Here is a 72,089-nt window from a genome sequence, read left to right as displayed (position 1 = left end):
TACGTCCTCCACCGCTCCAAATCTCAATTAGGATGATCTGATTACAGAGATAGCACACACCCGAACGATCACAAGCGATCGCTCTACAAGAGATTCACACAGAATTCCCTTTGCACAAGAAGTAGGATCCCAATCCTCTTCTTCTCTAGAACCCTAGCCTCACAAACAAGAGTCTCTCTCAAATATACGGCAATCTCTATACCCTTAGGGCTCTCATGAGTCCTATATATAGTCTCAAGACCTTCAGATGATCATAGCCGTCGAAGTGCCACCAAAAACACCAAAGGAAACTCGTCCGTATGATTTCCTGCGAGCTCGAGTCGACTCGACTTTAGTTCAAGTCGACTCGGGCACGTCTGGACAACTTCCAGTATAACTCGCACGATCTCGGGTCGACTCGACTGTGGCTCGAGTCGACTCGACGATGCTTCGAGTCGACTCGATTGTAGCTCGACTCGACTCTGACAGTCCAGACAGAAACATGGTTTTTCGGCTTTTCTCCTCCCGGGTCGACTCGACAGGCCTCGAGTCGACTCGACTGTTCCCGAGTCGACTCGACTGTAGCTCGAGTCGACTCCGACAGTCCGCCAGACAGAACTATGCAGAATTAATTCTCCTTCAATTCTCTTCATCACCAATGGTCTCCACATACCCCAACAAAATTTGGATGGAGAAAGATTAGAAATAAGATCAACTTTTTTTTTATCTACCTCAATCCCCCTTTTGGACATAATGTGTCCCAAAAATATACCCTCTTGAACCATAAAATGGCTCTTTTCCTAACTTAACATTAGATTGGTCTGCTTACATCTTTTCAGAACCAAGGCTAAATTTTTGAGACAATTATCAAATGAGGGGCCAAAAACTAAAAAATCATCCATGAATACTTCGAGAAATTTTTCTATCATATCAGAAAAAATTGCCATCATACATCGTTGAAATATTGTGGGCGCATTGCATAGTCCAAATGGCATTCTCCTCTACGCAAATATCCCGAATGGACATGTGAAAGTGGTTTTCTCTTGATCATCAGGATACATGGCCACTTGGTTATACCCAGAATAACCATCTAAAAAACAGTAGAAACCCCGACCGGCTAGTCTTTCCAATATTTAGTCAATAAAAGGCAAAGGAAAATAGTCCTTCCTAATCATGGAGTTAAGTTTTCTATAGTCAATGCAAACACACCAGCTAGTGGTCGTGCGTGTAGGCATCAACTCTCCTTCTGCATTTTCAACCATAGTAATGCCTGAATTCTTTGGTACTACTTGAGTCGGACTCACCTAGCTTCTATCAGAGATAGGATAAATGATTCCAGCATCTAGCAATATTACTACTTCTTTCTTGACCACCTCTTTCATGTTAGGGTTGAGTCTCCTTTGCATTTCACGGGTCGGTTTTGCATCTTCTTCTAAGTGAATGCGATGCATGCAAATAGATGGGTCAATCCTCTTCAGATCAGTTACGGACCATCCAATTGCATGTTTGTGTTCTCCGAGTACACTCAAAAGTTGACTCTCCTGTTGGTCAGACAGGTCGGCCGCGATGATTACAGGTAGAGTATCTTCACGATGATTACGGACCATCCAATTGCATGTTTGAGTCTCCTTTGCATTTCACGGGTCGGTTTTGCATCTTCTTCTAAGTGAATGCGATGCATGCAAATAGATGGGTCAATCCTCTTCAAATCAGTTACGGATTATCCAATTGCATGTTTGTGTTCTCCGAGTACACTCAAAAGTTGACTCTCCTGTTTGTCAGACAGGTCGGCCGCAATGATTACAGGTAGAGTATCTTCGGGTCCTAGAAAAGCATACTTAAGGGTTACCGGAAGTGGCTTTAACTCAAGTTTGGGAGGAGACTCGATGGAGGGGCACTGTGGCGTACTAGAAAGGGTAGGAAGAGGTTCATATCGGATACGCCAAGGATGAGAATTCGTGGGAGATGGATTGTCAAGTAGGACATTGACTTCTTCTATGGCTTTGTTTAAATCAAAGTTATCAATGTCAAAATGGGCTAAACATGCTTCTAAAGGGTCATTTGCCAGAATATAGGGAAGGGCTTCTTCTACAAGATCGTCCATTTTGTCTACTAGAAAACACTCATCTTCCCTTGCGGGTTGATCAGAAGCGTGGAATACATTCAATTTGACTGTCATGTTCCCAAAGGATATATCCATCACTCCAGTTCTACAGTTAATACATGCATTGGCTGTAGCTAAGAAGGAACGACCAAGAATTATAGGGATCTGTTTCTTAAGGTTCGGCATAGGTTCCATATCAAGGACGATGAAATCAACTGAAAAATAAAATTTATCTACCTTGACTAGGATATCTTCAATTGTTCCTCGTGGTATTTTAACAAATCGATCAGCCAATTGCAGAGACACCGAAGTAGGCTTCAATTCACCTAATCCAAATTTCTCATAAACTGAATAAGGCAGAAGATTAGTACTTGCCCCTAAATCTAATAGTGCTCGATCAATAGAATTGTCTCCTACCACACAAGAGATGGTAGGGGCACCAGGATCTTTGAACTTGGGAGGGATTTTGTGCTGGAGGATGGAGCTCACTTGTTCAGTTAAAAAAGACTTTCTTAGGCACATGTGTCCTAGATTTTTGTTTTTGGGTACAAAGATCTTTGAGAAATTTAGCATAGGATGGAAATTGTTTTATGGCATCAAGGAGAGGGAGGTTGATTTTGACTTGTTTGAAGACCTTCAATATTTCTTCCAACGAAGTTTCTTTCATGCCAAAGGGAGAAGGTGCTTTCAGACATTGAGGAAAAGGGGCCTTCAGTGTAAATGGTGTGGTTGATACTGGACTAGATGGAGACAAGGAAGTATTTGGATTCTCTTTAGGCACAGTCATACTCCTATCTTCATTTTTCTTATGTTTTTTTTCTCCAACCTTATTATCCACTACACGTCCGCTTCTTAAGATAGTCATGGCATTGGCTTGTTCATGGCGAACATTATTCGGGTGAGTCTCTTGAGCCATGTACTGCCCTCTCGGGTTACTCACTGGTTGGCTTGGAAGCTTGCCTTCCTCTCTCTTATTCAGCGCACTAGCTAGCTGTCCTAGCTGGATTTCTAATTTGGCAATAGACTGGGTATGGGAGTGCAACAATTGTGTATTGGCTTCGAGTCCTTGAAGGGCAGTCAAAACTTTTTGCTCAAAAGCCATATCTCTTTAGGGTGCTGGAAGAGAGACATGTTGAAATTGTGAATAGTGAGTAGGAGGACGGTTCGGATGAACATTCTGGAATGGTTGAAAGTTTTGGAAATAAGGTTGGGAAGTATTGGGAGTCTGCTGCTTCTAAGAGAAATTCGGATGGTTGCGCCATCCTGAGTTGTAAGTGATAGAATATAGATCATTATCCCGTCGGGATTGTGTTTGAGCAGCATTTACTTGTTCTTGCACAAATTCAGAAAATTGAGCTGCCGAATGGCACTCAAAAATAGTGTGAGACGGACTAAAATAGAGAGCACACACTTGTGCTTGGGGAAAGTTTGAAAGTTATTCTCTAGACATTAGCTGGTCCAACTTGCGGGATCGTGCATCTACTTTGTCAGATAGATCTATGGACTGGCTAACTTCATATATTGTTCCTTTTCTTTGAGAACTTGGGGGTGCTTGACGAGCGGAGGAGGCATGGTGGAGGAAATTTTCATTAAGATTTTCAAACAATTGCCATACCTCATATTTACTTTTAAGCATGAAAGTACCTCCATAAGAAGCATCAACCATTTGACAATTTCGTTCAGACAACCCATCATAAAAGCATTGCACTAGTTGCTATTTGGGTATTTGATGATATGGGCATTTTTGGAGTAAATCTCTAAATTTTTTCCAAGTTTCATGAAACTCTTTTCCGTCAGATTGGAAGAAGCTCGTGATAGCATGCCTAATTGGTTTGTTCTTCTTATGGAAAAATATTTTTTTAGAAATTCATGTTGCATTTGAGCCCATGAAAGAATGGAATTGGCTTCTAATGAATGGAGCCACTGCTTAGCTCTACCTTAAGAGAAAAAGGGAATAGCCTAAGTTTCAGAGCATCATCAGTGAAGTTCTGAATTTTGACAGTGGTGCAGATCTCAAGGAACTCATCTAAATATTTGTATGGGTCTTCATTGTTGAGTCCATAAAAAGAGGGAAGCATTTGGATGACACTAGACTTAATCTCAAACTGTACAATAGCAGTGGTATCAGATAGTCGAATACAAGATGGAGAGGTATAAATGGAAGGAGTGAAGTACTCCTTTAACAGCTTGGGTTGTTCTTCAGCCATCTCGACAGGTGGTGTAGTTCCTATGGTTCTATAGGTGTGGATTTTGGCTCGAAGGGCCCTAATAGAACGCTCTATTTCAGAATCAAAAGGTACTAATTCAGAAGATCTGGAACGACACCCTAGCATACACTAAAGCTCTTCTAATCAGTTAAGTACAGTCAAGCATGCACTAAAAAGAAAAACACATCAAATCCTTGTGTTTACCCTAAAATCACTAGACAGCTCCTAACTGGTTTGAAGAGTGCAGCTAAGCCTCCAATCCGGTCTAACGATCAGAGTTGACCAGGTAAGCTCCTAGTTAAGTAGGGGGTCACGATGCATTCGCAAAGGTCCCACTTAAAAACTACTTGCCTCGAACAGATGAATTGTCTCCCTTAAAGGGACAAAGCTTGCCTAGACATCAACTAAGCCACAAAGCGAAATTGGTGCAACTTTCGGTGATCTTCGTCCTATTGAGCTCGAATATCCCTAGGGGCCAACGTCTAATTGATTTTAATTAAAGTGATGGCTATGTGAAAATTGATTCCCCTAATTTGGACAAGAATCTGGTGATGAAATCTAGTTCTTATCTTGTTGGGGTGATAGCCCTTACTATGTGCGGATTAATTGATGTATGTGTATTAAGCATGCATTCACACTTTTGTTAAAATTAAAATCAAACAATCACCATAAAATTTCAGGCTAATTGGGAATCAATTTAAATAAGAAAGGTTCAGATGTTACCAAAGAAAATTTTTCAGCAAAAATTTTTTTAAGGCAAACCTCTACCGCATTCCTTTTCCAGCAGTTTTCTTTTTGATCGTCCCAGATTTTCTCTTCGATTTCTGATCAATTAATACCAAAATAAAAATCAAAAATTAATAAGAGTGAAGAAGGAGATAAGGAAAGTAACAAAAATAAAAAAATATTTTTATTTTACTTTAGATATATATATTTTTTGAAATTTTTTTTAATAAAAAGAAAAATAACTATGCTAACAATCCCTGGCAACGGCGTCAAAAATTGATAGTCAACTTTAAAGACCACGCAATAGCACGTATCTGGTAGGATAGTGATTACGGATATCGATCCACAGGAATTGGGGTACAGTTGTTTTCTTAAAAAAAATATTTAAAAAGAAAATTTGGAAAGACTATTGAACTAAATAATTTAAGGAAAATGCAATTAAAAAAATATCAGTTTGGGAGAACCTAGGACAAGAAATTCACCACTAACATCGGAACAAGGATTAATTGTATTTTAATTTATTCTTGATTTAACATGCAAATTGGCTACAAGCCTAATAAGTATTCAAATAAAATCTCACAAAAGTAATTTAGGAACATTCATCTTCGGTTGGCATGAAATGTCTATCCTAAACTAATGTGGCAGGACACTGCATCTTTCCTAAGTATGGGTGATCTTCTATTAATTTAGTGATCATGAAGAACAATTGTATAAACGTCATACTTAAAATGACAGAAATTAAATATGAGATGAAATAAAATATTCATTAAGGACAAAATAAAGTTTATAGAACTCAAAGAATAAAACTTAAAAAATACAAAATTCTTGGCCCTTTGTAAGGGTTGCATCCAGCCCTGGAGAGAAGATCAGCCTTCCATGGAGTCGTGGGCAACAGCAGCAGTGGCACAACAGCGGGCTCTCATTTCTTCCTTCTCTTCCTTCGGCAACTCCCCTCTTATCATTTCATTTCTTTTTTTTCGTAGGAAGTAATTCCCAGAATACCCAAACTATTATCTCTCCCTCATGCGCTCTGTGGGAACTTGGCCTGTGAGCTTGATGGGAACAGCCCCCGGTGGGGAAGAAGGAATGCCTTCCCAAGGAGAACTCTCCTCCTTTTATAGGCTCGGCATCCTCTCTCTCTCTCTTCCTCTCGGGATATTCCGAATGGAAGGATAAGGATGTGGAGGTTTCGGACGTTGGAAGAGGCTGAGCTTGATCGCACGGAAGGAGTTGATGACGAATTGCAGAGAAGATGCGTAAGACGGCTAAGAACAAGCTGGGACGCTGGTGATGCGGAGAAGATCTCGGAGGAAGAGGATTACGGAGAAGATGAGAGGAAGTTGGATACAGTGGTAAGACGGCTAAGAACAAGCTGGGACGCTGGTGATGCGGAGAAGATCTTGAAGGAAGAGGATTATGGAGAAGATGAGAGGAAGTTGGATACGGTGGACTTATCAGGCTCTGTTCCGAAACGGGGGATTCCGTGGAGCTCGGGATGCACTTGGGATGTTGATCCACTCCGTGGCTGGAGCAGGGGAGACTGTTTCTCCTTGTGAACGGTGGTCTGATCTACGGTTGAGCAGCTGAGAATGGAAGAACGGCTGAGAATAGGGTGTTTGAGAGGATCTCGGAGGCTTGAATCCATCCGGAGAAATGCTGGATTGGTTCGGGAGGAAGGATGATATGATCTGGTGACGCGGAACAGGGGATTCTTCCGTGGTCGATGGAATAAATCCAAATGGGAGGATATAGCTCACAGGATGCTTGATTTTCGGAGAAGATGAACTTTAGAATGCAGGAGATTTTGGATAAAGAAGAGATGCTCACCGACTGGGTTTGAATGTTTGATTTCTTTTAGCTCGGAATAGGGGATGATCTTGGATGACTCTATTCTACCCGTAGATGATGAAGTTGCGAACAGAATGAAGGGGAGATGAGCTGGGGCTTTGAATGCGGAAGGGATCATCACGGATCATGGGATCCGACCTTGAAGCTATCCACGAGTGCTGTTGTTAGCTTGATGTGGCTGAGAAGAAATCCGGATTGGGATGAAGGTTGATCACGGACGAGATGAGAGCTATGAGAGCTGGGAGATCCGGGATAAGCTTGGATTTGCTGGGATTGGAGTGGTTAATTGCAAATGGGATAAGAATGCAAGCTGGGATATTGGGATCTCGGCTGATAACAGGGAACGGATGCCTGGTAGAAGCTCACGGCTAGAGAATGGGAATGGCTGGGAGATGAAGTTAATCCGGATGAAGAGATAATGCCGTTTTCATCGTGGAGGAAATGCGGAAGAATTGGGAGATCTCTTGCGGATTGAGTTGGAAGCGATCCTTCACGGATGGAACGGCATTAGTTTTGTTCGTAGGAGCTGGGAACCGATCACGTTTTGAAGAAGTCGGCTTGACGTGGGATGGACTTAGCAAGGAGGGAACAGGAGAGTTGGTTGTTGAGCTCAATGGATTTGGGTTCAAGGCTCATCCCAAATAAGTTTGATTCGACCTGCATTCATTAAGCTTAATCAATAAATAAGTAAAACTCGAATAATTTATTGAAATGCAATGATGAAGGTAACACATTTTTTAGTTGAATTTATAAAATATGTGAATTAAAATAATGATAAGTGCTATGAATAAGATATTAATTTATGCTTTATTTAGCACTTATCAATCACTTACCTCAATTTGCTCACAAAGTACTAGGTTCGGATGACGATTCTTCAATACCTAGCAATATCATCAAATTATTTGTTACTTGCACATTTAATTTCTACTATTTACACTTTTTTCTTAATTAGAATCATTTATAGCCCATTCATAGGACTCATTTTCATTTTCAAGCCCATAGCCTTATTCGATCTCCGTTTCGGGCCTATGGCCAAATTTAGTTTCTGGTTCAGGTCTAATCCAATGTCTAGTTTAGGTCTGATTCAATTCCTAGTTCAGACCTGATTCAACTTTTGGTTCAGGTCTATTCTAACTTCTGGTTCAGATCTGATTCAACATCTGGTTCAAGTTTGATTCAGCTTCTAATTCAGGATTCAGAACTGATTCAGCTTCTAGTTCAGTCTAATCTAATTTCTAGTCCAGATCTAACCCAATTTCTAGTTCAAGTGTGACCCAATTTCTCTAATCTAATTTCTAGTCTAGATCTGACCCAATTTCTGGTTTAAACAGTTGATTTGTAACTAGGCCCTATTAGTTTTAGTTAATTTAAGGAAGATCTTGACTCAACCCATATAGCTTATATTCAAATTAACCCTTCTATTAAGGTTTGGGTTATTTAGGCCCTCATAATCATAATTATTTAAGGCTATCCCGTGGCCCATTAAACTAGCACCCTTTAAGGATCCTTAGGCCCCCCTTTTAGCCCGGGTTAATTTGGGTTTAGGAAGATTTGGCTCGGACCAAGCCCAGCTCGGCCTCAGACCTTTAAAGCCCAAGTCATTTGAATCCTACTGCTGGAATTAGGCCCATCTTAGGCCCATAACATTTTTCTTTTCTTTTCTTTTCTTCTCTCTTCTTTTCTTTTTCTTCTTTTCTTCTCTTCTTCTCTTCTTTTTCTCTTCTTCCTTCTTTTTCCTTCTCGAACCTTCTTTCCCCCTTATTCCTCTTCTCTTCTTCCTTCTCTCCTCCTCCTCCTCTAATCTTCCCCCTCTTCTCTCATGAACACAAGGAAGGGGGCTCCTTGTCGGATCGCCCGAGAGGGGCCAGCCCGAAGCTAGCGGCGGCCGCAGCTGACCTTCCTTTTCTCTTCTTCTTCTCCCCTTCTTTTTTTCTTTTATTTTATTTTCTTTTTTCTTTTTTAATCTTCTCCTTTCTTTTCCTCTTCACCCGCGACCCAAGGGAGGGGAACTTGCAGCGAGTAGGAGATCCCCGCTGCCACAGCTGTGGCCACGATTACGGCTGAGCACACCACGCCGGATCCGTGACCAAGGGCCCCAGGTAAGCTCTTCTCCTTCCTTTCCTCCTTCTCCACCTCTTCTTCTTCCTTTTATTTTTATTATTATTATTTTTAATCTCATAGCTAGACTAGATCTAAGCTAAACATGATATATATCATGAAGAGAGAAAGGGATCAAGGGTTTACCTAGCTCCAAGGAGGAGCCGAGAAGCCTCTTTCGGCAGCTTGGGCCGCTTTCTCCGATGGCTTGGCGGCCTCTTCAGCATGCATGTAGTTCTATGAGAGATCTTCAAGAGCTTTTATAGCCTTTTTCGGAAGGGACGTGAGGAGAAACAGCCGCCTTCGTAGTGGCCACCTCTTCAGCATGGTACAATAGATCTTGTCCTTGATTTTATAATGCCTTATAAGAAATCATAAAAATTGTTATATACAATAAAATACATATAATTCAGGCAGCATATAGGAATTCAAATTTCATAATAGTTTTGTATAACAGAATAGATAATGCCATAAAATATATTGGGATGGAGAAGAAATTTGCACCTCAATCTAAAAAATTTATTTTTATCGTTTTCCTCCAATGTCCCATAAACTCTATAATAGTAAGAAAACATTACTATAATTATTTTACTCTTTTGTTTTCAGTAGTATCAGCTAATGTTGTTAGGCACCATATTTATGCAGGTTCTTTAAGGTATGGGGTCTTAAAAATAAATTCATATGACTATAGGCTAGGGTTGGCTCAATCATTAATTCATTGGGTGTGTTCTTATACTCAAAATCAGCATGAATGAGGCTCTCACATTCCCACGTGGCGACTCATCCATCAATCAGCCGGTCCATGATCCCCACCTGACCCTTTCATTCTTTTCCCGTGATCAATTAACCAAGAAAATTCTAACCTACATGTCTCCACCTGACCCTTTCGTTCTTTTCCTGTGATCAATTAGCCAAGAAAATTCTAACCTACATGTCTCCACCTGACCTTTAATTCTTTTCATGTGATCAATTAACCAAGAAAATTCTAACCTATGGCTCGTTTGGTTTGCGAAAAAAGAAGGGGGAAAAGTATGGTCAACAGGAAGGTAATAAGATGCCCCTTGTTTAGTTAGAGTTTTCAAAGGAGAGAGACGGAAAAATTGTATTCCTATGAGAATATAATTTTAATATTTTATGAAAAAATCTTTCTCATGAAAAATATGGAAAAGTTATTTTTCTATGAGCCGAGAATCATTCTATTTTTTTCTCCAAAAAGGCCTTCAGCACTAAAGAGGCATTAAAGACCTAAATTTTATTAAGGGTATAATAGAAATTACACAACTTTTCCAAGAAAGAAGATGGTCAACTAAATATAAGCACTCTGAAAATCTGTCACTTTTTCATGGTCAACCAAACATGCTAAAAGTACTTTTTTTAGGCATCCTCTTTCTAGAAATCTGCTTCCCAGGAATCATATTCCTAAGAGGAAAAATGTTTCCTGTGAACCAAATGAGCCTTACATGTCTCCACGGCATGAGGTAGCCGCTCAAGGTCCCCATCCCAAGTCTCATGATGTAAAACAAATTAAAGAGACTAACCAACAGGCTAGCAGGCATCTTCTACAAGTTAAATTAAATTTTTCTTCTTTTTAGCAAGGAATTAAATTAAGCTGCATGCCATCATCATCAACATCTCCTTTCTTTCTTCTCATGACATAAGTGAAAAAAAAAAAAAAATCTTGGCAAGCATGTCCATATCATATATTTGCCGCATTCTAGTATGTCTTCCTCCTCCCCATCCTTCCACCAAACAAAGCCAACTTTTCTTATACATCAAAAATAACTGCCAATGCCTGTATGCTACCACTAATTAGATTCTTGTTGTTCCACTCGTTGGCAATGAACATGTCTAACTTACGCAAGCAGCAACAAGAAGAAAAGCAACAAATTACGCTAATATATAATTTCTTGTCGCTTTTGCATCTTTAGATATGTAGGTTACTTTGCCGCATTCTAGTATATAATTTCAGTTCTACAATAAATAAATAAATCTCGTTGTACTCATCCATTCGCCACCTTAAATTCTATTGCAAAGCCAACCAAGAGAAGCTACAAAAGTACGTCTACTCCCCAAAGCTTCCTCTTTAAAAAATTTACTATATTCTATGTGCAAAATTACAGCATAGTTGTTTTTCGAGTTCACAACTAAATTCAGTTGATTCTTTCTAGCAATCAATCAAAACTAAGCTATTTTAGTGGTACAACTAAACCAACCCCAAATTCCAACACTTAAGAACTCCTTCCTGATTTCCAAGTTTAACAAAACTTATGCTCTATTTGGGGGAAACTATTGGCAGTAGAGCTTCTGAAAGTAGAGCTGTTGGAAGTAAAGCTTTTATAAAAATCTGTTTGTTGTTTAGTAATTACATTTCTAAATTGCTATGACACTTTAGCATGTGTTTGGTAAACAAACTGAAAAAGTACTTTTATATGACAAAATTACCATAAAGAACATTGCATAGTATTAAATAGTAGAGCATATAAAATATAACATATATTAATACATAAATATATGATATAGTATAATATTACTGTAATGTAATATAATATTATTATAATATAGTAATATAATATTGCATACTATAGCATAATAATTTAATATAATATTAAATTATTTAACATAACATATCAATGTATTATGTATAATGTAATATAATATTATATTTATAGTATAATACAATAATAAAGGTATAAAATATTATAATTATTAGCGTATAATATAACATAATATTAAATTATTTAACATAATGTTGACCCCCTAATAGATTTTGATGAATACAAAATACTAGAGTATAATTCCCTTTATATTGACAAATTACTTGAGCATTTTAGGTGTTTAACTAAGAATATTGTTAAGTATTGTCAAGGCATGTTCTCGTATTTTTCGGTAGATTTATTGAAGATTTTTGAGATGAAGAAAACGGATCAGGGGCAGCCGAGACGTCTCCAGCTTGTTCCAGAGACATCTCCGGTACGCAGAGAAGAAGCTGGGATGTCTGGAGACGTCCCCAGCACTTGCCGAGGCGTCTCGCAGGGTCGGAGTCGACTCCCGACTTTCCAGAGTCGACTCTCTCAGAGACGGCAGAAAGGCCGTTTTCAAGGGATGCGCGCGAGTCGTCTCCGAAGGACGCGGAGCCGACTCTCTCAGGGATTCTAGAGGTCCCGTTTTTCGTTGAGAAAACGTCGGAGCCATCTCCGACATTGCGGAGTCGTCCCCACGCATAAAGCACAAAAATCCCGAGACGTCCCCCGAGGCATGCGAGCCGGCTCTCTCAGAAAAACAGAAAAACAAGAAATCGGGCTGTTCTTCTTTGGAGTCGTCCCCAGAAAGCGCCGAGTCGACTCCGACATTGTCGAAGGATTTTTTATGCAGTCGAGACATCTCTCGTTCAAGCGGAGACGTCTCCGGAATGCCTGGAACGCGACTGACACATTTTTGCAGATTTTGTTTGAAATCCTAACGGCTCTATTTTTGTTTCTAACGGATCTATTGCTTGCAGGAGTATAAAAAGGAGTTTTTAAGTGCATGAAAAGGGACTTCTTACGAAGCTAACACTAAAGCATTCAAGAGAGAAGAAAGAGAGAGAGTCTCAAGGGAGTTGGTGCTTTCAAGAGGAGAAATCAAGTGCATTCAAGCCTTCTTCATCTGATTTCGTGCTCATCTACTCACTCCCACTCGGCAATCAAAGCTCCCATTCAAGCCGACGTGATCCACATCGGAAGAACCACCATCATCCAAGCTTTCAACGGCAAAGAGGGTTCTTCCAGTTTTGTTGTTCTTTATTGATTTATTTGCTTTCATAGAAGCTTTTAAATTCTTGTAAAACTCTTAAACATTGTGCTTGTTCCAGTCAAGGGACTTGGAACAAGGGTTAGGCGTCCCAAGCCTAGTTTAAATTGGGGAATTGTAGGGTTCGTTGTTAGCCCGGGTTAAAACAACGAGTTGGGTAGTTCACTCGAAAAACTACCGGACTGTAATCGCCGATTATAGTGAAAAATTTTCAAAGGTGTTTGGGGAGTGGATGTAGGAGCAGTGGAAGCTCCGAACCACTATAAATCTCTGTGTTTGCGATTGATTGTGCTTACCGCTTTAACTTTATTCTTGCACCTACACTTGTGTGTATTGTTTAATTAGACTAAAATTTTAAAACACCCAATTCACCCCCCTCTTGGGTGACCATCTCTGGGCAACAAGTGGTATCAGAGCAGGTGCTCTGTGTATTCTTGAAGACCTAACCGTCTTTGCCAAAGATCAAGATGGCAACACCCTTCAACAATGTTCCTGCTGAGGGACAGGCTACCAACAGACCTCCACTTTTCAATGGGACAAATTATTCCTATTGGAAAACTAGAATGAGAATTTTTGTTCAAGCACAAGATTATGCCTTATGGAGGGCTATAATCAAAGGACCACACGAACCATCTCACATAGTTAATAGCGTTCAGGTTCCCAAACCTGAGGAGGATTGGGATGAGAATGATAGCAAGATGGTTCAACTCAATGCTAGAGCCATGAATACATTGTATTGTGCTCTAGATGTAAATGAGTTTAATAGAGTCTCCACCTGTAGTTCCGCCAAGGAAATATGGGATAGGCTTGAAGTTACCCACGAGGGTACTAATCAAGTCAAGGAGTCTAAAGTGAACATTCTAGTTCACAAATATGAATTATTTAAGATGGAACCCAACGAAACTATTTCATGCATGTTCACACGCTTCACTGATATAATTAATAGTCTAAAGAATTTGGGTAAATCTTACACTAATTCAGAACTTGTGAGAAAAATTCTCAGGTCCTTGCCAAAGACTTGGAAAGCGAAGGTCACGGCGATTGTAGAAGCCAAAGACCTCAACACCTTGGCACTTGAAGAACTATTGGGCTCATTGATGACGCATGAGCTCACAATGAAGCAACATGAAGAAGATGTGCAAAAGAAGAAGACAATCGCCCTCAAGGCCATTTCAAGTAATTGTAAAGAAGAAAGCAGTGGAAGTGAAGAGGGAAGTGAAGATGAAGACTTGGCCTTAATAGTAAGGAAGTTCAAAAAATTCATAAGAAGAAAGAAGGCCTTCCCAAGAAAGAAGTTTGGAGAGAGAAATGATTGGGAAAAGGAAAAAGAAAAAGAAAGAGACCCAATCATATGTTATGATTGCAAGAGACCGGGACACATCCGCTCCGAATGCCCTCAACAGAAGAAGCATTATGGAAAGAAGAAGAAGAAGGCGTTGAAAGCGACTTGGGATGATAGTGACACATCCTCTTCCGAGGAAGAGAAGAAAGAGACCGCCAACTTGTGCTTCATGGCATTCGACGACGATGAGGTATGCCTTGCAGCCGGGAGCATAAAGAGAATGTGGTATCTTGATAGCGGTTGCTCAAGGCATATGACCGGTGACAAGAGCCACTTCGTCACCTTAAAATCAAAAGAAGGAGGAGTAGTCACATTTGGAGACAATGCTAAAGGCCAAATCATTGGCGTTGGTAAAATCTCTATATCACCCTCCTCATTTATTGACAATGTATTGTTAGTTAATGGATTAAAACATAATTTACTAAGTATAAGTCAATTTTGTGACAAGGGCTTTAAAGTGTCATTTGAATCTTCCCTATGCATAATTAGTAGTCCAATTAACAATGGGATCATACTTATGGGACATAGGCTTGGAAATGTTTACATGGTAGATCTTGATGATCTCACCATGAAAGATGGCCAATGTCTTGTAGCCATGGATGCCAAGGTCAATGAGACTAGCTGGTTATGGCATCGTAGGTTAGGACATGCTAGCATGGATTTGATTTCTAAATTGATTAGAAAAGATCTAGTTAAAGGACTACCAAAAATATATTTTGAAAAGAACAAAATTTGTGCTGCATGCCAACTAGGGAAACAAACAAGAAGCTCTTTCAAACCTAAGAACATAGTTTCAGCATCAAAACCCTTAGAACTAATTCACATGGATTTATTTGGACCCACCAGAACTGCTAGTCTAGGGGGTAAGAAGTTTGGTCTTGTAATTGTTGATGATTTTTCATGTTTTACATGGGTTTCATTCCTTGCCCATAAAGATGAGTCCTTTCCCGCCTTTATCAAGTTTCATAATAGGATTTCAAATGAACTTAACCTTAAACTAAAAGCAATTAGGAGTGATCATGGTACCGAGTTTGAAAATCAGCATTTTGAAAAATTTTGTGAATAAAACGGTATCAATCACAATTTTTCGGCCCCTAGGACACCCCAACAAAATGGGATGGTAGAAAGGAAGAATCGCACACTAGCAGATATGGCTCGTACCATGTTGTGCGAATCGAATCTACCAAAGTATTTTTGGGCTGAAGCAATCAATATTGCTTGCCATATTTTAAACCGTCTTATGAGTTGTTGAAAAATAAGAAGCCCAATAAAAGTTATTTTCATGTTTTCGGTTGTCGCTGCTTTATTTTAAACAATGAAAAGGATAATCTAAGTAAATTTAGTGCTAAATCAGATGAGGGGATCTTTTTAGGTTATTTCTCATCTAGTAGAGCATACAGGGTCTTCAACAAGAGAACTCTCGTTGTTGAAGAGTCCATTCATGTTGTTTTTGATGAAGCTAATGGAGATTCTTCTAGAAAAGAAAAAAATGGTGATGCAGGTATACTTGAAGACAGAATGAAAGAGTTCTCCATACAAGACAAACAACATGAGGATGAAATCAAGGAAGATACAATTCAGCAAGATGAAGAAGATCAACCCCAAGCAAGAAATCAAGATCTTCCGAGGGAATGGAGGTATGCACATGGTCATCCAAGGGATCTAATCCTTGGTGACCCTTCACAAGGGGTAAGGACAAGATCCTCTTTAAGAAATACTAGTAATTATCTTGCATTCGTTTCACAAATAGAGCCTAAATCACTAGAGGAAGCCGAAAAAGATGAAAATTGGATAAATGCTATGCAAGAGAAATTAAACCAATTTGAAAGAAATCAAGTTTGGACTCTAATGAAAAGACCCCCTAATGTTTTAATTATAGGCACCAAGTGGGTATATAGAAATAAACTAGATGAAGATGGAGTAGTAATAAGAAACAAAGCTAGATTGGTAGCCAAAGGCTACAATCAGGAAGAAGGCATAGATTTCGATGAAACCTTCGCTCCTGTTGCTAGGTTAGAGGCTATTAGACTACTTTTGACATATGCATGCTTCATGAATTTCAAACTCTATCAAATGGATGTAAAAAGTGCATTTTTAAATGGTTATATAATGGAGGAAGTTTATGTAGAACAACCTCCAGGTTTTGAAAACCACTTACATCCAGATTATGTTTTTAAATTGCATAAAGCATTGTATGGACTTAAGCAAGCCCCTAGGGCTTGGTATGAAAGATTAAGTAATTTTCTAATTGAAAATGAGTTTAAAAGAGGAAACGTAGATAAAACACTCTTCATTAAAAGAAAAGGAAATGACTTATTGCTTGTGCAAATTTATGTGGATAATATAATTTTTGGTGCTACTAATGATAGTCTTTGTCAAGAGTTTGCTAAGCTTATGCAGGGAGAATTCGAAATGAGCATGATGGGTGAGCTCAACTTCTTCCTTGAGCTACAAATAAAACAATCAGAGGAAGGCATCTTCATTAGTCAGTCCAAGTACATCAAGAAAATGTTGGAGAAGTTCAAGATGAAGGATGCAAAGGAAATCAGCACACCCATGGGCTCAAGTTGCAAGCTTGACAAAGATGAAAAAGGTAAAAGTGTAGACTGCAAATTGTACAGAGGTATGATAGGGTCTTTACTTTACCTTACTGCTAGTAGACCAGACATATTATTCAGTGTTTGCATGTGTGCTAGATACCAAGCATGTCCTAAGGAATCACACTTACAAGCTGTTAAAAGAATATTCAAATACCTAGTAGGGACATCTAATGCAGGTTTATGGTATTCTAAACAATCTGATTTAAATTTAATTGCTTATTCCGATGCTGATTTTGCCAGGTGCAAACTCGACAGAAAAAGCACAAGTGGCACCTGTCAATTCTTGGGTGCTAATTTGGTTTCTTGGTTTAGCAAGAAACAGAATTCAGTTGCCTTGTCCACAGCTGAGGCTGAGTATATTGCAGCCGGAAGCTGTTGTGCCCAAGTTCTTTGGATTAAGCAACAACTTGAAGATTTTGGTATCAAAATAGACAATATTCCAATTAGATGTGATAATACAAGTGCAATCAATTTAACAAAAAATCCTGTCCAACACTCTAAATCAAAACACATAGAGATTAGGCATCACTTTATAAGAGATCATGTGTTGAAAAATGATGTATTGATTGAGTATGTATGCACTGAAAATCAATTGGCCGATATCTTTACAAAGCTTGTGCTTGTATGATCCTAGCAAGTAGATTGAATTTGTAATGCAAGCATGATTTGACTTCAATGCTATAGCTTAAATGATTTAACTCCTCAAACATATGCAATGCTTTGTATGCTCTAGAGGTACATATGAATGCTACTCAAACTCATAATACACTTCAAGGTCACATATAGCAAACCTAGTGCCTAATAAGTGAAAATATGAATCTATCAAATTAGATGACGAATTGTTTGACTTTCCGGAGGATAGTTATCCCCCTTGGACTCTTCATAGAATATTTTTAGAGCCTATTCCATAGGCATTCGAAATTTGATCAAACATTCCTCATTTCAATATTGATAATTCAAAAATCATTGTCAAGCTTTTATAGGATGAATTATTAAGGGGGAGGATCACAAGCAAGCTCACTTAATAATCGCCAAAAGAAATTAAACTGATCATTGAGATTGAATAAAACGAATTGGGAGAAGATTGGAAACGTTTTGAAATTTTTTCAGTGCCGGAGACGTCTCTGGCAAATCGCAGAGACGTCCCCCCGGCGAGACGTCTCGCATTAGTCGCAGAGACGTCTCGGGGACAGAATGAATTTTTTTTTAAACAGGCCGAAACCGCTCGAGCCGTCCCGAGCTGTTTTCCATCGTCCCCAACAAAACCCTAAACCCTCGCATCCATCTTCTCTCCACCACCAATCGAACCAAAATCACTGCCCATTTCCCTAGATTTTCGGTCGATGGCACCTAAGAAAGCTAGGCGTAGCGGTGGGAGGCATCCTAGGGTGGCGAACGACGAGGAACGGCGGGAAGAGCCCTCCGCGCCGTCTCCTCCGGTTACTCCGGCAATCGTGACTCCCTCCTGTGCGAATCGCACAGTAACAACAGGTAGGCATATAGATTTTCAATTCTTAGCGGGTGAGGGGTTCTCTATTGGAGAGAGACTCCGTGCCCAAGGTTGGGAACACCTATGTTCCCTAAACGTGTCTACCTACCCTGGCTTAGTGAGAGAAGTTTTTGGTAATTTGGTCTTAGGGAGCTCGGGGTACACAGGGTATGTCCGAGGCACATTTGTAGAAGTCAATGAGGATATCTTGTCTAGTTTATTGCAAATACTTAAGTACGGTGAGGCTCCGACCTCACATCCCCAAAGAGAGATTGCTCTAAACTTAATTCTAGGTAGAGAGAACTGCGGTCCTCTTGACATTGTTAAGTCCCAAGACCTCAATGCTGAAATGAAATTGCTTTTGAGCATAATCAACAGGGTCTTGTTCCCAAAAACCGGTCGCTTCGACTTCATTTCGGAGCGAGATTTGGCCATTATGCACCACATCTTGTTAGGGATTCCCCTAAATCTTCCTAGGCTCATGTTAAACTACATTTCAATCTGTCATAGGTACTCCAGGTTCAGCATCCCGTATGGGATGGTCTTTACCCTACTTTTCAAGCATTTTAAGGTTCCTATCCCTGAAAATGAGCCAGAGAGACCCTTGAGAAACACTGACTTCTATAACGAGAGCACACTACATAGGATGGATTTTTACAAGAAAGACGGGTCTTAGGTTAAGGTTTGTAAGAGAAAATCCCAAACTGTAGAGCCTGAGATCCATCATCAGGAGCCTGTCCACCTCTCTCCTCCACATAGCCCTATACCCTTTACTGATCATATGGAGAGCTTTCCTTTTCCTGATGTACCTTCCAGCTCGGCTGGACCATCCACTTCCATGCCTCCTCCTCCAGTTGTTGGATCGACTCTCTTGTCGGATGAGCAGATGCACACCTTAGCATCCATGGTATGCCAGCAAATGAGGGAAGAAATTAGGTCAGTGGTTTCTGCTGAGATAGCTCCTATCCATACTTCACATGAAGCACTTTTGGAAGAGTTGAAAGCAATTAGAACTCAAATGGAAGCTATAGGGTCAGAGTTGGTTTGTGTGGCATCAAACCAAACTAGAAGATCAATTGAGATACAAGCTGAATTGAAGATCATATCGGATAGTCTTCAAGAGCTGACGAGCCCTGAAGGCAATTTGGGCAGTGTGGCTGCCCAGCTTAGAGGAAGGATTGATAAAGCATCCCATGAAATTGAAGCATTAATGAAAGCGCTCAATCAGTCTCAGGGAGATAACTTTAGAAGATTAATGCTAGCAATTCATAAGTTTGTGGAAGCTGCTACTGGGGCTCTTGAGGGTGCTGGCCGGTGAGGCACATTTTGTAGACATCTAGGGTTCATCTTTTTGTAAAGCCCTAGGCTTATATGAAACTCTTTCTTTTATGTTTGCAATCAATCCTTGTAATGGCATCAAATGTTGTAATGCTATATGAATGCCATATCCTTTCTTTTTGAATCTTGGAGTATGTTTTTTGAATATTGTGATGTGCTATGGATGTTAAAATGTCATAATATACCTTGAATGTTCAAACTTGACAATGTGCAACCATTTCACTATTTTGCCAACTTGACAATGCATATGAAACAGGGGGAGCACAACTTGTAATACTTGAATTTAAATGGTCTGAAATGAATTACAAAACAAAGGGGGAGTAAAATTCACTTTCCCAAATCATTGAATGTTTCATGTTAATTAGATATAAATGCTGAATTCTAATCTAAAAAGCAACATGGATGCTGAAATCTTATTTGCAAATCTGAAAAAGGAAGTAGAACCATTCCAATAGGCATCCTGAAAATTGGCACTAATTTGTCCCCTTCATTGTTGATGACAAAAAGGGGGAGTAGAACCAATATGGAATGCAAAATGCAAAATTTTTATGTTTATCACACTCATACTTGAAAGTTTAATTAGAATCAACAAAATGAAAAGATAAAATTGAAGAATATTGGCTTAAAGACAATTGTCCTTCTGGAAAAGAAAGGGGGAGTCAAAAGTATTTGGCTTTTGATTGTCTTTAGCATCAATATTTCATCAATTTACACTTTAACTTGATTCAAATCTAAAAGTGATAGATGATATGCCAAAATTGCTCAAAAGAGCTACTAAGATCAATGCTTATGCATAAGTATAGAACTGACAATTGACTAGACTGAATTATGCATGCTGTATCTAGCTCTAACCAAAACACAATACTTGTACATCTGATCAAACACTGTGTATATGTTTAATTTTAAATTTTGCATATACTCAGTGTTTTGTCATCATCAAAAAGGGGGAGATTGTTGACCCCCTAATGGATTTTGATGAATACAAAATACTAGAGTATAATTCCCTTTATATTGACAAATTACTTGAGCATTTCAGGTGTTTAACTAAGAATATTGTTAAGTATTGTCAAGGCATGTTCCCGTATTTTTCGGTGGATTTATTGAAGATTTTTGAGATGAAGAAAACGGATCAGGGGCAGCCGAGACGTCTCCGGCTTGTTCCAGAGACGTCTCCGGTACGCAGAGAAGAAGCTGGGACGTCTAGAGACGTCCCCAGCACTTGCCGAGGCGTCTCGCAGGGTCGGAGTCGACTCCCGGCTTTCCAAAGTCGACTCTCTCAGAGATGGCAGAAAGGCTGTTTTCAAGGGATGCGCGCGAGTCGTCTCCGAAGGATGCGGAGCCGACTCTCTCAGGGATTCCAGAGGACCCGTTTTTCGTTGAGAAAATGTCGGAGCCGTCTCCGACGTCGCGGAGTTGATGACCCAAAAATTGATTTAAAGATTAATTTTGATGATCACAAAACCTTGAAGTATAATTACTAATGTTTGTGTTGCAAGAAGAAAGATAATTTATTTTGCAAGGAACATAGCAAGTTGGAAAAATACAAGAAGGCCTCAAAAGCTCTCAAGAAAAGTTAGAAGAAAGCTACAATTTATTAAGCCAAGTTTCAAGTTCAAAGGATTTAAGTTGGAGGAGCAAATTCAAAGAAAGATTCAAAAGAATAGTCCTCGAGTCGACTCCGGAAAGTTTAGAGTCGACTCTGGCACTCTAGAGTTTCAAGAAACAGTGCTCGAATCGACTCCGGGACTCTACGAGTCGACTCCGACTGAGAACAAACAAAAAAACAGAAAGTTGATTTTCAGCGCTACAGTGATCTCGAGTCGACTCCAACTTCAGTGCTACAGTGCGGAGTCGACTCCCAGCTACAGTGCCGACAGACTACTATTCACAAGTGACTTCTGTTTCAGCCGAGTCGACTCCTACTTCAGCCGAGTCGACTCCAGCACGCTGGGAGGCATAACGGCTAGTTTTTTGTTGATTCCAACGGCTCTATTTTTGTCTCTAACGGCTAGATTTTTGTTTCCACTCCCTCTAAAGCTATAAAATCAAGAGGAGAGCTAGGAAAGAGGGGATGGAAGTGGGAGAGAACATTTAGGGAAGAGATTTCAAAGAGATTACAAGGGAAATATTCCAAAAGCACAAAAGGGCCATTCAACGCAAAATAGAGAGAAGAAGAGCATCCAAGTGAATCCCAAAGCTTCCTCTCCATCCGTGTGCTGCCTCGGTGATCCTCTACTTCGTGCAAAATCAGAAGAGGGTCAAGTAAAGAAGAAACTGAGTTCCTTCATCTACAAATTTGTTTGAGGGCTTCATCTCTTTACTTTACTTATTTATATTTGCTATATTTGCTTATTTGAGAAGCTTGTATTTGATTTAAACTCTTGCTCTATTATCTTGTAACTTGATTCAATCAAGGGATTGAATCAAGGGGTTAAGGTTTGTTGGTGAGCCAAAGAAAAAACCAACTTTGTAAGGTTGTGGTTGGTGAGCCTTTGGGAAAACCAACTGGGTTGGATTGTGAGCCCGTGAAAACAATCGGTTGGTTCTAGTCGGTGAGCCTGTGAAAACCGACCGAGTTCGTTGTGATCTCGTAAAACAACAAGTTGGGTTGTGAGCTTGTAAAACAACCGGCTATAATCTGAGGGATTATAGTGAAATTCCCAAGAGGTCTTGGGGAGTGGATGTAGGTGCTGGGATGCACCGAACCACTATACTTTTGTTGTGTTTGTGATGCTCTTTGTTATCTAACTTTCTCACTCACTTACTTACTTAGATACATTGCTTGCTTAACTCTTCTCCGTGCATCCTTTAGTTGCAAGCATATTCAATTTACTTAATCAAGTCTCATTCAATATAACAACATTAAGACTCATTGTATTGAATTGCATACTTGGGCAAACTTAGACTAATCTTTTATTGAGTCCGCTGCTTAATAGTTGATTAGATTAGAATCATACTCTTGCTAAGTTTAAATTCCACTATGCATCCATACAACTTAGCTTAATTAACTCTAAAAGATTAGAAGTAGTTGAAAAGTTTTTAAAAGACCCAATTCACCCCCCCTCTTGGGTTGTCACCTTGGGCAACAGGAGTCGTCCCCACGCATAAAGCACAAAAATCCCAAGACGTCCCCCGAGGCATGCGAGCCGGCTCTCTCAGAAAAACAGAAAAATAAGAAATCGGGCTGTTCTTCTTCGGAGTCGTCCCCAGAAAGCGCCGAGTCGACTCCGACATTGTCAAAGGATTTTTTATGCAGCCGAGACGTCTCTCGTTCAAGCGGAGACGTCTCCGGAATGCCTGGAACGCGACTGACACATTTTTGCAGGTTTTATTTGAAATCCTAACGGCTCTATTTTTGTTTCTAACGGATCTATTGCTTGCAGGAGTATAAAAAGGAGTTTTTAAGTGCATGAAAAGGGACTTCTTACCAAGCCAACACTAAAGCATTCAAGAGAGAAGAAAGAGAGAGAGTCTCAAGGGAGTTGGTGCTTTCAAGAGGAGAAATCAAGTGCATTCAAGCCTTCTTCATCTGATTTCGTGCTCATCTACTCACTCCCACTTGGCAATCAAAGCTCGCATTCAAGCCGACGTGATCCACATCGGAAGAACCACCATCATCCAAGCTTTCAACGGCAAAGAGGGTTCTTCCGGTTTTGTTGTTCTTTATTGATTTATTTGCTTTCATAGAAGCTTTTAAATTCTTGTAAAACTCTTAAACATTGTGCTTGTTCCAGTCAAGGGACTTGGAACAAGGGTTAGGCATCCCAAGCCTAGTTTAAATTGGGGGATTGTAGGGTTCGTTGTTAGCCCGGGTTAAAACAACGAGTTGGGTAGTTCACTCAAAAAACTACCGGACTGTAATCGCCGATTATAGTGGAAAATTTCTAAAGGTGTTTGGGGAGTGGATGTAGGAGCAGTGGAAGCTCCGAACCACTATAAACCTCTGTGTTTGCGATTGATTGTGCTTACCGCTTTAACTTTATTCTTGCACCTACACTTGTGTGTATTGTTTAATTAGACTAAAATTTTAAAACACCCAATTCACCCCCCTCTTGGGTGACCATCTCTGGGCAACACATAACATATTAATATATTATGATATAATATAATATAATATAATATTTATAGTATAATACAATAATAAAGGTATAAAATATTATAATTATTAGCGTAAATTAATTTTCCATAATATAACATAATATTAAATTATTTAACATAATATATTAATGTATTATGATATAATGTAATGTAATATTATATTTATAGTATAATATAATAATAAAGATATAAAATATTAAAATTATTAGCATAAATTAATTTTTATAATATAACATAATATTAAATAGATGGATACAAAAATAGGAAAGAAGAATACTTTTTCTTGCAGGGAAGGAAATCTGATCTACGGCCAAGGTTCTTTGTTAGTGCTCTAGCAGATTTTTAGGTTTATAAAGGGACAAAGGATGTAATTGTTATATTTTATTATGGATATTTTGGTCAAAAAATAGCTTTCTAACAAAGCTCAAAATAACTTTTTCGGAAAGCTCCAAAATGAAATTTCTTTTACAAAGCTATTCTTAGCTTTCTGAAAAGCTAAAATAATATTCCAAATTTTTTACCAAATATCCTTTTTCATCCAAAAGTACTTTCGGAGGGTCAGAAAGTACTTTTTAGCCCTCAAAAAGCTTTCCCAAATGGGGCCTTTGTCAATTTTTCAGGATAATCGACCGTAACCTAGCTATTTTTTATGTACAAATAAACCTTATAAGGTAATTGATTTTTTATGATGTTAGCCACACCAAAAATTCCACACGAGATTTTCTAATGTCGCACACAAAATAAAGATAGAAAACGGATACAATATAACCTCTACAAAGATTAGATTTATGCCGTTGTAGCTCATGTTTGATTGCTCTGAAAGTTGGAATCTTGGTGAATAAAACTCAGCCCTTTTTCTTTTTCTTTCTCTTTCTTGCTTGCTCTTGATATTTTGGTGGAACACAATGATTGAACGTTGAAGTTCTCTCTACAGATATTTGTAAGCTCTCTGAAATAAGTGGAGGCTTTGAATGGTCACTTTTTAAGTTGATCCTCAAGTTGAAGCTCTAGAAGTGGTTGTTGACCTATATTCCTTCTCTTTTATCTCATCCACTCACTCTCCTTAATCCTCTTTCTTCTTGCTATCTTTGGATGTTCCCACGCATTTATATCTTGAAAAATAGTTGGAAGATCATTTCTAGCTATTAGAGAGGCCGATATAGACACTGGGAGTGAAAACAGTCATTCTGATTTTGCAGAAAAACTAGTTGTTACTGTTGTCGGGTGCAAACAAGTCAAATCGACTTCTTTTGGGGCCGATTCAAGAAGGTGCTCATTTTTGTTGTACACCGTCTTTTGCTTGTGGTCACTGTGGAGTCGAGTCGTTTAACTTTAGGGTTGACTCATCCTTGATTAGGGTCAACTCGTGATCCTCTGGAGTCGACTCGCGAAAGAGTTGGTTTTTACTACTATATATCTTCTGTTTGCGGCCATTGTGAGGTAGACCCGACTTGTGCTGGGGTCAAATCGTGCTCGATAGGAGTCGATTCATGGTTCTCTAGGGTCGACTTGTCTGCTACAAAAACTCTAAATTTTTTTTAAATACTTCTCCAACTTTGAGATTTGTTCTTTTAGGCTTCTCCATGCTTCTCTAACCCTTCAAATTTATTGAGTTCCCTATAAAATAAATTAACTACTTCAAGAACACAAAATTATTAATATTATACTTAAGCACTTTATGCTCATCAAAATCAATCCATTAGGTCAACAGACCTAATATCATCAACCAGATATCTAGTGTTAACATTATGGTTGCAAAAATGCCTTTTACAATTGTGTGTTGGTTGAAAGGTTTTAATCTACAAGTTGTCCTCATTTTGTGTTGGAGATGCATGTATTCTCCACCCACATTTCTTCCTTGCAAACTAATGTAACTCTCTATCTATCATTCTTCTTATGTTTGAAACCCAATCCCTCCTTAATGGGGTACAGCCTAAGGGCTTTCCTAAACACCATATAATTATTGAATTTCATTCCACAATAAAGCTTATGGGCTTCTTGAATTCAGACCGCTCATTGAATTCAAGAAACCTTATCATCCTATCTTCATCGCCCTCATTATCACTGCCCAGCACAATCATATTTGTGTCAACATTCTCCTCAAATAGATCATCATCTTGTTCGTTATCGGACTCCCTTAGTTCACTGAGGTCAACTAAGAAGTCGCTATTACGTGACTTAACTATCGCTGTCACCTGCTCCCTTCTTGTCATCTTCATGTTCAGTAGATGCCTCCCGCTTGTCTTCTGCCATTGCCTCCACTACAAGAAATGTTGGTTTTGCCGACTGACTTTTTCCGACGCTAGGGGAAAGCGTCGGTAAAGTTTGGCTCAGCGCCAACCTTTGCCGACGCTTTGTGTTAGCGTCGGAAAATATCAACAAACAACGACGCTCCAAAGCGTGGTTAAAAGTTTAACAAACAACGACGCTTATACGCGTCGTTAGAAAACTTAAAACCCCCAACCCCTCGCTCGGCCCCCTCTCTCCTCATTTCCTATCGGCGATGCCCTAGCTACGAGCGCGCCGAATTCCCCGCTACCGTCGACCTCTCCTTCTGAGGTAAGCCACCTCCTTCTCCTCCTCCTCCTCCTCCTCCTCCTCAAACTAATCTCACCTCCATCCCTAGCCCAGATCGGCGATCGAAGATTCCGCTACTCCGCCGCCGTCGACCTTGCCGTCGTCTGAGGTAAGCCTCCTACTCCTCCTTCTCTTTCTTCTCCTCCTCCTCCTCCTCCTCCTCCTCCTCTTTGTTTTCTTCTTGTCTTTAACTCTCGCCCGGCCCCGTCTCCTCATCCTCTGCCGGTCGATGCCCTAGCTGCGCACCGACATCTCACCTCCATCCCGAGCGAGCCGTAGCTACTCCGCCGCCGTCGACATCGCCGTCGTCTGAGGTAAGTGATCCTCATACTCTCCGTATAGAAATTTTCCAAGCCATTCAAAGAATATGCCAATGTTTAATGCTCAATAACCATTGTTCTTAGTTGCATTGCATCTCATCATCGAATCTTGTGATAAGGTAGAACAAAAAAAAAATCCCCAGAGCAGATTCCAATCCAAGCTCATAATAACTTTGTCCAATTTCAAGCTAGCAGGTAATGGATCAGCTTCTTCAAATGCTGTCATATACTTCTCAATAGGATCATTCAGTGAAACCTGAAGTACAGGATAAAAACTTACAAGCTATATCTGCAGCAATGGAAAGAATGTAAGGCCATTTAACTAATGAAAAGAGTAAAACCTCTGGAAGGACATAAGGGCTGAGTATAGAATTAGTGAATCCTGACAAAGCTTCTACACGGATAGCAACCTGCAACAACATCAGATATTCTCTAATGTAGGAAATTGCTCACAAGAATGAGTGCAGCTAAGCTGGGTTCCCATGACAAAAGCTCTACATATTTATACACATAGCAGTGCTCACCCAGAACATGTCTTCTTGCTTCATATTTAGCTTTTCCTATACTACCAAGTATTTGGTTGCAAGATTAGTCCAGAGGGGTCATAAGCAATTATGTCTGACAATGCCATTCATCAGTTGTTTAGGGGCTCTTTGGCCATAATCTAAAATAAATAATCTAAATGCAAATGCTTGTTCGGTTCCTTTTCATAAAATTTATTTTGGAAAACTGACAGGTCATAAACCTAAAATTGAGTTTTGTGAAAAAAGGTCCCCTGTTTTTCATTAAATCTGCATTATATAAAATCAACTATTACTAATACATGCTATAATTACCTTACAGACAATTATCTAGTCCATCTAAAGATGAAATTTGAAAATGGCATACCAACTTTTGGGTCCAAATAATAGTGAACCAAAGCTAAGAGAGTTATCTGCAGCTTACAAACCATAAGATGAATTGGTTGGGCCCTGACCAATCTTTCCCTCATAAAATACAAACTATAAAAACATAATAACCACTCTTATGATATGCCATTTCATATAGTTGATGCGTCAAAGGAAAATAGATATGTTAAAATATAGACCTGATGATCATTTTTCTTTATTTTTTAGAAAACCATAGGAACTTCAGTAACTACCTTCCTCATGTCTCAAAAACTTGATGAAAAGGATGAATTAGATGCATACCATGCCTCCTCTAGTTGTCCAAGAGAACCCTTCCCTTTTGGTAATAATTCTATGAAGGATTTGTCTAGCAACATCAACCTGTAGAAAACTTACCATCTTGTAAGTAACCTCTAAGAGAAAGAAAAGGGAAAAATGATGGAATAAGATATTCAGAACAATTTCCAATTTTCTGGCACAAAGTAGGTATGAAGACTAATAGCCTTTAGAAAATGGAGCAATGATATCAGATACTCAAGCATCACAAGTAGGAAATAGGACAAACATATAAAGCACAATAGTTGACTTAAATTAAAAAACAGGCAAAAGCAATCTTGGATTTTTTTCCCCTAATTGATAAAATGAAGACCTTAGCAGTCCAGATTTTTTTTAGTATTATTGTGGAAAATTTTATCCTTTAAAGCAAAAAATAATTGGAATATAATAGAAGGAAATTAGAAATCATTAAGAAGATAAATTCACAAGGGAAATCCTAAAACATAAATGAACAAATGGAAAGAATGGCGAGGAAAAGAAATAACATAATGCAAGGAGGTAACACCATGTATTAGTAGCTGCAGGAGTGCACCTCAACACTATATGGCGTCACTTTTGGTCCAAAATATAGACAAAAACAAGTCTGTTTCATGCAAAGGACACAAAAATGACCAAGAAAAGCAGTGTAAATGAGTGCACATAGTGTTGGGGGAAAAACCCAAGTCATGCCAGTCTGGAGGCGCTCGACCAAAGAGCGCCGACCAGAGAGGCGCTCGACCAAAGAGCGCCGACCAGAGAGGCGCTCGACCAAAGAGCACCGACCAGAGGCGCTCGACCAAAGAGCGCCGACCAGAGAGGCGCTCGACCAAAGAGTGCCGACCAAGAGAAGCAACCCCGCCACAGGACACTCCGCTAAGCAACCGGCTCGGCTCAGCACCCGAGCCGGGCCCGTACCTTAGCCAAATTCTGAGCCGGGCCCGTACCTTAGCCAAATATCCAATCTCCACCTAATCCTCTAAAGGATCTGACAACTAAATACATGACTCCACTACAATCTGCCACCATTCCTAGGTCATCAAGGCACGTGATCTCCGCCGGCATTCGGCACGCCCTATCATTAATGCATGAGACCCCCTCAGGCCTCCGATGCACTCGGCCATTAAATGAACACGGCTCAAGATGATCTCCGGATCACTGAACCATCAAAGCATATGGCTCTCCCTGACCATCGGTTCACTCAGCAATCAATGCACTTGCTATCTACGAACCCCAGGCCCACCACGGCCGGCGGTTCAACCACCCCAACGGGTCCGATCAACCGTGACAACTCCCTGACTCCGGCCTGATCCGGCCTTATTCTCCACAACGCCATTAATGAGCGTGATCGTGCCCAATTATCACAAAAGAAGACAAATTTCTCTGTCACCTCCCAGGTAACATAATATCTTCCTATAAAAGAGAACCTGGGGGGAAAGGAGGGAGGGACACAGATATACACAAAAAAGAGAGAACAAACATTCTCCTCCTTTACTCCACACATATTAACCCCCTCTGACTTGAGCTTCGGAGGGCCGGCGCCGGAAAGCCCGGCCACCGGCTTTCTTGCAGGATTCTCCAGGAGAACGCCACCAGTCGACGCACCGCCACCCACTATCCCGGCAGCGGAGCTCCTCCCCTCTCGGTTCGCGGCAGCCCCCGGGTCCAATTTTCAGCAACAGTTGGCGCTAGAGGAAGGGCCCGAGTTGCTGCCATGAAACTAAGAAGTAAGGGGGCTTCCAATGCCTCTCGACGTCCTCCACCAAGTCCTGAACACTCTGTCCAGAACTCGCCGCCTCCGGCCGAATCAACTCTTCAAGTTCGGCCGGAGCAGTTTGATGCCCTGGTGCAACAGGTGCAGGCCTTGGCCACCGCTGTCCAAGGCTTGCAACCCAGGGGCATCCCGACGGCACCGCTCCCTCCGGCTCCAGTTCAACCGGAGCCTCCTACAAGCGGACTTCCCCTTCAAGGTCAGGACTCTCAAGTCCAGGCCTCCCTCTGGAGAGAACATCCAGTTAGAGGCCCTGGTGGCTAGCCACAACCCTCGGAGGTTGAGTCGGTTCCAAGGCAACTTGCACCAGAACGAACCGCTGCAGCGATCCCCCAGAATGATGAACTCGACAAGAAGGTCGAGAAACTAGAACGCCAGATCCAGGCACTCCACGGAAGGAAACCGGGACATGATGGTGACTTCGAGTTCACCACAAAGTCCCCCTTCTCCCAGGAGATTGAAGACGAGCCGGTCCCGCCGCGGTTCAAGATGCCCCAGGTGGAGCCTTACAACGGCAGGGCCGACCCCCTTGACCACCTGGATAGTTATCGGGTCTTAATGGCCCTACAAGGAGCCTCGGAGGCCATGATGTGCAAAGCTTTTCCAGCGACACTCCGAGGATCGGCCCGGCTTTGGTTTACCGGGCTGAAGCCGAGTACTGTCTCCTCCTTTGAGCAGCTCGGCAGGCAGTTTGCCAGTAATTTTGCCGCCAGCCAGCCCCAGCGGCGGACATCGGACTCCCTCCTTGACATCAAACAAAAGGAGGGAGAGTCCCTCAGGGAGTATTTGGACCGGTTTACCACCGCAACATGGGAAGTCCGGGAGCTTGACCAGTCGATTGCCATGTCAGCACTGAAGACTGGAGCCCGGTCTTACAGGTTCCTCTTCTCTATCGAGAAGAATTTCCCTGCGGACCTCACCGAAATGCTTGTTCGGGCGCGGAAGTACGCCAAGGCTGAGGAAGCCGTGGCTGTTAGGCGGAGCGGGGCCGAACAGACCCCCAAGAAACAAAAAAGACGCCGCGAGGAGCGTGGCCAGCCCAGAAGCCCGTCCCCGCGCCGAGTCAAAAATCCGCCCCGCCTAAAGAGTCCACCCCGACTACGGGGACCGCCTCAGCAGAGATCACCATTCCGCCCGAGGTTTCCACCACGGGACCGTGCACCCGAAGGGAGGTATGAAAACTACACTCCCCTCACCGCTCCTCGGGCCGAAATCCTCATGGAGATTGAGGGTCGGGATTGCATCCGGCTCCCACCTCTGAAATGAGATTCCGGAGCTCGGCGTGATCCCCGAAAATATTGCCGTTTCCATCGGGATCACGGCCATGACACTGAGGACTGCTATCAGCTCCGGAACGAGATCGAAGCGCTCATCCGCCGAGGGGTGCTCGATCGATTCGTGCGAGGCCGGCGCGAAGAAAAGAAGCCAGCCGAAGGAGCCGCACAGCCTGGAGGTTCAAATGCCAACAGGCCCATCGCCGGCACCATCAACACCATCCGAGGCGGGGCCTCGATTGGAGAAGCTTCAGGGGAAGGAACCTCCTCGAAGCGCCTACGCACCTCGGAATCCATCTCTTTCTCAGACGATGATCTGGAGGGAGTTGAAACTCCCCACGATGATGCTGTGGTCATTTCCATGATCATAAATAGATTTGATGTAAAACGCATCTTGATCGATAATGAAAGCTCGGTGAATGTTTTGTATTTTGATGCCTACGGTAAAATGGGGATGACAGGAGAGCAACTACGGAGGATGAATGCTCCGTTGGTTGGATTTACTGGGGATTCAGTCCCAGTAGAGGGCGAGGTCGACCTCCTGGTCACGGTCGGGCTCGCCCCCTGTGAAAGTACCATGAGGATGAGCTTCCTTGTGATACGCCTGCCCTTGGCCTACAATGCCATCCTCGGAAGACCAGGTCTCAACGCCCTCCGAGCGGTAGTCTCGACTCGCCACCTGCTCATGCGATTCCCCACCAGCCAAGGAGTTGGCGAAGTTCGTGGGGACCAAACGGTAGCGAGACGATGCTACATGGCGACCCACGAGGCGAAATGACCAGCTGAGGTGCCTGTCCCAGCAACCGACCAGCCCTCAACTAAAACTCTGGAGGCACGGGTCAACCCTCAGAAAAAGCGGGTAGAGCCTGGTGAGTTACTAATCCAAGTTCCTTTGCGCGAAAACTTTCCCGAGCTAACCGTGCAGGTCGGCTCTGGCCTCAATGAGTGCGAAAGGGATCGCCTCGTCAACTTCTTGCGAGACAACATGGATGTCTTTGCCTGGTCGCCCGCGGATATGCCGGGGATAGATCCAGAGATCATGGTCCACTGGCTCCAAGTAAAGCCAACCTGCAAGCACGTGCGACAAAAGAAGCGAGGCGCCGCCCCTGAACGACAACGAGCAGCAGTCGAGGAGGTTGACAAACTCCTCGAAGCTAGCTTCATCCGGGAGATATCCTACCCGGAGTGGCTCGCCAATGTGGTCCTCATCAAAAAAGCCAGCGGAAAATGGCGCATGTGCGTGGACTACACCGACCTGAATAAAGCCTGCCCAAAGGACAGCTTCCCACTCCCCAGCATCGACCAGCTCGTGGACTCCACCTCGGGGCACGAGCTGTTAGCATTCATGGATGCCTTCTCCGGATACAACCAGATCCGCATGGCGCCAGAAGATGAAGAAAAAATGGCCTTCATCACCGACGGAGGTACCTACTGCTACAAAGTAATGCCATTCAGCTTAAAGAATGCCGGGGCAACTTATCAAAGACTGGTCAGCCGGATCTTTAAAGACCAAATAGGCCAGAACATGGAGGTCTATGTTAATGATATGCTGGTGAAAAGCAAGGCAGCGCAAGACCATGTGGCCGACCTTAATGAAGCATTCTCCACACTCCGGAGGTACTAAATGAAGCTCAACCCAGCCAAATGCGCCTTCGGAGTCACCTCCGGCAAATTCCTCGGCTTCATCATTACACAACGGGGAATCGAGGCCAATCCTGAAAAGATCCAAGCACTCCAGGAGATGATGCCTCCGAGGACAGTCAAGGAGGTACAACGGCTTACGGGCCGAGTTGTAGCCCTCGGGAGATTCATCTCCCGCTCAGCCGAGCGCTGTCTTCCATTCTTTGCGGCTCTTAAGAAGCCGAAAAACTTCCTATGGTCGGACGAGTGCCAGCAGTCTTTTGAAGAGCTCAAGCACCTTCTGGCCTCCCCTCCCCTGCTCACAAAGCCTCAACAGGGTGAACTCCTTTACCTGTATTTAGCTGTTTCCCCTGTAGCAGTAAGCTCGGTCCTAGTCCGAGAGGAGGGCAAGCTCCAAAAACCAGTATATTACACCAGCCGGGTCTTGAGGGATGCTGAGACCCGATACTCTAAGCTGGAAAAGACTGCCTATGCCTTGGTCATTTCAGCTCGGAGGCTCCGGCCTTATTTCCAAGCCCACACAATGGCCGTGTTGACCGACCAGCCAGTAAAGCAGATCCTGCAAAGATCAGACCGCACAGGCCGGATTACTAAATGGGCCATCGAGCTCGGGGAATTTGACCTCGAGTATCGACCCAGACCGGCGATTAAAGCGCAAGCACTCGCCGACTTCATAGTCGACTGCACCATACCGGACGAGGTCAAGCCTGAACCTGAGCCTATACCAACGGAGCAGACCCCGAGTTTGGCATGGACTTTGCATGTCGATGGCTCTTCAAACTCGGGGGGTAGTGGAGCAGGTCTCATCCTCACCAGCCCAGAAGGGGTGGTCGCTGAACAAGCCTTGCGCCTCGAGTTTCCTGCTTCCAACAACATGGCGGAATACGAAGCGCTCGTTGCCGGGCTTAAGCTAGCCAGAGAGCTAGAGGTGAAGGACTTGAAGGCCTTCAGCGATTCTCAGCTCGTCGTCAACCAAATTTTGGGTGACTTCGAAGCCAGAGACCCCACAATGCAGAAATATCTTCAGAAGGTACGGGGTCTCGCCTCGACCTTGAATTCTTTCCACATCCAACATATTGCCAGGTCGGAGAATCTTAGGGCCGACCAGCTATCAAAGCTGGCGTCCTCTCGCATGAGCGAGCTCCCCAAAACGGCGGCACTGGAGTACCTCCAAAAACCCAGTACGGAGGAGCCCGAGCAGGCCCTTTGTATTGAGTCTGAGCCAAACTGGATGGACGAGCTCATCAGCTATCTGCAAGACGAAGTCCTCCCCAGTGATGAACGAGAGGCTCGCTGAATAAAGCGCTCCGCCACCTGGTACATATTGCATGAGGGAAAGCTCTATCGGAGATCTTTCACCTCTCCCCTCCTCAGATGTCTCCGCCCAACAGAGGCTGATTATGCAATGCGCGAAATCCATGAAGGGATTTGCGGAAATCATCTGGGAGGATGAGCATTGGCCCATAAAATTTTGCGCCAAGGATACTATTGGCCGACACTCCAGAAGGATGCTGTGGACTTCGTCCGAAGATGCGACCGATGCCAAAGAAACGCCAATGTCCAACGCTGACCCTCGGCTCCCTTAACTTCTATCAGCTCCCCTTGGCCGTTTGCCCAGTGGGGAATTGACATTCTAGGACCATTTTCTATGGCTACCGGACAAAGAAAATTCCTGGTTGTCTCCATCGACTATTTCACACAGTGGGTAGAAGCCGAGCCCCTTGCCCGGATCACCGAGCAGAAGATGCGGGATTTTGTCTGAAAGTCAATAATTTGCAGATTCGGGCTCCCCCGTATCTTCATATCCGACAACGGCCGCCAGTTCGACAACCTCCATTTCAGAGAATTCTGCTCCGAGCTTGGCATCGACCACCGCTTCACCTCGGTCGCGCACCCTCAGACGAATGGAGAAACTAAGGTAACAAACCGTACTATTTTGCAGGGGCTCAAAGCTAGGCTCGACAAATCCAAAGGACAATGGGTCGAAGACCTATACAATGTCCTGTGGGCTTACCGGACTACATTCCGTGTTTCCACCGGCGAGACTCCCTTCAATCTAACGTATGGAACGGAAACTGTCATCCCGTTGGAGATTGGGCTCCCTTCTCCGAGGGTAGAACTCCATGATGCCGGCTCCAACTCCTCACAGCTTAGGAACAACCTTGACCTGATCGAGGAAACAAGGGAGGCCACCCGAGTTCGCATGGCGAGGTACCAGCAAAAGACAGCACAGTACTACAACGCCAGGGTCAAAGTCAAATCCTTCAAAGCAGGGGACCTTGTCCTCAGAAGAGTCGAGGCCTCCCGACCAACCGAGCAAGGAAAACTGGCTCCAAATTGGGAAGGGCCTTACCGAGTCACGCGCATCCGCCGGCCCGGAACTTACAAGCTAGAGTCTCTAGATGGGACTCCCATTCCACGAAGCTGGAGTTCTGAAAATCTCCGCGTGTACTACCAGTAGAACCCCGAGGGGTCCCCTACTATTTAACCATAAATTTTATTTTATGACGGCTTGTGCACTCGTTCAAACTCACCAATTCTCCTAAATTGTCTCATGGTACCAGGCTCGTTCTCCATCGGCCAACGAGCTCGGCTCGTTCTCCATCAACCAACGAGCTCGGCTCGTTCTCCATCGGCCAACGAGCTCGGCTCGTTCTCCTACCCCGACCACGGTCGGGATGCCCCGATACTTCGGGATGCGGTCTCCATCGGCAACGAGCTCGGCTCGTTCTCCATCGACCAACGAGCTCGGCTCGTTCTCCTACCCCGACCACGGTCGGGATGCCCCGATACTTCGGGATGCGGTCTCCATCGGCAACGAGCTCGGCTCGTTCTTCATCGACCAATGAGCTCGGCTCGTTCTCCTACCCCGACCACGGTCGGGATGCCCCGATACTTCGGGATGCGGTCTCCATCGACCAACGAGCTCGGCCCGTTCTCCATCGGCCAACGAGCTCGGCTCGTTCTCCTATCCCGACCACGGTCGGGATGCCCCGATACTTCGGGATGCGTTCTCCATCAACCAACGAGCTCGGCTCGTTCTCCATCGGCCAACGAGCTCGGCTCATTCTCCTACCCCGACCACGGTCGGGATGCCCCGATACTTCGGGATGCGGTCTCCATCGGCCAACGAGCTCGGCTCGTTCTCCATCGACCAACGAGCTCGGCTCGTTCTCCTACCCCGACCACGGTCGGGATGCCCCGATACTTCGGGATGCGGTCTTCATCGACCAACGAGCTCGGCTCGTTCTCCATCGGCCAACGAGCTCGGCTCGTTCTCCTACCCTGACAACGGTCGGGATGCCCCGATATTTCGGGATGACGGAGTACCTACGTGGACTCCCTAAAGATGTTCGTGAGTTCGTGATGCGGCCTCCACCGACCAACGAGCTCGGCTCGTTCTCCTACCCCGACCACGGTCGGGATGCCCCGATACTTCGGGATGCGGTCTTCATCGACCAACGAGCTCGGCTCGTTCTCCATCGGCCAACGAGCTCGGCTCGTTCTCCTACCCCGACCACGGTCGGGATGCCCCGATACTTCGAGATGCGGTCTCCACCGGCCAACGAGCTCGGCTCGTTCTCCATCAACCAACGAGCCCGGCTCGTTCTCCATCGATCACGGAGCTCGACTCAATCTCTTGTTCGTGATCAACGAAGAGTCCGTGATTGACAACAAACCGGATTCTTCTATCTTGCCGGCGTCCTCAAAGAACGGACTTCGAGCGGAGGAGCGTCTTCAGTCGCCAGGCGAAGTTCGCAGCCTCAGCGTAAGAACGCTCACGGTACCAGGTACCCATTCAATTAATGTCTTTACATTATCTCATTTATTTTTATTCTCGAATTCTTCTATCTTGCCGGCATCTCCAAAGAACGGACCCCGAGCGGAGGAGCGTCTTCAGTCGCCAGGCGAAGTTCGCAGCCTCGGCGTAAGAACGCTCACGGTACCAGGTACCCATTCAATTAATGTCTTTACATAATCTCGGTTATTTTCGTTTTTGGATTTCTCTATCTTGCCGGCGTCCTCAAAGAACAGACTCCAAGCGGAGGAGCATCTTCAGTCGCCAGGCGAATTTCGCAGCCTCGGCGTAAGAACGCTCACGGTACCAGGTACCCATTCAATTAATGTCTTTACATTCTCATTCTTGGTTAATTAACTACCTGAATGAACCCCCGACCATCGTCGAGGTACCTGGCCGGGCCAATCATCGCTCGGCCTCACCCCTCCTACGTACACCATTCAATGGCAAGCTTAGTCTGTGCCGTCAGCTCGATGAATTCCCATCTCAAGCTGACAGGCGTTTAACTCGTATGTCCGAAAAAATCCGATCATCCGCCTCGGCAACCCGAGATCCGGGCCCAAAGTTCACTAGGAATTTTAAATCTAGTAACCAGTCCTAGGGCTCGGTCGAATTCTGAGCTAAGCTCGAAAAGACCCCCCAAGCCCAAGCGCATCCTAGACATAAGCGTCGCTATATTACGGATCTTAGGACCAAGCAACGAAAACTCGAACCTAAGCTCGGCTGTGCCGAGCCCAAATGCAAGTCCAACTATGTGGCGAACGAAGTTGGGGCCGTAGAGCCCAATCCCTTGGAGCCTAAAAGCGGATCCAAGTGAAAGAAATCTAAGTCAACCAAAGCACAAGTCAAGCTACAAGTTATAACAAATATGTATATTCATTTCAAAAAGCCCGTAGGCTAAGTACAAAGCTCGGGCTCGGCCTTAATAAGTGTGGGGGCCATCCCGACTTACACAAAAAAAAAAACTATACTAAGGCTCGGGCTCGACGACTTTAGGAATGGCCGGCTCCGCGATCAAGGCCTCTTCCTCGGAAGCCATCTCGGTGACCTCGGGGACAGCCTCGACCGCCTCGGCCGGACCTTCCTGGTCGGCCCCCGGAGCTTCTGCCTCCGCCTCCGACCTTTCGACCCCTGCTCCCGGTTTAAGCAGGTTCAGGTCAAAGTCCGGAAGGAGCCGCCGCAGTTGGTTGCGGAAGTCCTTGAAGCCTTGGATCAGCTCGTTCACGCCTTCCTCTTCTAGAAGGTCACGGAACTCCTCCGACTCGCGGAAGAGCCTAACCGCGTCTTGGGCCTGCTCCCGAGCCTCTTGCTCCCAAGCCTCATGGTACGCGGCTTTCCGCTCGAGGTTTTTTATTTCTCGCTCGAGCTCTAAGGTTTTGAGGCGGGCGTTCCCCACCTCTTGCTCGCGGTGGCCAGCGCCAGCTCGGCCTCGGCCAAACGAGCCTCCACGGCGCGCACTTCAGATCTCGTCAATGTGTGCGCGCCTTTCTCCTCTTCGAGCTCGGCAGTCAGAGCTCGAACCTCGTCCTCGGCCGCTCCCACCCTTGCTTGGAGCACCTGGCGCTCGGCCTCGGACGCCAGGCACCTTGCCTCGGCCTCCTCGTGCCCTCGCTGATGCCTCCGAGCTCGCTCCCGGTAGTCTTGCACGATGTGCATCAGCGTCTCCGTCTCGTGCAGATGCTATAAAAAAGAGACGTGGGAAACGTGAGAAACTAAAAATAAAACTTGCATAACTGTACAAACAGGAAGACTAACTTACCCGGACGGCAGAGCAGAGAGTGAGTCCATGAAGGCGCCGTAGATCATGGACCGTATTTTGGCCTGGTCGGCCGGAAGTAGCGCGACCCGAAATACTTCGCGCGCCACTTGGGGATTATCGAGGGCCGAATCGCCCTCGAAGACCGACCAGACGGGAGCGTAAGGCACCCGCTCCCGTGAGCCCGACAGGTCCGGAAGGCCGACTTCGGCTGACCTTGGCGGAGCCGACCCCGCAGCTCCTTGGCTGCTCCCTGGCTCGGAACTGGAGGGCTGGGGTCGGACAGGCGGCCGATCTGACTGCCGCAAAATCGGAGCGGGGCGCGCGAGCGCCAAACCCGTTGAACTTCCCCCCTGGTCGGCGATTGGGGCTTCCTGCCGACCAGGGATCCGTGAGATTGGCGCCGGGCACGGGAGCGCCACCGTAGCTCCACTAGAGCCCGCGCCCTCCCCCCGACCAGCTTCGGAGTGCGCGGGGCGAGGAGCGCCCGCCTCGACCGCTGCGGTCGCCGAGACCTTCGCTTTCTTTCTCGGCTCGGTCGGTTCTCCCGAGAGCTCGGCCGCCCTCTTCTGGAACCGGGCGTATAGAACCTCGCTCTTGGTCACCATCTTTGCGATATCTGCGAGGACGAACAGGATTAGAATTTAGAACTGTCACAAAATGGAAAAGACGCCCTACTGTTACCCTTACCCTGAGGACGCGCCGAGCTCAGGCCAACGTTCACTAGAGCGTCCTCACTTATAAGGCCGCTCAGTAAAATACCGTCCCCGAGGCTGCGGATGGTGTCAATGATCCCCTGCTCGCGCGGAGAAAGCTTGGGGACTTTGTTGACGGACCTGAGCTGGGTCGGCCTCCACCTAGGATCAAACCTCCATGTCCGTTCAGAACCTAGAAAGAAGAACTTCTTCTTCCAGTCATGAATGGACGAAGGAGCGCCCTGAAAGAGTGGCCGACCCACCCGAAGGGCGATGTAGAGCCACTCTCCGTCTCCCGAATTCGACTTCAACATAAAAAGTCACCGAAAAACGTTGACAGAAGTCGGAATCCCGTACGCTAAACACAGCGACAGGAAACCGACCACTGTCCTCCAGGCATTCGGAGCGAGCTGCGCCGGAACCAACTGGTATTCCGTCAGCAACTCGTTCACGAACCCGTAAAGAGGAAATCGTAGGCCGGCCCAGAGTGCCTCCAAGTACACTCCAATCCGGCCTACCGGAGGACTGGTTACCCGATCCCCCCACCTGGCGGGCTCCAAACGGAACCCTTGTAGAGGAAAAAACCATTCCTCGGTCATTTCGACCTCCAGTTCACCCATGGTGGACTCGACTTCATTCGGACCGGAACCCATTAGGAGGAAGGAAGAGAAAAGGTTCGAGAGGAAAAGGGACCTGTAAAGGATACCGGAGAAAGGAAACTTCGGACTGAGAAAAGCCGGAGGAAGGAGACAATAAGAAAGCAGCAGGAGGCCAGGTGAGGATTTATATAAATCCCTCCAACGGCCTAGATCAGTGAGAAAAAACGCTGCTCCCCGTTCGGATCACGACGCGTGTCGACCCAAAAAGACGGAGCGCCACACTTAATTCGGGCTGACGCTTCGAACACAGAAGCGCCCCGTCGGATCATGCGGCCCCATCATGAGCCCACGACGCGAGGACGCTTCGGAGAAGGCATCCCAATAATGAGGCATTTTCGGAAAAGAAGAGACACCGCCCATTAAAGGCACCTCGAAGCGCCCGATAATTCGAAACGCGCGATAATTCAAAATTCCCTTTTAACTCATAATGGCCCGACTAAAACTACTTCCCGCGCTCAAGCTGGTGGCCAGCTGGAACTCGGAAGTCGGGGGGTAGTGTTGGGAGAAAAACCCAAGTCATGCCAGTCTGGAGGCGCTCGACCAAAGAGCGCCGACCAGAGAGGCGCTCGACCAAAGAGCGCCGACCAGAGGCGCTCGACCAAAGAGCGCCGACCAGAGAGGCGCTCGACCAAAGAGTGTCGACCAAGAGAAGCAACCCCGCCACAGGACACTCCGCTAAGCAACCGGCTCGGCTCAGCACCCGAGCCGGGCCCGTACCTTAGCCAAATATCCAATCTCCACCTAATCCTCTAAAGGATCTGACAACTAAATACATGACTCTACTACAATCTGCCACCATTCCTAGATTATCAAGGCACGTGATCTCCGCCGGCATTCGGCACGCCCTATCATTAATGCATGAGACCCCCTCAGGCCTCCGATGCACTCGGCCATTAAATGAACACGGCTCAAGATGATCTCCGGATCACTGAACCATCAAAGCATATGGCTCTCCCTGACCACCGGTTCACTCAGCAATCAATGCACTTGCTATCTACGAACCCCAGGCCCACCACGGCCGGCGGTTCAACCACCCCAACGGGTCCGATCAACCGTGACAACTCCCTGACTCCGGCCTGATCCGGCCTTATTCTCCACAACGCCATTAATGAGCGTGATCGTGCCCAATTATCACAAAAGAAGACAAATTCCCCTATCACCTCCCAGGTAACATAATATCTTCCTATAAAAGAGAACCTGGGGGGAAAAGGAGGGAGGGACACAGATATACACAAAAAAGAGAGAACAAACATTCTCCTCCTTTACTCCCCACATATTAACCCCCTCTGACTTGAGCTTCGGAGGGCCGGCGCCGGAAAGCCCGGCCACCGGCTTTCTTGCAGGATTCTCCAGGAGGACGCCACCAGTCGACGCACCGCCACCCACCATCCCGGCAGCGGAGCTCCTCCCCTCTCGGTTCGCGGCAGCCCCCGGGTCCAATTTCCAGCAACACATAGAATATCATAAATTGACAAGGTATGAATGTAAAATTAAGAACTATTGGCTATGACTAAAAGTGTTGTTGGTCATAGATAACCAAGTCCAACCAGAGCAAGTCCCTATATAGACACTGAATCATGCACATAATTTACTTGTTTTGGCATAACCAGTTTTAACCAACATGTTCCGTATGCATATATACAACTCAAACCGAGGAATTTATGATTGATGCATGCATACACAAACACATGCACATGTGTGAAGGCATAAACACACACCAAAGAAAAGGAAAGAGAGAGAGAAACAAAGGAGGAACCATATTTGATGCAGACTGTTCCTCACACTTCAGGCTCCATGAGTTATGCGAGGCATAGAGCTGAATTCGTAAGTTTTTTTGAAACTCTTTAAATTTATCTTAAATTATTCTATCATATAGCATGTATACTCGTGAAATATACTTTTTGTTGTAGATGGATGATAATGGGAGGGAGCCTCGTAGGGTGGAGTTTTATAAGATGACTCACACCCACCGAGATGGCAGCTTTGTCCGGGAGGAGTCAAGAGATATAGTTGTATGTATTCATCTTTGACTTGTGCTGTATTTTTTTTTTGGTTCTATTATTCGCATACATTAATTTGATTTTTTTGAGAGATATAGGATAGGGCAACAAATCTTATTTCAGAGCGCGTCGGGGGGTCATCATCATCCGACGCGAACAATCATATTGAAGCTCAAGTGCTTGCTGAATTGATGGGCCCAGAGCGTTATGGTCGAGTGCAGGGTTACGGCGTTGGAGTTACCCCCACTCAGTTGTCTTCAGTGGGCACATATATAAGAAATGCCAGAGAAGGTAGTAACACTGCAGAAGTTCGTCATCTTCAAGCAACTATTGATCAAGAGCTGAAGCAAAACCAAACAAATTTGCAGTCTCAGCTTACGAATATTACATCCATGTTACAACGATTTCTACCTTCTCAGGTAAATAACTATATATATTTCAATACTTTACATATTATCAATTATGATATATGAGTTAATGTATTACATTTTTCCTAACTTTTAAGGTTTCTCTTTTTTTTTTGTAGATTCCTGATTCTTCAAACGCTTGTAGACATGATGATGATGGAGCTGAATCCCGTCCCTGATGCAATCTAAATTATCTTTTATGAGTTTGATATGTATATGTTTCTTATTTTTAGAGTACATTGTAATTTGAAGTCTATTAAGCAAATTTTTAATCAGATATGACAATATTCATATTTCGAATGATCTGAGTGTTTGTGTCAATGTATCAATTTAATACATGCTTATATTGTTATAATGACTGTATTGTAATGTGTGTTATATAATATGAATTCGTGTTTTTATTTTTTTTAAAAAAAACAATTCCCGACGCTTTTAAGCGTCGGTAAAAGACCCCGTGGCACAGTACTGACACGCTTTCACCGACGCTAAAAAGCTTTAAGCGTCGGGGAAAAACTTCGTGGGACAGCACTGGCATAAGGATCTACCGATGCTTAAAAGCGTCGTAAATTTCCGACGCTAAATAGCGTCGGCGGAAACCAGGGAATTCCATACCGTCGGGTTATTGCCGACGCAAATGCGTGTTTTTTGCCAACGCTATATAAGCGTCGGCATATCCCTGTTTTTGCCGACGCGTTCGTCATGCGTCGGCAAAAAATTATGCCACTCTGGTATAATCGACGCTGTAGATTGCGTCGGCGGTACTTTAGCCGACGCTTTTAAGCGTCGCTACAGGTCAACAAAAGCGCCGGGATAGCTCAGTTTTCCTGTAGTGCTCTCCAGGTTTCTTCCCCTTCTTTTGCTTAGTGATCCTCACATCATCCATATTAGTAGCCCTGGTGGGTTCTTCACCTGACTCATCCTTCTTTGTCTTGCTAATTCCATTAGTGTTATTATCAACAGGATCATGAGCCTGCTCTTCACCACCATAATTCATGGCGCAAACAGGCTCCTATTTTTTTTTTTTGGCCTGCTCTACTATGGTGCTGCTTCCTCTCCTAAATAATGGTGTCTATTGCTAAGTATGGGTGATCAAACTCATCTTGAGTTAGCTCTCCAAGGAAACCACTGTCATTCGCCTCATCAATATAAATGACATCTAGCCAAGAGGGCGAAGGTGATGGTAGTTAAGGAAGATCCTCCTACTTGGTGTCTACTTCATCCACACCGTGCTCAGCTATGTACTTTGATTTCCTGTAGCATTTCTAGAAGATCCTTGTCGCAATTCAGGGACTTTAAACTAGTCTCAAGGCTCCTCCCAAGTATTATGTAGTAGAACTGGGCATGGATCTTGTACTGTAGCTGTGACATAATGTCCTCTGTCTCTATAACACTCATTCTATCAGGATCACAATTGTCAAAGTGGTTCACATAACCTCACATTGTAGTGCATCTATCGAAATAATTTGATGGCCCCACCATGATGTTGCTCTGTAGTAAAAAGATCAGAATCCATTCCTAATAACTGGGTAAGTGCACCCATATTGCACGAGCTTTGAGACAATATTAAGTACCAATATTCCAAGCCAAAAAAGAAAAACAAGGACCACATGTTATATACTGTATGACCAGAGCACACGAGAAAAGACCACAGCATCCAGCCGCTGAACTAGAATGAAAAAAAGACTGTACATCGAAACTACTTTTTGGAAGTTTACAAGTTTGGCAGTAACATAATAAAAAATGAGTTTGATGCTGGTTGAGGGCATTCACCTGATGCAATTGAGGATATTCACCTGATAATAATCAAGTATCATACTTAACACAATCGAGCAATGAACAATCAAGTATCATACCTGCAACTAAATATCCTACTTAACACAATGTTATCAGCAATCAAGTATTAGGACTAACCTAATGCCAGCCGAGGACCAATGAAAACCAAGTCATATTAACTATCAGCAATATATAGTTGCTGATGTTACAAAATGCGCTATACCTGACTAAACATAAAAACAATTGTCTTCAAATATCCACAATAGACCCATGCATGGTGCAAGACATGCACAATATATGACCAAACTTAAAACCCTGGATTACTAAGAATGTTGTGTAATTGAGCCCCAAGAACAAATCCATGGATGTAATAGACAGAGAATATTTTTAAGGAAAATCTAGAGAAGTTCTTTTTTGAAGCTTAGATGTGGATGCCAAGGGATGAAGGTTGGAGCATCGATGTGAATGCCCAAATGATCACACCAGAGGAATGGCTTGGAAGAGTTATGGCCTAGATGACCATCAATGGGAACTTGGAGAGATGGGAATGAACTAGTTTAAGAAAAAAGGGCTGGGTGAAAAGGCCAATGGAGAAAGGAATAATTTGATCATTCTGAGCAGTTCTGTAATGGTGCTAAATAGCCAATGGGCAGATGGACGACATGGGGTCAAATGGGAAAGTTTAGGGACATAATCTCAAAATTTTAAACTAGAAACGGCTCAGGAGAACTCAACTAAATTCAAGGGGTTAAAATGTAATTTTTCCATAAAAAATTGGCAAAGATAAAAGGAAAATCATCTATAAATTAATAGGATGCAAAATAATATTTTTGTGAATATATAGAACTAAGATAGCACTAACATGTCTTCCTTCGACAAATCGGCCATATCTTTTATGTGATTTCTATATTTTGTAATTCAAAATGCATTGGAAAACTAACAAAATATAGATGTAGCAGAAAATATTTTATTTAGAAATTTTAATTATGTTGATGCTTGTGAAACTTTCTTTTGGACTAATATGAGATGATGGACTACTCTTCTAAATATGATTATGTGTAAACTTCAAAAGTTAAGACCGTTGAATATTTTTAAGTCAAACATCATCTTGTATTCTTCCAAGAATGAATGTTTATATACCTGGTGATCATTAGAGCATGTTCTATCTCACAATAGATTTTAGTACAAATATCAAAGTATTAACTTTCACGCTTGTTCAAGCATAGTTTTTGATATTGCCATGCAAGTTCTTTGAGCTTCAGTGGTTTTCTATCACATGCACTACATATAGAAGATCTCTTTCCAGACATTTGAATTCCTTTTGTCTTGGATTCTAATCCTAGTCCAAACATGTGGTAGATACAGGATCCATCCACTATATTAGTTTTTTGACTTTGAGTTAGAAAAATTATTTTTATAAAAAATCGCAAAAATATAATATAGAGTGGTTACTTTATTTTTTTCTGCAAACTTGAGGCTTCTTATTTAAGAGGCTATGACGGAAATCTTGTTGGTTTCTTATCTCTTATGAATTTATGAGGGGGAAAGGGAATGCGGCAATCTCTTAAACTACCTAGGTCCAGAGAAGTGTTGGACTATTAATAATTTAGTGCAGAGAGTTGATAAAAGAAGAAGTTTAGAACGTGGGTACCTTGATTATTTGATTGCAAACTAATAGCTTGGATCAATTAGCTTTCTAAAGTTTGTCCTAGATAATACGTCCTGTTGCTGGAAATTGGACCCGGGGGCGGCCGCGAACCGAGGAGGAGGAGGAGCTCCGGCGAACACTGGCGGGCGGCGATCCGTCGGCGGGCGGCGATCCGTCGACGGGCGGCGTCCTCCGTCTGGGTGCCTGCAGAAAAGCCGGTGGCCGGGCTTTTCCGGCGCCGGCCCTCCGATGCCTAAGTCAGAGGGGGGCTTAATTTTGGAGAAGAGAGAGGGACTGTATTTCCAAGTCCGAAGCCTCCTTTGGGAGGAAGAAGCCTCCAGCCCCCTTTTTAGAGGGAGAAGCTCCCCTTTTATAGGGAGAGTGGCAGGGTTACCTGTGATGTGACTGGGCGAATTAATGGGTTACCGTCACGATTGGACGTGGGCGTGGAAGTAATGAGTTGCCGTGGATGGCCCGTTCCTATCATGGGAGGAGATGGCGTGCAGCCAGAGCTTGCTTGAGGCGCACAGTGCAGTACATTCTTGAGAATGATGAGGCGTTGACAGTCGTAGCAGAGTATGGTTCCTGATTAATATGTCGTGGCGTGGCCGGCAAGTAAAACATGGTGCGGTAAGGCTGCTGCAGGGCATGGCCGCAGCATATAGATGACGAGGCCGGCCTTCTGAGGTCAGCTCAGCCTTCTGGTCTCGTCCTGCTGGTCTTAGCCTTCTGTGCTCGGCCTGCTGTGCTCGGCCTTCTGGTCTCGGCCTGCTGAGCTCGGCCTTCTGAGCTCGGCAGCCTTCTGGTCTCGGCCTGCTGAGCTCGGCCTTCCGAGCTCGGCAGCCTTCTGGTTTCGGCCTTCTGAGCTCGGCCTTCTGTGCTCGGCAGCATGGATGAGCTCGGCAGCCTTCTGAGCTCGGCTTGCATGAGCTCGGCTCGGCTTTCTGAGCTCGGCCTGCATGATGAGCTCGGCAGCCTTCTGAGCTCGGCTTGCATGAGCTCGGCCTGGATGAGACTGCTGTAGGTCGTGGCTGCAGCATGTGGATGACGAGCTCGGCCTTCTGAGCTCGGCTCGGCCTGCATGAGCTTGGCCTGGATGAGACTGCTGCAGGTCGTGGCTGCAGCATGTGGATGACGAGCTCGGCCTTCTGAGCTCGGCTCGGCCTGCATGAGCTCGGCCTGGATGAGACTGCTGCAGGTCGTGGCTGCAGCATATGGATGACGAGCTCCGCCTTCTGAGCTCGGCTCGGCCTGCATGAGCTCGGCCTGGATGAGATTGCTGCAGGTCGTGGCTGCAGCATGTGGATGACGAGCTCGGCCTTCTGAGCTCGGCTCGGCCTGCATGAGCTTGGCCTGGATGAGACTGCTGCAGGTCGTGGCTGCAGCATGTGGATGACAAGCTCGGCCTTCTGAGCTCGGCTCGGCCTGCATGAGCTTGGCCTGGATGAGCTCGGCAGCCCTCTGTGCACGGCCGGGGCTTCGGTGATGGCGACGCTCTGAAGGAGAGCAACGTCACGAGCGCCGTCGTAAGGACTTACACCCATAAGGAAGGAGTACATAGCTCTCCTTCTCCAGACCTCAGCTTTTATTTCTCTTTCCCTCCAACTCGTTGATGTGAGACTTGGGCTACTACTTCTCACTAGTTGCCCCCACGTACGTCGTTGTAGCGGGAGCCATGCCTGATTCGAGATGGCTCGGGAGAAAGTTTCTTCCTCTGCTTAACATGAACCCGTGGAGGCGGCACAGGAGGAGCCTCCACTTGTTGCAGGCTTTGGGCTGCAATAGCTAGCGCTTGGACTTGCTGCACTAGCGCGTCGAAGTGCTCAGGTTGGACTTGTGGAGCTTGATCTGCCGGAGGTCTTGGTGGTGGATTCTGGACTGAGCGCCCGGGGCTTGGAGCATGATGCCGGGAGGTATCAGAGACTCCTCTGCTCCTTAGTTTCATGGCCACAACTCGGGCCCTTCCTCTAGCGCTGGAAATTGGACCCGGGGGCAGCCGCGAACCGAGGAGGAGGAGGAGCTCCGGCGAACACTGGCAGGCGGCGATCCGTCGGCGAGCGGCATCCTCCGGAGGACCTGCAAGAAGCCGGCCCTTCCTCTAGCGCCAACTGTTGCTGGAAATTGGACCCAGGGGCAATCTTCGGTCGAGGGAGAGGGAGCTGCGGGTCACCACGGCGGGGCGGCGACCAGTCGGCGGGCGGCGTCCTCCGCTTGGGGTGGCCGGAGAGAGGGAGCTGGGGGTCCTCACGGCGGGGCGGCGATCCGTCGGGGGGCGGCGTCCTCCGTTTGGTGTGCCTGCAAACAAGCCGGTGGCCGGGTCTTCCGGCGCCGGCCCTCCGACGCTCAAGTCAGGGAGGGGGCAAATAGTGTTGAAGAGGAGATAAAGTGTTTGTAGAGCGTGTAATTTTTTTCCCCCCCCGCCTGAGAAGCCAAGGTTCCCTTTTATAGGCGGGGGTCGGTGTACCTGTGATGTAACGGGGCGAGGCCGTAGTACGGCTTGGCATGTTGTCCAGGTCGGCGCACGGTCAGGCGAATTATTACATCGATGTCGGCGGTGAGGTCGTCGTACGACCTGAATTGGGGCGCTGCCAGGCGAATTATTGCATCGGTGTCGGAGGTATGGCCGAGATCGGGGACTTATCATGGTTGACTAGACTCTGCTGGGCTAACTTGCCGTGGAGAGCCGAGGATCCGTAGATGTCAGGAGCCATGCGCATTAATTGTGGAGTAAGCCGGAGATCCGCATTAATTGTCGAGTAAGCCGGAGATCCGCATTAATGGTGGAGTAAGCCGGAGATCCACATTAATTGTAGAGTGAACCGGAGGGTTACAGCGGCCATGCGCAATAAATGCTGAAGCAGTGGCAGGGTATGGTCCTCAGTTGGACCTCGGAGGAGTACGGCCGTAGTAGGTGGCTGACAAGGGTAGACCTTGAGCATCAAGATTTTTCTAGGTCGGATGTCTTGAGGTCGGGCGTTCCGAGGTCGGACGCCGACTTCGGCTGTTCAGGGTCGGCGGTTCTGCGGCTTCTTGGGGGCATTCGTGTCACTTGGGGGGAAAAATCTTATTCCCCCAACACGTCCCACTTAAAAATAAGTAAGTATTACAACAATGCAAGCCCATGTTCTGGTAACTCTTTTTTCTCTTCTTCCATATCCCTCTCTCTCCTATACCAAACGTTAGTCCCAAAATCCAAATTCCCTCGCCACCTTGACACTTGAGCCTCTTATTCTTCCTCCAGAATGCCACTTAGCAATATTGGTGATACAGTCGATGCCATTAATTGTCATTCCTCTTCAACGGTCTATGAAAGTGTGGATGAGATGTGGCAATGTAAAGAATAGACAGGGAAAGAATAAGAAATAGATCTTTAGCTAAAAAAAAGAATAAGAAATAGATTAAAAAACATTAGGCACGGCATCATGATTAAAGTTTTTTTTCTTTTTTTAGAAATGGTGATATCTCCGTGATAATGCAAATGGATTATTGAAATCCTGTCTCCAAACACAGTTTTTAATACTTTTAGGTCATGTTTGGTTGGGAGTAATTGGACTTTGAAATAGGAATAAGAATAAGTGACTCTTATTCCGTTGGCAGAAAATTCTATTCCCATTCGAATCGGGGAGGAAATAAAAATGTCTCAAGTTTCTCTAAATTCAATTTTTACAATCTCTAGGTATCCAACTTCTATTCCAATTCCTATTTCAATCACGTGCCAAACATGCCGAAAGATATGGTCATTCGATTCTTAATCTAATCCATTCCGATTCTGATTTCGGTCATAAACTAAACGTTCCTTAAACTCCCCAAGAAATGCATCCTTGCGACTCGCAGTCAAAATTCTCAATTTGGAAAAGAATAAAAAAAATTAAAAAATAATGAAGTGGAGAGTTGATAGAGAGGGAGGAGAAAAGAGAGAGAGAATTTTAAAATAGAATTCCCAACCTCTCCATGGAATAGGAGATTGAAGAAAATAAAGAAGCATTTTCATTCGCTTCTCATGTCTCTAGAAGGAAACTAGAAGCATGATGGGGGTTAGAATCCCAGATGGATTCTAAGAAGTCCAGTTTCCTTGCTCGAGAATCACCTCCACTAGAGCAAGCTTCCTTTCTGCACCTCCACAGCTTCAAGAATCAGCACACTTTGGATATCAAAATATATCCAACAGTCTCATCTATAGATATCAAATCTCTCGTACCTCCATGGTTTTGAGCATAGTTTCGAGCCTAATTTCTCTATGTGATAGCCAGGTAGCATATCCTCCATTCCTATGGTCCCAAAATCTTTAAACACCTAATCCTTACCAAATTGTTTCAAACTTCTCATCGCTTCCCAGATAAATAAAGTCCTAAAATATCTTAAGTCTTTCCAAATAGAAAAATTACCAAAAAGACTCTCTAAGGTTTATATTTATTGCACTTACACAATAATTTGGAAAACTTACACTTACCTCTAATTGAGTTAACCGCATTAGTAAAACTATTTATCTCATATAAAAAGTGAAAATTATCCTATCTATTATTTTTAGATAAGAAGAACGATGTATATTTTTTTTATATATTTTGAATGGTTATTATGCCACTTAATATTATTTAATTATTTTCAAAATTTCTTCTAATGTGATATTTAAATCCTATTTAAAATTAATAATTTGATATTGAAAATAAACCTAAAAGGAGCAAGTATAAAATTTGCAAACTATTAGATATAAATATAATTTATTTTTTTCAAGGATGTTTTTATAATTTACTCTTCCAAATATTTATCTAAATTAAGACCATATCAGCGACCCATAAATGTAGGCAAATATCAACCATCCACGAAGCTATAAGCTTATAGTAAAAAGTGAAAACTCTAAGTTGTATAAAGCCATGAACTAACAATTCTTGGAAGGAATGGTTGGTTGGTTAGCTTTCAAGATCAGGAGGTTACATTTAGATTAATGGAATAATTGGGCAGCTCGAACTCAACTCCCAAGACTAGGCAAGGGTGCAATATAAATGTCAAAATTCGAGAAAAAGAGTCATTTAAACGCACCAAGCTTGAGAACGGATGATAATTGACATTTTCGAGCACAATGTAGCAATTTTTACCATGATGATATTTTTCTTGGATTAATTTAAAACTCAACGTTTCAAAAAAATTTGGCGGAATACAACAGCCACTGAACAGCAATAAGCACTTTCTGAATCCACCAAATTGCTGGAACTCAAATCTGTGGCTGATCTGGATTCCTGCATACGATAACATGAAGCTTAAATGACAAATCCCAAAACTTCCCACATCAGGGCCTTAGGATCCATCCATTAATCGCTCATCACCTCACTTCCATCAGAGTCATGAGAAGCATCGATGACATCTCCAACTTCTTCACTCTCTTCATCAATTTCCATTTCATTTTCCGATTCTTCTTCCTCGCTGTCTTTGTCCTCATAAACAATTGGTGGAAGAATATCTTCCTCATCAGCCTCATCACCAGAGATCTGTGAAGAAGAGCATAGCTTAGATCTCACAAATCCATTAAATAATCTCAGTAGCACAACAAGCAGCAGGACTCACCCCAGCAAACAGGTAATCCAGACAAGTAGAAAGCTGTAGGGCCGAGCTAAACGTTGAAATCCTTGAGTCAATAAGCTGCCAAAAGTACAAATAAGTGACACACAATCTAGTATATATAAAATCACATTAGATCAAATAGCTTGGCGGGAAAGAATCAACTAGTGGTGAAAAGCAGTTGCAATTCTTTTGAGTGTAAATGGAAAAGAAACAGGGTGCACCATTCTCTTGGCTGGGCCTTTTGTCATACTACTACGCATTTAAAAAGAAAAGAAAAAAGAAAAAAGAAACAAGGATGCTTTTATGCACACCATAATCAACTTTCATAATACTTGGATTTGGTCTTAAGAGAACATCATGTGCCATTTGCTACTTAGTTGGCAGAGTTTATCAGCCATGCTAATAGAACCTCGTATCAGGGATTCTAACAACAGAGGGCTAAACAAGGCTACCTTACATGACATCTTATTAAAGGCTGAGATGGATAAAGTAACTAGCAGTCGGACGCTGGATAGTTATCAGGGAAAGCATTGTTTTTGGTACCAAATTTACTGGTAAATGGGATAACAAAGAAAAAATTGAAAGCTGAGGAAGCCAGAATACAAGTGCATGTATCAACAAGACCTTAGATACACATTTTTCATATCATACTGGGGAAGCAAAGGCGCATTACTTGCAAAAAAGGTACATTTTTCATATCAACAAGACCTTAGATTTCTAAAGAATTCCCATAAATGGTATGACTTTACAAGACCTTAGATACACATTTTTCATATCATACTGGGGAAGCAAAGGCGCATTACTTGCAAAAAAGGTACATTGTAAATAGGAAGTTTAGGGTACTAGCATACTACTCTCTATAGTTTCAATATATATATGCGCACCGCATTTATGCCTGACATTTTCATTCAGACATTACAGACTAAGGCAAAGTTTTCAGTTTTTTCAGACATCATATAGATGAAGCTCTTCATAAAACAGGTCAATTGAGAGATGAAGGGTTACCTGGTATAAAGAGTTCAGAATGAATAGTGATGACTGTTGAGACGCTATACTGCTTCCGTGTTGACTGAGCAAACTACTTAGCCATGGAAGCGCACAGACCATTACTGCACCTCTGTGACAGGAGATGGAAAATGGGAAACAAATTTCAAGTTGAGTGCTTCATAAAAAATTGAAAACAAGCACATAAAACTATATAGCAGTTTAAGTTAGAAAGAGAATATAAAACCAAATACAACTAAATCTAAAAGAACCTATTGCTTTTCTAATCGCCCTTCCATTAAGATAATAGAACTACTTAATCCACTCATACAAGCAAAATTTAAAAGAATGGGCCTACATTTCTTATCAAAACTTATCTGAATTCCAAAAGAGATATTCACTTGAATAAAAACTTGCACCACATAGGACATCCACTCAAGGGCTCTGAAGGAGTTTCTCATCTTGTCTGCATGCAAGTTTGAATCTTCTCAAGGTTTTCAAATATCTTATAGAAGCCAATTGATCGAATAATTGATAGCCAAGAATGGGAGAGAATATAGAAGAACTTTAGAAGAAACTGGTTCTTACAGATGAAGAAAAGGAAGGTCTACAAGCGCAGAAGAATCTGATTAGAGGCAAATGAGAAAGGCAAATTTTATCTTATAGGGAAAGTCTCACCTGCTGACCTTTCAAAGCAGAAGCAATGAAGACTATGCTTAAAATGGTATGGAAACCGTGGAAAGGCATGGCTGTCAAAGAGTAGGGAGAGAACTTGCTCCTTTTTCAATTTCATAAGTCAAGATGATCAAGAGAAAGTGGCTGTAGGTGAACCATTGAGTTTTTGAAAGGCAATTAGTTCTATAAAAGAATTTTAAAGGTAATAATAAGCCATCTGAAATAAAATTCACGGTCCTCATTTTGGCTTCAAGTTCATTATCTACCACTCAAATGTATGAATAAAGTAATGGGGATAAAGATAAGAAATAAGTTGGGGAAAACTAGATCTACGAATGCCGATAGTGATGAAGTATGCTGGGGAACAAGGTATATGAGTTTGACAAAGAACGGACACAACAAAACCATTACCAATAGGAATTACAATGGAGGATTTAAATGGGAAACCAATCTTGCCACATCTAAAGTATGAAAAATAACAAAATATCTGTTATTTCTGTGGTCTTTCAAAGCATAAAGACAGATTATATAAGAACATTGTTGATTGAAGCAGGGAAAATCCTAAACTTCAACATGTACCTTCACTCCAAGCAAATCCATATCAAAGTAAGAGGATGTTCATCTTTGAGAGGTGCCGTGAAGAAAAATGAAAAGCAAAACAATGTGACAAATATGCAGCAGAAGCTCAAGCTTTGTGAAGGGGCTAGCCATGGAGAATAGGGAATAATCAAGGGGAATGAGAAAGATGATGATACATCACAATTTAAAATATCCAATCGGATTAACTCTAATCATTCGGTGAAGATTAAACAGAGTTTTCAAACAACCACAACAATGGGAAGTTACTGAAGTACTATCAGAAAATGGGAAGGAATTTTCTGAAAAGAGAAGGGAGGTGCCTATGACAGATGTTAACCGTAAGACTTTTAAAAAGTTCAGACTTGTCATGGGTCAAGACATAACCTAGTTTCCAATATGACTGAAATGGAACAAGATATAAACCTAAATCAGCTTGACAGGAATATCAGCCAGCAATAATGATAGATAATGAGAAGGAAAAGTCTTCAAAGAATACAAAAGCAAGCATTTCTCACAGAGGAACACAGAAAAGACGAACACATGCTCTGAAAGATGGATATAAAAAGTAAAGTCTCATCGAGAGAATAACTGGAAGCAAAAGAAATTTTGATAATCATGTTGAAGATTCAAGTGAGAAAAAATGCGTTTATTCAGTAGTAGAGGCACAGCAAGAAGCTAATAATGAAAGATCAGCAATAACAGATTTCTACAAGTCTCACCAGGATCCATGACAGTATTATGTTGGAACTGCCGGTTTCAGCCCTCAAAGTTTTAATTAAGAGGGAAGTTCCCACAGTGGTGTTTCTCATGGAATGAAGCTGGGTTAAAAAGCAGTGAAAAATAAAAGCGAAAGTATGGGTTTCCTGAATGCTTTAATCGTGCCAAGCTATGGACTATCAGGTGGATTATGTCTGATATGGAAGGACTGTGGAATACTTTTGCAGAATTATTCTAAACATCACATTAGAGAAATCAGAAATGCATATGCGAAGATTTAGAGCAGTAAGAGAGTTATTTGCATAATTTAGGTTTTGAAGGCTATAAGTTTATATGGAATAATAAGCGAATTAGTGATCATAATATACAAAAAGATTTGATCGAGCATCAGCAACTCTAGAATGGAGCAACATACACCGTCAGCAATAGTGCAACATATGTCTAGCAGTGTCTCAGACCATAGCCCTTTGTTGATTTCTCTTCAAGGTCAAGATCAGTTAATTGGCATAAAGAAAAGAAGGTTAAGATTTAAATCAATGTAGACTACGTCCAATGAATGTGGGGATGTTATAGATAATACATGGAATATGAATCTTACAGGAAGTACCATGGAGAAAGTTTCTCAAAAGATAAGAGGTACACAAGGGAAGTTAAAAACAGTGGAACAAAAATAACTTTGAGAATGTTAACATACAGCTGCATGTTTTGAATGAGAAATTGAAGGCCATTAGTCACTAACAGTCACTGAGGAATCTAAGAAAGAGGAAATGGAAATGCATCAAAGATAGATCAAAGCTTAACTAGGGAGGAAATGATGAGGAAGCAGCAGTCTACATCATCACAGTTAAAGAAGGGAGATCAAAACACTGTTTTTTTGTTAGAAAAGGTGGGACTAGATCACATAGTTGCAGAATACAGCGACCCAAACACTGCATATTTTCATGATAAAGCATCACAGAGACAAGAATAAGATTGTTGGGTTAAAGGATGATCATGGTATTTGGCATGCAAAGAATAAGTGCCTGGGAGCTATTTCAAAATAAATTTCACTTTCGTGCACTGTAGGCTTCTGATATAGAAAAAGTTTTTGAGAAAGTTGAAAACCATATTTCAGGTGGCATGAATAGAGTTCTACGTCTGCCCTTTACATCGAACAAGGAAAGCCAAGCAACTTTCCTAATCCATCGTTTAAAAGCTCCAGGACCAGGGATGCCTGGTTTTTCTAATCAAAAATATAGGAACTCTGTTGGTCATGATATAGCGAGTAGCTCTGGAGTTTTTAGATAATGATCGTTCTTCAGACAAAATTAACTTCACACATATAGCTCTTATGCCTATGGTGAACAATGCTGATGACCCAATTCTTCTATTAATTTATGCAATTATTTTATGAAATTTTGCCAAAGCACTTGTAAATAGTCTAAAAGAAAGTTTTATCTAGTATTGTTTTCAAAACCAAAGAGCTTTTGTCCGTGTTCTGTCAATCAGGGACAATATTCTTGTGACTTTGAAGTAATTGATTCTCTAAAAAATATAAGGTCGGAAAAGTCATGTAACTTTGAAACTTGACATGAGAAAAGCTTATGATAGGATCAAATGGATTTTTCTTGAAAAAACAGCGATAAACTAGATTTGCTGAATTATAAAATGTGTTTCATCAGTTAGTCACTCCGTGCTTATTAATGGTCCACAAAAAGGTTATTTCACTCAAGAGGTTGGCTCTCTCTCTCTCTCTCTCTCTCTCTCTCTCTCTCTCTCTCTCTCTCTCTCTCTCTCTCTCTGTGTGTGCGTGTGTGTGTGTGTGTGTGTGTGTGTCCTTACCTCTTTCTAATTCATGCAGGACTCTCATCACTTATTCATGATACTGAGAAAAAAGGAGAAATTCATGGTGTTTCAGCAGGTAAGGCAGTGCCCAAGATTTGACATTTATTCTTTGCAGATGACGGACTTATATTTGGAAAGAAGGAAGGAAAACTATACAGAACTATTGCATACCTACGAGAAGGCTTCAGGACAAGATATAAATTTGAATAAATTAGGCATCACCTTCAGTAAGAACTGTCCAAGATAATTAAAGGAAGAAATGACTCAACTATTGGATGTTCAGTGGTAGATTGTCATGAAAAGTATTTGGGTCTTGTGGGAAGATCAAGGGAAATTTTATTTAACAACATCAGAGACTGGGCGGAGAAAAGACTGCAGGGATGGAAAGAGAAATTCTTATCACATGCAGGAAGAGAAGTTTTGATCACAATCTGTCCATACTTATGAGCTGTTTTTGTTACGGAAAAAAAAATTGTGCTGAAAACTCTTTGATGGGAAAAGTTTGGTGGTACAAAAAAAAATAATGAAAGAAAGATCCACTGAAAGGGATGGAATAAATTATGCCAACCAAAAGATGAAGGTGGAGTTGGCTTTCAAGAATTGCAAGCTTTCGACAAAGCAATGTTAGCTGAGCAAGCTTGAGGACTTTCAAAAATGAGGCATTGGTTTTTAAAGTCCTTCAACCAAATTACTTTCCTTCAAATCATTTTTGAGAGGCAAAACTTGAAGCAAATCCATCATACACAGTATTTGGGAGACAACATTTATTATAGAGGAAGGCTGTAGATGCCAGGTAAGAGATGCTGAATGTGTTGAACTATGGAAGGACAGATAATTACCTACAAAAAGCACAATCAAAGTCATTTCACCTCAAAGAGTTTTGGAGCCAGAAGCAAGGGTCAATCAATTGATAAAAAAATGATAGAAAATAGAACTGTGACATGGTTATGAAAGTGCTCGACTTTTGAATCTATGACTATTTTAGGGCGGCCATTAAGTGATAAATTTCCTCAAGACAGATTGACTTGGAAAGCAACTGCTGAAGGAGCCTCCAGAGTAAACAATGCTTATAAATTTATTTTGGAAAAGGAAAGTATAACGATACAAGTGGGAGTTCACATTTAAATTGCACTATTACATTGCCTCCAAATCTCTCATAGGCACATATGTGGAAGCTCAAAATTCCAGCAAAGATCAAATTATTTTGGTGGCAAGTTCTTTGATAAATCTTGCCAACAAAAACTAATTTGGCAAGAAGGACAATCAAGATGGATAATATGATATGTCAAGCATGTGGACAACAAGATGAGTAAGGTTTGCACATTCTAAGAAACTGCAATTATGCTCAACAAGTTTGGTTAGCTTCTCCCTTTGGGTTGTGCTCTGATGTCTGCTAGGCAACAAATATGTTGGATTGAGCTCGTGAGATGAAAGAAAACAATTGGGATTTTCAGGTCTGAACATGTTTCTGATGATTGCTTGGTCAAATTGGCAACACAGAAACGAAATTATATTCAACCAACTTAACAAGGATCCTATTTCAATGGTGAAAAGAGCTTTTCTTTTGTTAGCAGATCTCCGAAGTACAAAAGATCTGAAAGAGGAGCTTAAGTATCTTTGGAAAATGTTTGGGAGCTTCCCAGTGAATCTTCTTATAAGCTGAATATCAGTGAAGCTTTTAGATAACAAACAAGCAAAAAGAAGACTTAATTGCTATTTTCTCTAAACAAGTTCCCCTATGTGAATTCTGCAAAAGTTATAGCGGCCAAAGCAGCAAGGGAAACTCTTAAATTTGAGATTGCTTTGGACCTTAATAATATAGTTTTGGAAAGAGATTCTAGTAACTTGATTAAATGAATTCCATTGGACCCAGAAATGAGACATTGGAAGAATCTTTTTGGTCTTCCAATATCAATAGGTACCCTCAATTGCAGGTTTGAATAGTGGAAGACACTTAAATATTGAGTAACCATTTTAGGCTGTGCGTATTTTCTCATGTTAGAAGAGAGAGAAATGAAGCTGCTCACACTATGTCAAAGCATGCATTCTTCGTTGAAGATCTGGTTGTTTGGATAGAAGAGACTCCTGTATTTTTAGTACATGTTCTGCTAAAAGATGTAATGCTGTGATTCAATTAATATAATTAATCATCTTTCAATCAAATATATATAAATTTGCCTCTGTATGCTACACTTTGCTTACATATGGTACCCCAATATGTTTGAGAAGAACTGGAAATATGAAATATGGAATCTTATGCAAACGGCTACAGAAACACAGAAAGGTTGAATCAGAATGCAGAAAGAAATTGTTAGGAATAGATACTTCACATATCAAGAAATGGGATCTGTAAACTTCTACAATATATATGTAATTAAACGTTTGGAGAGGCATTGTAAAGAAAACTTCATCTAGTTCTGGGATGGACTCTGCTGCAGATAACTTACTTTGGGTTGTCTTTTTTACTCACACATAAACGGCCTTTAAAACAAGGATGCAGCAGCTGGAAATGAAGGATTGTCCATAGCTTTCAAACTTAGCATTAAAGACATGCTACTAAAGGTACAAAAGAAATGGAGACAGACACCAAGTGGTACTTTTTCTGATAAATCCTACCTTTTGTAAAGGAGTCAGGAGTAAGGAACCTCCCCCAGAAACCAAAGTTTTATGTGAAAGTCAAGAAATGAGAAAGTCATAATTCATATAATAGTATTATGAAGGAAAAAAAAGAAAACCTTTTAAGGCTATTGTTGTATGGATAATAATTGCAAAATTTTCTGAGCTCTCTGTGACAAATTTTAATTTGCAGAACCATAAGATACAGTAAACTGCTGTACATCCTAGACCATTCAAGAAGACCTGAATAGAAATAAATATTAAAATGAAAGGATAATCATTAACCATGCAGTGTTTTTAACCAACTGAATTAGAGGAAAAGATAATCTAAAAAAAGGAAAGAAAACAAAAACACTTTATAAGAAATTTCAGCACTTGGGAAGGTGTGGCACTGAAAAAAGGTGAATCTTGATAAGAGAAGGCTGTCAATCCTACTTAGCGTCAACAGTGAAGAACTACTTAAATCTAACTAACAAATCTCTAATGTTTTAAAATGTGGTGCATAAGGACACATATGCGGATGTGGTCCCTTGGTTGTACCACATTCCTATATGCAGTTACTATTTGCAGTCATATTGCATATAGGTCGAAAAGTCAATCCATTTAGCACTATGTGGCCAGGTATCAATTAGCATTTTATCACTGTATATGGGACCCATTTTGCATTATGAGGCCAAACATTTGGCACACTCTTATGCGGGCTTTGTGGATAAAGCATGTCCAAACTGATAGGTTGGATGTTGGTTTCAATTATGTTGTAATTATTGCTATTTGTATTAAGTACTAAGTATTGAACACTAATTTTTTTAGTTGTTATTGTTATATTATTATCCAAAAAACACTTTACTATCATTATTATTATTCTTATGGTACTTAATGTATCTTATTTATTTTTATATAGTTAAAAAGTACCAACTGCATATGCATCTGCGCATGCAGCCCACATACCATATATGCAGTATTGCTTGACCACATGGATACCACAGCTGCTTTTTAAACATTGCAAATCTCTAAATGGCATTATTGAGTAAACTTCTTTCTACAAATCTAGTTTCTTTGCTACAAAATTTTTAATACCTTTTCAGTTTTCCGTTGTGCGGCTGTAGTGAAACATGAAACATGTGTATGCTTGCAACTGAACATGTATGCAAGCGGAAAGCGGGTGGTAAATAGGCTTTACATCATGACCAACTTAGGTCATTTAACCTTACTACGACAAACAATCTTAGCCATCCATACATGAAGTAAACACAATTTGTCTCAGTTCAACACTATGCATTATCAACCTCATTTAGAATAACAATATGTTACCTTGATGGAAGCATAGATTTAAGAGATGCTAAAAGTTTGAGAACTTCTGCTGGATTTAGAAATGAGATCGACTTTTCAATAACCTGCAAGTAGGCATTACAATAACTAAGAAACCTGAAGACACAACACAGTTGAAATAAATTAATGAAGCAGCAAAAGATTCAGTATCTTAGGAAGATATTAAGTTAGTTTCAAGGTTTCTGAATTTGAGATACTGAAGAAGACATCTATGCCTATTGCTGGTAGCAATTCAGGTTCTAAAATTTCAGAATCAACTCAGATACCAATCCTTATGTTTCTGAGACACATTTACTGTAGCTTTTAAATCACGTTTACTGCAGCATTGTAGTTTATATGAGGATACTCACCAAACTGAAAATCTTGTCAAACTCTGGATATCAAGATAGGGTTATAAATTGATATACATTACTTCTCCGGTTATCAAGCAGGTCTACAAGCTTACAAATCTACAGGATGGTCATTTAGCATAAATGAGCAGCAATTTTTAGCCCATTCTCACTTTCAGAGTATCATTATTAAAGCAAAACAAGACAAACCTTTTCATCCCTAGTGTATAAACAGTTCAAAAGCAATGCATGATCTTCAGCATGTAGTGCTTGCTTAAGCAAAATATGCACTGAATCTGCACTGGGGGGCTTTAAAGTTGGAGAAGGTTCGTGCTTGAAACTGCTCTTTGATTTATCATCATTAAGCAAGTCTAGGCTTGCAAGTTTTTCCTCCATAGTTGGCTCATCCAAATTAATTTCTCCACCAAATTCTTGCACTTCTCCTAGAAAATGCATCAAAAGCTAATTATAGAGAAAATCACCAGAAAAACATTTACCTATTCGTAATTTATTTTCCTTCATGAACACTATCACAATTCAATATCATATCATAAATGACCAAACAAAAGCATTTCAACCTTAATTTACAAATATATAACTAAGGAACATTTTAGGAGAAAAAGGGTTTTTTTCATGCATATCCTTGAAATTATGGCTCATTACATGTTTACCCAATTACGCTCCAAAAATCACTAAGGGCATATATGCCCCTAAAATCATCCTATTATTGCATGGATGACCCTTCCATTAGATTTTTGGTTAAACCATTTTGAGTATCATTTGCCACTATTACCCTTTGACATTAATACCCTGGGGAAAAAACATTACATTCAGTTTGTATCAAAAAGAGAGATATTGTACACAAATTTTTCAAGGGCACTAATGTAAAAGGGTAAAAAATCATTTTACACTTAAAAGGTTATTCAATTATATTATCAAATAAAAATCTACCATGAGGAATATCGATGCAAGCATGAACTGACGGGCATATACACAAATAGTGATTCCAGAGGGTAAATATGTAATAATTCATAATTACAAGAATATATATATATATATATACAAAAACCCCCAAAAAATGAAACTCCAGGATATTAAGGGCCACTTAACCAGGATAAAAATTGCTCTTTGTTGCAAATAGCTGAAACCAATTTAGAAATATCATGATCAAAACAAACAAGAGCATAAAACCAAAAAAGATAGTTCAACTAAGAGTGTCTGAAGGCAGTTTTTCAATAAATTTTTATAACTATTCCCGAACCTTGTATAAGCCTTTAAGTATTACTTAGTTGTTCACTAGCAGCGGAGTTAGTTGACTAGAAGTACAATGGTCAATTTTAGTTTTAACCAGTGTTCTGGACCTAGTACAATGATACGTTAAGCCAAGTCAACACATGCACATTTAACAAGAATAACACATAAGGTTGTTAAAATGCCCAGATGGTAGCTCCATCAACGCATGGGCGGGATGCCTAGGTGCTGAAGTTAAAAATTCTCACAATTTATTAAGATGAATATAAGTCTTTCATCAAAATATCACTAATAGTAATAATAACCCTAACTTCCATATTTCTCCCTTCCAATGGTTTGCTGCCTCAAGTTCTCTTCTTGCCACTAATAATGGAGAGGGTCTAGAGCTAAGAGAGCAGTTTGACAGATGGTCATCATTAGAAAATGAGATTAGACCTAATATGAATGGTTGTGATATTAATCTTAAAATGCCTTAATACCTATAATCAAGGATTCATTGGTGTATCCCAAACTACTAGATAGTAGATATACTTCATATAATATATGTAGGAAAATTGTCGAAACTTGAAGTATTAAATAAAATAAGGAATAGGCATTAAAATAGGAGCCCACCTAGTAACAAGGTGCCTGATATCTGGCCATTGGCCAAGTGCTCAAGCAGCTGCCTTGCCTAGTGGCTTCTAGAGCATTTGGCATTAGAGCAGTAACAAAGCCAAATAATCAATCTTGAATCTCAATTGTAATTTCAGTTATGACTTTCTAACAATATAGAACAGAGATGGCAAGATTTACTTGACAGCATGCTACTTACCAGCAGGAATACAATTTCCTTCACTAGAAGGATATACATCTGATGCTACTCGCTTCTTCACTTTTTTCTTCTTGATTGGAGTGGTGGTCGCTTCCAATTCATGATCCTTGGATTTTCCTTCATGATCTGCTACAACATGAAAGCAAACATGAAAATCATGTAAAAGATACTTTGATAGATGATGGCCTTTTTCATTGATCAATTTTGCTACTGCAGTCTTGACTATTTAAAGCAGGGTTTTAATGAATTTACAGGACTCCTCCAATAATGTTCCTACGAGAAGTCATATCCTACATCATGGTCAAATTCACTCTTGCTACTTCCACCACAGTCTATCTACATTCATCTATGAATTTTTCATGTTACCAATAGATATATATAGATTATATATATATATATATATATATATATATATGAACCATATCCCACCAAATTAACTAGCAAGATTATTTACGTCTAAAAAAACATCAAAAGAAAATTATTAGCATAAAAACATCAAAAAACTCTTTCAAACAAAGATTGGCAATGGAAATGTTGTCATGACATTATTACCATATTGCTCAGTATGCACATCATAAGTTTTGTTATTACAATATTCCACAAAACTTACACCATGGATCTAAAATTGCAGCACACAATACCAAAGTATACTCAAACCGATATTTATCAAATTCACTTGCATTTTTTGTAACCAAATTGGTCATGAAGATAGATGGACCCATCATATTTCCCACAAACAACTATGAATCTTCTACACCCCTCTAAAATACAAATCTAATGTTGTAAATTTTCTCCCCAAATATAGGCTTGTTCCTTCAAGAAGACCTCTAAACCCTTTAAGAGTAGCCACTTTTTCCCATTAGTCACTAGAAAGTTAAAAAGAATAGAATGTACTATCCTGCAGCCCCAAGTACAAAGGTGCATCCTTATAGTCAAGAGCATGTCCAAGCATCTCATAGCTGGAATTCCAATGAACACACATATCACCACACAATTTCTTCTTAACATCCAGAATACCTTTTGCAGAAACTTAAGAAACTCATATTCTCAAATAGATTAGCTTCTTACATCTCTAATCCCATCATGATTTCCAGAACAGCATCATAAATGAGCTCCAAGCCAGCTTGCACAACAACATTCTGAATATGTGCACAACAATGAAAATGGAAAAAATTCAACATTGCAGTGAAGAATGTTCTTTGCAAGCGAAGACCTTCCATGAGAAGCAGCTATGCAGTCATTATAGGATATATTTTCTAAGGTTATGCGCAAGGCTTTGCTTCCAATGATCCACTATGATAAGCATAAAACAACATCATTTGCAACTAACAACCCATCATGTGGAGTTAAAACTTTGAATCTTATGATTCTATTTTGCAACTTTCAGTTGTTATCAACATTAATCTGCAGTAATACAAATGCAATAATCATCTATAATAGAGGAGTTCTAGTTGTAAGACAATAGGCATATTCTGCCACAGATTATCCTAAACAATTCTTGAATATTGTGCTTCTCCTTATCATATAAGGACATTATCTCCCTCTTTAATGGTGAATAAACTCACGTTCTTAAATTGAAGGCACGTAATAGTCAATAGATGCCTCACAGCACGTCCTTCAACAAGTGAAAATAGATTTTCACCAAATACAACAAAAAGCTGCTATTGGAAGAGCATCTCGATAAACTCATAATACTTGAGTGTTTTGCTTCCATCAACTTGTGTACCATTAGAGAGCAAACACTATCTAATATCACATTTGACTTTACCAAGACATCTATAAAATTGCATCATAGAAGAGATGTATCAATTCTGAAAGTAGCAGAGGTATAAGAACAATATTTGAAGAATTTCATCGAGCCCTTTTCTTTACCTTTTTCATCTTGAACCTTCAGAAAATCATCCTGCACCTTTGAAGTAGTTTTTTTACCTTTGTGACATTTGCGCTCTCTAGATTTTGTCTCTACTTCAATTGGTGTGTCATCCATTGTCATAAAATTGTCAGGAAAATCTGCATAAAAGAATTGATGGAGGCAAACAACATATTAAAACAAGATATCGTGAATTTTCACAAACATAATGTTTAGTAAATTCTAGCAAAGATTGGCAATTAAAAGCTTTAGCTAACCAAATTAGCCCAAAAGAGAAAGGAAAAGGCAAAAGATCACCCGCTATTGTTCACCACTCAGTTCACTAGGTGATGTGGAAATCGGTGATTGGCTGAGCGTGGGCGACGCCCAACTGAGACCATCAACCCCCACCATAGCTTTAATATTGGTTTTTGTGGAAACAAAAAGTAGTGCTGATTCATTGGAGCACTGATTGTCTATAAATGGTTTCCTAGCAACATCCATTAATGGGGAGAGAACTATGTTCCTAGAGAAACTTCTTTACATCCATGTCATTTCTCACATCATTCAAACTAATATATTCTTGCTCACGGAAAGTGTACTATGTTGTTCTGTTCATTCCCATGTGCACCTATGTAGGCTTCCTGGTCCTTGGTTTTCTCTAGTTGCCTAGTTTGTTTGCTTTTCTGAACATAACGAGTTAATTATGTGGTATTTTTAATGAAATTATCTTTAAACATGAATATTTGAATTAGATAAAAATTAAGGTATAGAAACTACCTGGATAGAAAAGATTTGGACCCTTTTCTGCATTTATTAAATATCACCGAATACAAGTGTTTAAATTGGCGATCAAGTTCTCATTGTTTTAGAAGGTCGATTACCTCAGCCAAGTTACGAGAATATGTTGAGAGCATCATCATGAATTAGAGGACAAGTCTAGGATATGAAATTACTCTGTTAGCTTTCAACTGCTTAACTGGATAAATGGATGTTTTTTTCTTGTTTTCATGAACAAATTGATGGTTACCTTTGTCATCTTGGCCGAAGTAATTCTGAGGATACTATATTATGTTTCACTTTTGCTGTACAATGAAAATGTGTTGAGCATATTTTTCAATTAATAAATTGTGTGGTTATGCAAATACCGAAACAAGTAGCAAGGAATCAAATAAAAGCACCTCTGCACTAAAAAACAAGTGACAATCACCACAGAAATCAACTTTGAAACCAGAAACCACAGATAACACCCAAAAGACTGTACACCGGTTAGGGTTACGCTCAGGGATTAATAATGCTCTAAGCATGCGAACGGTAACACGATAGGTGGACGACAATCAACGTAATCGATTCCAATCTCAAGATCACATAAAATTACCGTCACTAATAATCCAAGACCAAAACTCTGTAGAGGGAAGATCCCTGCACCACAGCGGCTCGCAGAAGGAAGAAAAAGAACAGGAACTCGGACAGGAGATGACAAGATGAAATCAACAGATTTCACCAGAAACCCAAAAAAAAAAAAAAATTAAGAAACTTCTATCGAGATAGATACCATAGATTTGTGAAACGGACGATTAGTGTTTGGGTTTAATAATAATGAGGTTAGATTTTTATTTTTCTCATTGAAAAGATTATACCTTGACAAGGTTGATGTAGTAGAAGAGCGGCTTCTTGGTGTTGGAAACCTGGATCTGATTCTTCTTGTTCGAATAGGTGACGCTGAGATTGTTCGCGCCCTCCGTGATCTCCTCCACGGGATGATTCGCCGAAACCCAAACCCTAACCCCAGCCCTAAAAGGTGAAGCAGCAATGGAAGAGCGACGACAGGCGACACCAACCCAATCCCTCCCGTTCTATACTAGCGGGTGGGATGGATGAGAAGTCGGGTGCTACTTGGACTCGGCCAACCCGAATTTAAGGTCGGATTGGGTTAGCGGCTAGGGGAAACCATGAATCAAAACGACGCCACCAATATGACATTGTTTTTATATTAAAAAAAAAATCAGTGTACCTGTTGATGCATTATGATATGATAATTAACAATGTGCTCAAATTTTTATTGATCTACGTGAATTGATGACTCAGATGAGATGAATCATGAGTCAATACAAAAAAAAAAATAGTAATATCCTTAATACAAAGGACACAAAAAATACAAAGAATATAAAAAAGTAAAAAATATAATAAAATGTCAAATAAATGCCTTTCATTGCTGATTATATGCCATTGCCTCTCTTCTTCTCGTTACATCTATAAATTAAATACCTAAAATTTCTATCATGAGTCACTGGTTGTTGAATTTAAATTTTTCTTATTAAATTTTCAAAGTTGGACTCCAAGGTTAGTGAGGGATGCATAAAACTTGCTTGTATCCCTAAATAGCAAACTCATCACATGTGCGAAAGAAGTTGAATTTGCAGAAATTAGCCTAATAATAATAGATAACATTCAATATGTACATCGAATGGGCCGCACACATCAGTGTGAACCAGGATAAGTATTTCAGTGCTCCTCTCCCCATATCCTACAAAGGGTAGTCTAGCCATCTTTCCTTGAAGACAGGACTCGCAAACTGGATATGACTTGGAAGTCAATGAGCTAAGAAGCCTATCTTTCTCCATTTTATTCATTCTATCCTCTCCAATATAGCCAAGCCTGAGGTATCACAAATACTTCTGGTTTATCTCATCTCTGAATCTTTTGGATCCTATGGCACTCACTACTTGCTGATCAGACACATTCACAGACACATCGACATGTAAGTGATATAGACTGTCAATAATGAAACCACGTGCTACTAATTTATTTCTGAAATAAATAGTACAGCAGTCTTTGTCAAATGTAAAAACATGACCATCCTGTGCTAAACTCGAAACAGAAATCAAATTTCTGCTAACAGCAAGGACACAATAATAGTCTCTAAGCAATAAACTAAAATCAGACGATAGTCGCACAAGATAGGTGCCCACAGCTGCAGCAGTAACTTTTGCCCCGTTGCCAATCTGAAGGGTTACTGCACCTTCCGCTAGCCTCCTACTTTCCTTTAGACCCTGTATAGTAGTGCACAAATAAGCACTAGAACCATCATCTATAACCCAACTAGAAGTAAAAGAAACCGTAAGGTTAGTTTCAATTATTAGCAAGTCTAACATACATTCTGAAATTATGTCTGCCTTTTTGTTCCTCAGGCTCTCGAGGTATGAAGGACAGTTCTTTTTCCAGCGGCCATCGACGTTGCAGTGGAAACATTTTCCTTTGTCATTAGCCTTTTTCTTATAAACATCCTTTTTTGACTTCTTGTCTTTCTTCTACTTCTTTGCAGGCTTCTTTTTCTTTCAAGTAGACTTTCTCTTGGACCAGAATTTATCTCAGCAATAAGAACAGAGCCCCTTGAATCTTTCAAGGCCCCCTCAGCAGTTACCAACATGTTCAAGAAGTCAATCTTATTCATATGGTAGTTTACTATAAACTGCCCAAATGAATCAGGAAGGGATTGCAGGATCAGATCTATTTGCAATTCCTTGTGCATGGTCATACCGAGCTTCTCAAGCTCCTCTAGATCCTTGATCATTGATAGACTGCCCCTCGCGCATCTTTGTCTTGAAGAGCCTCTTAGACTATCAAAGCATGTTGTGCGGCTCTGCTCACCATACAACTCTTACAGGTGTGCTAGTATCTCCCTAGCAGTCTTCATATTCTCATGCTAGCATTGAAGTTCATTAGTCATGGATGCCATAATGTAGCACTTGACCCTAATATCATCGTCCGTCCATTTTTCATGCATCTCACGCTGATCATCGGTCGGACGTGATGGTAAACTGGGAATATCATTCTCGAGCACATAGCCTATTTCCTTGCAACTCGGAACAATTTTGAGATTTCTAAGCCAATCTTTATAATTGGTTTCGGTCAGTCGGTTGGTCTCAAGGATATGGATCAAAGAGTTCGAAACTGACATTGTGATATGTAGAGAGTAAAGATTCTAGTTAGACTTTGTACTTGATCTTAATTTGTTCTAGGAACTTTTAAAACAAATGTGCTCCCACTATTTTCTCGAATCTCTCATACTCCCCTGATGAAGAAACGAAAACCCTACGCGACTAAGGCTTCTAGTAGGTACTGTGGTCTCACCGATTTATATGTCGCCTCACCTAATAGTTATTGGTGAAATATAAATGGATAAGTATACAACTCTTATATAATGCTTTTCTAGCAAATTGCAGTAGTACTTGGTCTCTAAGTCATGAAGACCTCACCTAACAGTTATTGGCCCCATTACTTAGTTAAGTCAGACCCACCATATAACCGCAGAAATAAAGTCATCATTGGGTTCTCACCTAACAGTTATTGGTGCCTAACCCCACCTTTACCCCGTAACATCTCATGTCTAATAGAGAGGTCCAGTCCCCCGATGCAATTTTTTCACTGTGTCCAGCCGAGACAAATCAACATCGAAAAGACCTTAGCAACTCTACTACGATAAAAGATCTATAGATATAATATTGCATAATCATGTCTTAGTGTTTGCAACCTTGAGCTCTTCATAAGAGGTAATCGAGCAATTGGTCAGGTAAGCAGGTGGGAGGCTTCCCTTACTCGGAGAGTAAGGTCCTAATTAAGTAACCACTTTTTAAGCTTGCCTAGATACCAATTAGATCAATTAATCTAATATGACTAGCTCATGTTAGTTTACTCTCGACTGATTGAGGAGGTTTGTATTTAGGTCTCTCTCGATCGACTATTCACATCTCATGCAAATATATATCTACCTGCATAGACATAAGCATAAACATCCAGGCATAATATCAACAAATAAATATAACTGGTGATGATCATAGATCCAGGATGGGGTCATTTTACAAGCACATGCACGTCAATTGGTTAGATCGTCTTCAACTCTTGACTTGATCTTGATCTCCTAGGTCTAATTGTGATCAACCAATTGACTTGATCTTGATCCATCTTCAATCAACCTTTGATCTCGATCCACGCATGTTACGCTTATTGATGTACGTATCGATCAACCATCAACATGCAACACACATCACAGATTATATCCCAGATTGCTTTAAAAATTAAATGAAAATAAAAAAATAAATTACATCTCTTTTTCATGAGACACGCAGGTCTCTAATACATGAATTTAAGATGCATGCAGGCATCTGAAAATTAAAATTACATGCCATCATATAGCATTACAGAACATCGCAGAATATTTCAGTACATTCAAGGGTCTATCCATAATCATCACCATACGCATCTCATGTATAAAAATTATTTTCAAATCTGTAATTTAACTGATTATTTCATCTCATGACTTGCTGATTATGCAAGATATGATTCTAAATATTTGTAATCAGATTATCAAAGCAATAGAATCATTAATCTAAGCATTCAAAATTCAACATGCAGAAAAATTAACAAGATGAAAATTCTGCATGTAGAAAATTTCAACAAGCATAATCCTTTAAATTTCAGATCTAAAATGCCTTTAATGATTAATCCTAATCTTAATCTACATAACCTAGCTCTGATACCACTATTAGGATCCCATGCAGAAATATGAAAAAATTTTCAGATCGCAGCGGAAGGCATGCGCGAGATTCCGTTCATCGTATGAACGTATTTTTAAAACTTCGTTTGTAGATAGATTAGGATTAATTCTTTTAAATCATTATAAAGATCAGATCTTTACCTTGTGCGGGTAGATGGTCTCCGCAAATCTGATATTCGTGAATTTGTTGAAGGTTCGATGAAAGCCGCACACGCGTCCGGCCTCTACGGATATCCACACGAGATAAAGCATCGATCGAAGCTTTCGTATCTCTTCGGGATGTTAGCTCCTTTGCAAAGATGGCTATTGATGGCTGAAATCCTCTCCTTTAAATGAACTCTCGATTGCCTTGAGAGGAGGAAGAAGAATGAATGTTAAATGGAAGAAGAACAAAATGCTCTTTGCAGCCTTTTTATTTTCTTCGCATTGGAACCAAGGAAGGGGATGAAGGAGGCCACGCCAAGGCTTCCTTTTCCCTTGTTTGCTTGCGGCTCAAAGGAGGAAGAGGGAGAGGGATGTTCACGGTTGGAAGAAGGGAAAATTTCATGAAATCGGCAGCCCCATAAACCCAAGCTTTTAATGGCATATGGATAGGGATGAGCTCCTAAATTTTAGGAGCTCATATTTATCGTCTTGTAATTCAAAAGAGGAGGGGCATACACCCCTCCTTTTTCCTTCACGCCATCAGCCAAGGGAGGGGCGTATGCCCCTCCCTCTTCTCCCAATTGGTTGGCTCCCACTTAGTCAAATTAAGTGGAGAAGGTTGAGTTCAAAGGTTGGATCCAATCCTATTCAAAATAGGATTATGTGCATCCATTTTAATTCCTCCAAATCCTAATCCAATTAGAATTTAATTGAACAATGACTCTATTGAACTCTTCAATCCTAATCCAATTAGGAGTCATTGGATTAATTAGATTAAAATTAATTAGGACTTAAGAACTCCTAATCTAATTAGGACTTCTCAAATTTTAGCCCTAAACCAATTAGGACTTTAGAAATTCTGCTCCAAGTAGGACTCTAATTTAATTTGAAATTCTAATCCAATTAGAACTTCAAGAATCCTACTCTAAGTAGGACTCATGATTAAGCCCAATTAATTAAATTAAATTACAATCTGATTGCAATTATTCCTTCTTTAACTCACTAACCTTTAGCAAGTTAACAAATTATCAATCAAATTGATTATTTGTGATTCCTAATCACATTCAACCATCGGATCGGTCAATACCTCTAATGTGTGTGATCCTATAGGTTCTATTCTGTCTGGTAGTAAGATATATTGCGATCTCTATCATAATATTATTGAAAACTCCTTTCAGTGGGTTCAAACAATTCCAAATCAACTCACTAGCGATCATCGACCATCAAGATGGTTCCTGTGAGTCTCACCATCCACCAGTGACACCTAGCAGCATGTAGTGGCCACTCAGTAGAATGAAATGATGAACCTCTAGGTACAGTTATCGTATGATACAGTCCTTCTATCGTGGATCCCTACAGAACGGATGATAAGAGCACACTTCGGACCGTCCTAGAAATAGGTAGAGAATGAGGAACTTGACCCTAACCGCGACCTGCCGATAGAACCAAAGTTATCAAAAGAAGCGTGACCCTAACCGCGACCTGCCGGTAGAACCAACACTATCAAGTTCTAATCCAAGAATAAAGGTGAAGCTCTCACATAAGAGAAACTCTCAAATTTCATTCATGCGTTCTCCCCCTCTCAAGTACAATCAGGTGCTATTTAAGGCTGAAATGGCTTCAAAGAGAAGCAACTCCTAGGAAATTACATAGCACTACTTGTCATGCATTTTCCAAGGCTGCATTTACCAAGGCTTGGAAAAGATGCATGTTACACCTACTCCTAGAAAAGTAACCAGAACTTAGGAAAAAGATCCCAAAGTAATTATAGTGACTTTGGGAACTACAAGAAAGTCTGAATGTGACTTGGGGAATACAAAACATCATCTAAAATATCACCCCAAAAGTATGCACGAAAATCCAAATACAATAGGAAAGTTGGCCTTCCCATGAATGCTTCTTGTCATGTGATTTGGACTTTCCAAAGTGTTGTCTTCAAGTTGGACTCAAAGCATCTTCACCCAATTGTATAAAAGTGACCCAATTAGGTGCAGCCTCTATCTCACGTTGGTCTTCTTTTCCTTTGATTTTTATGATCAGGCTTTCCAAAGCTTGTTTCATCCTCTTAGTCTTGGCCCTAGTCATAGGACCTTCAATTCCATGCAAAGGATCTTTAGATGGGCTGGTTGCGTCTCGATCATTGGTTGCGTCTCTATCATTCCCTCCCTCTTCAAAAGGATTCGTCCTCGAATCAGATTCATCACCTACATCAAACAAAGATAGATCAGCCACATTAAAGGTAGCACTTACATTACCATATTCACTTGACAAGTCCAACTTGTAGGCATTGTCATTGATCTTCTCTAGAACTTGGAAGGGTCCATCTCCTCTTGTTTGCAGCTTAGATTTTCTTTGAGTGGAAAACCTCTCCTTCCTCATATGAACCCAAACCCAATCTCCTGGTTCAAAAATAACTTTAATACGCCCCTTATTTGCTTGCTTTGCATATTGCTTATTCTTCCTCTCAATGTTGGCTCGAACTTTTGCTTGCAACTCCCTAATAGTATCCGCCTTTTTCTTACCATCCAAATTGGTACACTCATTAGTAGGCAAAGGTAAGATGTCTAAAGGAATCAAAAGATTAATGCCATACACAACTTCAAAAGGAGAATAAGAAGTAGTAGAATGAACAGTTCTATTATAAGCAAACTCAACATGTGGCAAGCATTTCTCCCAATTTTTCAAATTCTTTTGAATGATAGCACACAACAAGGTAGTAAGTGTTCTATTTA

The 72,089-nt window shown here is 41.8% G+C and overlaps 2 protein-coding genes across 3 annotated transcripts; both read right to left on the bottom strand.

Moving 5' to 3' along the window:
- Positions 1-26,578: 26,578 nt before the first annotated feature.
- LOC120106316 (pentatricopeptide repeat-containing protein At5g10690-like) lies at positions 26,579-28,210 on the bottom strand. Its single transcript, XM_089923525.1, has 3 exons — positions 27,705-28,210; positions 26,856-26,924; positions 26,579-26,770 (listed from the first exon to the last, which is right to left on the bottom strand). Exons 1-3 carry the CDS (start codon positions 27,798-27,800, stop codon positions 26,579-26,581), a joined length of 357 nt encoding a protein of 118 aa, XP_089779651.1. The 5' UTR covers positions 27,801-28,210.
- Positions 28,211-50,222: 22,012 nt separating this feature from the next.
- On the bottom strand, positions 50,223-65,615 carry LOC103721842 (WD repeat protein). Of its 2 annotated transcripts, none has more exons than XM_008812203.6 (8): positions 65,297-65,615; positions 63,680-63,817; positions 61,808-61,933; positions 59,956-60,188; positions 59,399-59,481; positions 51,698-51,809; positions 50,696-50,770; positions 50,223-50,619 (listed from the first exon to the last, which is right to left on the bottom strand). In XM_008812203.6, the coding sequence occupies exons 2-8, from the start codon at positions 63,798-63,800 to the stop codon at positions 50,443-50,445; spliced, it is 927 nt and encodes a 308-aa protein (XP_008810425.2). In that variant the 5' UTR covers positions 63,801-63,817; positions 65,297-65,615; the 3' UTR covers positions 50,223-50,442. The 2 variants fall into 2 exon arrangements, with proteins under 2 accessions (XP_008810425.2, XP_088577895.2); XM_088721769.2 differs by lacking the exon at positions 65,297-65,615 and adding an exon at positions 65,035-65,184.
- Between the last annotated feature and the right edge of the window lie 6,474 nt (positions 65,616-72,089).

This window comes from Phoenix dactylifera, chromosome 5 (assembly GCF_051530095.1).
Source record: "Phoenix dactylifera cultivar Ajwa chromosome 5, Ajwa_hap1_PhDact_Kaust_v1.1, whole genome shotgun sequence".
Classification (NCBI taxonomy): domain Eukaryota; kingdom Viridiplantae; phylum Streptophyta; class Magnoliopsida; order Arecales; family Arecaceae; genus Phoenix; species Phoenix dactylifera.
This window is presented reverse-complemented; position numbering and strand designations above follow the sequence as displayed.

What these genes read in the sequence shown, in the direction of transcription:
- LOC120106316 (XM_089923525.1), bottom strand. Translation starts at nt 27,800, where the DNA reads ATGGTAAGTTTTCTACAGGTTGATGTTGCTAGACAAATCCTTCATAGA. An exon ending in GGACAACTAGAGGAGGCATG is followed by an intron (nt 26,925 to 27,704) that starts GTATGCATCTAA and finishes ATGTTGTTGCAG; the next exon opens with GTTGCTATCCGTGTAGAAGC. An exon ending in GCCCTTATGTCCTTCCAGAG is followed by an intron (nt 26,771 to 26,855) that starts GTTTTACTCTTT and finishes CCTGTACTTCAG; the next exon opens with GTTTCACTGAATGATCCTAT.
- LOC103721842 (XM_008812203.6), bottom strand. Translation starts at nt 63,800, where the DNA reads ATGACAATGGATGACACACCAATTGAAGTAGAGACAAAATCTAGAGAG. An exon ending in AGGAAATTGTATTCCTGCTG is followed by an intron (nt 60,189 to 61,807) that starts GTAAGTAGCATG and finishes TGCATTTTCTAG; the next exon opens with GAGAAGTGCAAGAATTTGGT. An exon ending in TGGATTACCTGTTTGCTGGG is followed by an intron (nt 50,620 to 50,695) that starts GTGAGTCCTGCT and finishes TCTTCTTCACAG; the next exon opens with ATCTCTGGTGATGAGGCTGA.